The 71,797-nt window shown below is 42.2% G+C and overlaps 3 protein-coding genes across 9 annotated transcripts in view; 1 reads left to right on the top strand and 2 right to left on the bottom strand.

The window, feature by feature from the left end:
* Positions 1–4,270: 4,270 nt before the first annotated feature.
* On the bottom strand, positions 4,271–25,168 carry ghrb (growth hormone receptor b). 4 transcript variants are annotated; one of them, XM_035772406.2, is made up of 9 exons: positions 24,895–25,167; positions 16,874–16,966; positions 12,228–12,369; positions 11,882–12,051; positions 7,445–7,623; positions 6,479–6,623; positions 6,280–6,370; positions 6,091–6,160; positions 4,271–5,968 (listed from the first exon to the last, which is right to left on the bottom strand). In XM_035772406.2, the coding sequence occupies exons 2-9, from the start codon at positions 16,962–16,964 to the stop codon at positions 5,060–5,062; spliced, it is 1,797 nt and encodes a 598-aa protein (XP_035628299.1). In that variant the 5' UTR covers positions 16,965–16,966; positions 24,895–25,167; the 3' UTR covers positions 4,271–5,059. The 4 variants fall into 4 exon arrangements, with proteins under 4 accessions (XP_035628299.1, XP_035628298.1, XP_035628301.1 ...); XM_035772405.2 differs by lacking the exon at positions 24,895–25,167 and adding an exon at positions 17,487–23,298; XM_035772408.2 differs by lacking the exon at positions 24,895–25,167 and adding an exon at positions 14,727–14,815.
* A 727-nt stretch (positions 25,169–25,895) lies between these two features.
* On the top strand, positions 25,896–41,831 carry LOC118385343 (succinyl-CoA:3-ketoacid coenzyme A transferase 1, mitochondrial-like). 4 transcript variants are annotated; one of them, XR_004826004.2, is made up of 19 exons: positions 26,037–26,196; positions 27,492–27,710; positions 29,738–29,864; positions 30,102–30,192; positions 30,328–30,463; positions 30,640–30,789; positions 30,963–31,069; positions 31,302–31,362; positions 31,489–31,596; positions 31,702–31,816; positions 35,213–35,307; positions 35,454–35,502; positions 35,650–35,722; positions 35,833–35,908; positions 35,999–36,088; positions 36,193–36,273; positions 36,366–36,467; positions 36,598–36,762; positions 40,585–41,831. XR_004826004.2 is itself a non-coding variant. In XM_035772411.2 (18 exons), exons 2-18 carry the CDS (start codon positions 27,612–27,614, stop codon positions 36,631–36,633), a joined length of 1,596 nt encoding a protein of 531 aa, XP_035628304.1. In that variant the 5' UTR covers positions 25,896–26,001; positions 27,492–27,611; the 3' UTR covers positions 36,634–40,352. The 4 variants fall into 4 exon arrangements, 3 of the variants coding, with proteins under 3 accessions (XP_035628304.1, XP_035628302.1, XP_035628303.1); XM_035772411.2 differs by lacking the exons at positions 26,037–26,196; positions 40,585–41,831 and adding an exon at positions 25,896–26,001 and having other exon boundaries at positions 36,598–40,352; XM_035772409.2 differs by lacking the exon at positions 40,585–41,831 and having other exon boundaries at positions 36,598–40,352.
* Positions 41,832–52,617: 10,786 nt separating this feature from the next.
* c6 (complement component 6) overlaps positions 52,618–71,797 on the bottom strand; it is a 22,250-nt gene continuing 3,070 nt past the window's right edge. Inside the window, exons 3-18 of the mRNA XM_035772414.2 lie at positions 63,263–63,419; positions 63,026–63,167; positions 62,781–62,922; positions 62,453–62,597; positions 62,151–62,360; positions 61,646–61,886; positions 61,415–61,537; positions 61,083–61,249; positions 60,656–60,881; positions 60,239–60,407; positions 55,220–55,334; positions 54,483–54,615; positions 54,101–54,295; positions 53,844–53,931; positions 53,386–53,627; positions 52,618–53,180 (exon numbers count right to left, since the gene is read on the bottom strand). Coding sequence (XP_035628307.1) covers positions 52,996–53,180; positions 53,386–53,627; positions 53,844–53,931; positions 54,101–54,295; positions 54,483–54,615; positions 55,220–55,334; positions 60,239–60,407; positions 60,656–60,881; positions 61,083–61,249; positions 61,415–61,537; positions 61,646–61,886; positions 62,151–62,360; positions 62,453–62,597; positions 62,781–62,922; positions 63,026–63,167; positions 63,263–63,419 — 2,680 coding nt within the window. The 3' untranslated portion in view covers positions 52,618–52,995. The remainder of the gene's footprint in view (positions 53,181–53,385; positions 53,628–53,843; positions 53,932–54,100; positions 54,296–54,482; positions 54,616–55,219; positions 55,335–60,238; positions 60,408–60,655; positions 60,882–61,082; positions 61,250–61,414; positions 61,538–61,645; positions 61,887–62,150; positions 62,361–62,452; positions 62,598–62,780; positions 62,923–63,025; positions 63,168–63,262; positions 63,420–71,797) is intronic.

A 71,797-nucleotide genomic window follows, 5' to 3' on the forward strand; every position in this document is an offset into this window, starting at 1 on the left:
ACAGCTGCAAGAATCTGGACTAAACCCCCCCAAAATATTCATATTACTCCAGTGCTAGCCTCTCTACACTAGCTTCCTGCGTTTTATTTATTTATTTATTTATTTATTTATTTATTATTTCACCTTTACTTAACCAGGTAGGCCAGTTGAGAACAAGTTCTCATTTACAACTGCGACCTGGCCAAGATAAATCAAAGCAGTGTGACAAAAACAACACAGAGTGACACATAAACAAACGTACAGTCAATAACACAATAGAAAAATCTATGTACAGTGTGCAAATGTAGAAGATAAGGGAGTTAAGGCGATAAATAGCCCATAGAGGCAAAAATAATTACAATTTAGAATTAACACTGGAGTGATAGATGTGCAGCTGATAATGTGCAAGTAGAGAAACTGGGGTGCAAAATAGAAAAAATATTAAGAAGAATATGGATATGAGGTAGTGTGCTATTTACAGATTGGCTGTGTACAGGTACAGTGATCAGTAAGCTGCTCTGACAGCTGATGCTTAAAGTTAGAGAGGGAGATATAAGTCTCCAGATTCAGGTTATTTTTTCAGTCCGTTCCAGTCATTGGCAGCGGAGAACTGGAAGGAAAGGCGGCCAAAGGAAGTGTTGGCTATGGGGATGACCAGTGAAATATACCTGCCGGAGCGCGTGCTACAGGTGGCTGTTGGTATGGTGACCAGTGAGCTGAGATAAGGCAGGGCTTTAGCTATCAAAGACTTATAGATGACCTGGAGCCAGTGGGTTTGGCGACGATATGTAGCGAGGGCCAGCCAACAAGAGCATACAGGTCGCAGTGTTGGGTAGTATATGGGACTTTGGTGACAAAAATGCACTATGATAGACTACATCCAATTTGCTGAGTAGAGTGTTGGATGCTATATGGAAAATTACATTGCCGAAGTCAAGGATCGGTAAGATGGTCAGTTTTACGAGGGTATGTTTGGCAGCATGAGTGAAGGAGCCTTTGTTGCAAAATAGGAAGCAGATTCTAGATTTAATTTTGGATTGGAGATGCTTAATGTGAGTCTGGAAGGAGAGGTTACAGTCTAACCAGACACCTAGGTATTTGTAGTTGTCCACATATTCTAGGTCAGAACAGTCCAGAACAGTCCAGAGTAGTGATGCTAGTCGGACGAGCGAGTGCGGGCAGCAATCGGTTGAAGAGCATGCATTTAGTTTTACTAGCATTTAAAAGCAGGCCACGGAAGGAGTGTTGTATGGCATTGAAGCTTGTTTGGAGGTTTGTTAACACAGTGTCCAAAGAAGGACCAGATGTATACAGAATGGTGTCGTCTGCGTAGAGGTGGATCAGAGAATCACAAGCAGCAAGAGCGACATTATTGATATATACAGACAAAATAGTCGGCCTGAGAATTGAACCCTGTGTAGAGACTGCCAGAGGTCCGGACAACAGGCCCTCCGATTTGACCCACTGAACTCCTGAACCTCCTACATGTACGCAATGATGAAATACTTGCTTCAGCGTATCAAGGTGTGTTGAGTATAAATTGAATCAGGGGTGGTTGCACTAAGCTGGGATACAAACATGAAACATTGCAGCTCTCCATGAGCAGAAATGAGGATCACTATCAGTCACTCAGTGTGTTTGTGTAATATGTGTTTATGTTTGCTCTGTGAGCGCTTTCCACCTCTCTCCTGTGCTGCTGTCACAATCTTGAGCTCCCTCTGGTGTTTCTGTCCCACAGCAACAATCTCTGCCACCAGCCTCTGAACCTCAGCCACCCGCTCCTGACGACACCCGGCCAAAAGGGGGAAGCAGAGGCAACACATTTTGTTTCTCTGTTTTGTCATGTCAATTTTAAATCCAAACTATTTAATTATGCAAGAATATAATTGTTCGATTCAGTTCATTTAATCCTTCTGCCCTCACCTCTACGGTCTTCTCATGATGCTTTTGTCACATCTGACACTATCTTACAGAGGATAATTCAAAGCTGAAAAGCAGAGTGTTAACATTTAATTTTATTCCAACCTTTTCAAGACAGCTTAGAATTAGACAATAGATGAAGTACTGTATCTAACAGATGAGACTATTCCCTCAGCTCACACTGCTGCTGTAGTCCCCTCACTTCTAGACCTCTCTCTGCAGGACATATTCAGGTGAACTGATGTTACATTACAGTACCACCAGAGGGAGACACAGACTGTAAATATAGTTTTTAAACTAGTTTTTAAAATAGCGTTTATCATTGAGGCCTATTTACCTTACTTTGAGAAGGACAGCTCCAATACAAGTTCATGTTTGATTGGAACTGGACTTTGGTAAAAGTACTAATGTAAATACCAACATTCCTAGTATTGGTCACTTTGTTGACTATTCACACCAGACCAAAGAGCTATCAATTCAATTCAATTCACGGGGCTTTATTGGCATGGGAAACATATGTTAACATTGCCAAAGCAGGTGAAGTAGATAATAAACAAAAGTGAAATAAACTATAAAAATTAATAGTAAACATTACACTCACAGAAGTTCCAAAGGAATAAAGACATTTCAAATGTCATATTATGTATGTATACAGTGTTGTAACAAGGTGCAAATGGTTAAATAAATAAACATACATATGGGTTGTATTTACAATGGTGTTTGTTCTTCGCTGGTTGCCATTTTCTTGTGGCAACATTTCACCCAGTAGATATGGAATTTTTCGAAAATGGGTTTGTTTTCGAATTCTTTGTGGATCTGTGTAATTTGAGGGAAATATGTGTCTCCAATATGGTCATACATTTGCAGGAGGTTAGGAAGAGCAGCTCAGTTTCCACCATTTTGTGGGCAGTGTGCACACAGCCTGTCTTCTCTTGAGAGCCAGGGCTGCCTACGGCGGCCTATCAATATCAATCAATAGCAAGGCTATGCTCACTGAGTCTGTACATAGTCAAAGCTTTCCTTAAGTTTGGTCAGGTATTCTGCCACTGTGTACTCTCTGTTTAGGGTCAAATAACATTCTAGTTGGCTGTTTTTGATAATTCTTTCCAATGTTTTCTTATGATTTGGTTGTGTCTAATTGTGTTGCTGTCCTGGGGCTCTGTGGGGTCTGTTCGTGTTTGTGAACAGAGCCCCAGGACCAGTAAGTGATGGCTTTGTTGTGGAAGGTTTAGGAATCACTTCCTTTTAAGTGGTTGTATAATTTAATGGCTCTTTTCTGGATTTTGATAATTAGAGGGTAATTCTGTTCTGCATGCATTATTTGGTGTTTTGCATTGTACACTGGGGATATTGTTGCAGAATTCTGCATGCAGTCTCAATTTGGTGTTTGTCCCATTTTGTGAATTCTTGGTTGGTGAGCGGACCCCAGACCTCACAATGAAAAAAGGGCAATGGGTTCTATAACTGATTCAAGTATTTTTTAGCCAGATCCTTATTGGTATGTCGAATTTTATGTTCCTTTTGATGGCATAGATGGCCCTTCTTTCCTTGTCTCTCAGATCGATCGTTCGCAGCTTTGTGGAAGTTACTTGTGGCGCTGATCTTTAAGCCGAGGTATGTATCGTTTTTCGTGTGCTCTAGGGCAACGGCGTCTAGATGTCATTTGTATTTGTGGTCCTGGCGACTGGACCTTTTTTGGAACACCATTATTTTGGTCTTACTGAGATTTACTGTCAGGGCCCAGATCTGGCAGAATCTGTGCAGAAGATCTAGGTGCTGCTGTAGGCCCTAACTGGTTGGTGACAGAAGCACCAGATCATCAGCAAACAGTAGACATTAGACTTCAGATTCTAGTAGGGTGAGGCCGGGGGCTGCAGACTGTTCTAGTGCCCTCGCCAATTCGTTGATATATATGTTGAAGAGGGTGGGGCTTAAGCTGCATCCCTGTCTCACCCCACAGCCCTGTGAAAAAAATATTAACCCCGCAGACTTGTTTGTGGACATGGATTTTATAATGTCGTATGTTTATCCCCCAACACCACTTTCCATCAATTTGTATAGCAAATAAAATTGAGTTGAAGGCTTTTTTGTAATCAACAAAGCATGAGAAGACTTTGCCCTTGTTTTGGTTTGTTTGTTTGTCAATTAGGGTGTGCAGGTGAATGAGGTCTGTCATTCATGTTCATCTGCTCATGACTGGTCTCTCTCCCTCTATCACTAAAGATAACACAATCCTGATGGGTGGCTACTTTAAAATTCATTTAAATTCTACGGATCTTAGATTCATTTGACGCTGTGAAATCAAATGGAGCCTAGTCCAATGGCTACAATTCAAAGCATTAGTACTACATGAAATGAATGGAATCAGTAGTTTTAATGTGAAATATGTTTATTTATAACATTATATCTGTACAGTGAAGGACCATTACCATTTCCAGTTCCCCAGAAAGATCATCTGACACTTATTTCATAGTCCCCTTTTTGTAAGCGTACATCATAGTAAGCAGAAAAAATATATATAATTTTTGATAAAACACATTTGTGTATATATGGAAAAACAACACAATGACCTACTCTTATAGACTGGTTGAGAAGCCAAAGTCAATCGGCAGAACACAGATGGTGTATTCCCACTTGTTTACCAAATGTTTCCCTTTTGACAATATTCCGATCTGTAAATACTTTTCAGTTGTAAGAACCAATAATTGGGATTATTGTAAATGATTGTTATCAACACCACTAATTTAACTATATGTATCTTGTGTTGGCAATTAAAGTCACTTATAGATAATGTTCTTCAAAAATATTAGTAATATGTTAAGATATTTCATACGGCCAGCTCCTATGAGAGACCATAATCCCTTCTTGTCCTTCTATATCCTTTGTTTTCACAGTTAAGGTGTTAGCAGACAGGTGTGGCACATCAGTTCAGACCTTGAAGAACAAACCCCTCTCCTGACCTCCCCATCCTTCTTACCAAACCTCAAAATGTCTGTAGCGGTCATGTTGGGAGAAGGAATGATAAGAGGTGGGGCAGGCAGGGGAACCCCCCTCATTTTTGGAGGTATACCATTTGGCAACCTACTCTTTGATTTATAGTCACTGAATTCCAATGCCACCTCTGATCTGTGTGCAATAGCATAGTCTCTACACCTCTGAGTTATGGTGTAATATTTCCCAGTAGGTCAGGGGTCAGGTACCCCTCTGGTGTAGGTGTAGGAAGGGGCAGCTTGGTTAGGACTGGCTGGGGTGCAGGTGGGGGGCTGGGCTTCAGAAGGAGGCTGTTCTGCCTGTCCACACCCTCCACCATGGTGTAGACAGAGAGAGGGAGCAGTGGGGAGACGGGCGAGGCAGGTGGGATGGGGGGCATTTCAGCCTCAAAGTACAGGCTCTGGTACTCCCCAAAGGGCTGTCCCTGCACAAGCCTACTATCCTCTGTTGGAGCAGGCTGGCTGCCTCTCAAAGTGGGGAGTTTGGCACTCATCTTCCCAGCGTCTAACTCTGTGGTGTAACCTCCCCCGTCAGCATTCACCACCAGTAGCTGAAACTCCTTCCTCTGCTTCTCTTTCTCCTTTCCCTCCTTAGCCTTCTCCTCTGCATCCTTCTCAACCTTGCTCTGCTCCTCAGGCATCAGCAGCACTTCGCCAGTGGGTCTCACCTCGCTCACCTGGGTATAGAGGTCCTCCCTGCCAGGGACAGCCCAGAGAGTCATCCCTGTGGTGGGGGTCTGGACTGGGGAGCTGGCCTCAGTGCTGGCACCAGAGGGCTCCAGGCTGGGGCTGGTGTTGGAGAGGAGGGGATGGAAGGGGAAGGCCTCTGGTTCAGGCAGATCAGGGTCACAGCAGCTGGCCCGGCCAGAGTCGTCATCTCCGAAGCCAATGGTGAGAGGGGGACAGTCTGAGGAGGGCGAGCGGTCCATCAAGCACTGTGTGTCCAGCTCAGTCAGCCTGTCGTTGGGCTCCTCCATGTCCAGCTCGATGAACTCCACCCAGGGGTCTTCACCGTACAGCTCTGGCCTCAGGTCAGGGTGGTCGCCCAGGATGGAGGTCAGCTCAGCCAACTTACCTTTCTATGGACAAAGACATAATACCTCAGAGTTAGTTTAAAGGGGAAACATACATCTATTACAACCTCGCTGGTACTTCATATTGTCTCCCCGTTTAAATTTTTTTTTTTTTGTCAAATTAATACCTTGAAGAGCTCAGGGTCGATTCCTTTGATTTTGGGACCAGGAATTGGAGGCAGGAGAATCAACATCAACCTTGAAGATAGAGGAATAGTTATTAACAGGCACACATGTTGCATAAGACTTCATATTTATCTGAAGAGGTTGAACATATTATTTTAAGACAGAGTAACAGGGAAAAGTAAATATCTTACTTCTGTTGCTGGGAATAGATGACCAGTAATAGGATGACTGCTAAACCCAAGGCAGCAAAGACAAGCAGGACAGTAGCTGGAAATCGGGACTCTGAGCACACGGATATAGAAGGCAATTAATATGATTCAAAACAGAGACATCATATTATAACATGCTACATTCTATATGTCAGTATATAAAAACTATACATGTCAGTACCTTTAGTGGGGATGTGTATGACTATGGGGTCGCTGAATTCCCCAAAATTACGGGATGCCAGCGTCTTGCACCTCACCCTGACCTCGTGATCTGTGTTGGTGCGCAGCCCGTACAGCGACCGCTGCCTCCCCTTCTCAAGGTTCACCTAGAGGGTGCAGTCAAAACAGAGAGGTTTCACACCAGTAAGTTGGTGAATAGCACCCACACAGCAGGCAAGACAACTTACACCGGCATGCTTCATCCATATAAGGACCTGAATCAACGAAAGCAGTAGAGCCTTGGTATGTCACTTTGGTAGATTACCCCCAAGATTAGACTCATGTTCCCTTGCATGGAGGGAGATAACATAAAAGGGCGAGAATGAGGCCAGAGTGGAAAAGAGGCTGTCTGTTCTAAATTACAACATGGGAGAAGGAGGCGTAAGACTTGATTATTAGGTACTTTTAAAATAGTGCAGTAAAACTTGGTCATGTCAAAATTACATGGACAGCAGTCTTAGCAGGTCTGTCCAGATGAAGGTGTATATGAGCACTGAAAACTACATTTAGGAATCTATTCAATCTGTATCGCTGAAGCGTTGCAGATTGCGTGATAGAAATGGTAAGGTCATTTAGGATTTAGCTGACAATATACACCGTTTACCGTGAATGCAGTCTCCGCTAACGCAGGAATTTAAACCATGCTGTAATGCTGAACTTCCTCGATACGGATTGAATAGAGCCCTATGTAAAGATTCTGAAATGTCACAATGGTGGGATCTGCAACAGTTTCACCAAAAGAGTCAGAGTCCTCATGGAAGGGTAATCAAATCAAAGTTAATTGAATGCATACACAGATTTCCAGGTCTTTTGGCAGGTGCAGTGAAATGCTTGTGTAACTTTATCCATCAGTGCAGTAGAATGTCTCGCTAATTTATCATGCAGAAAAGCCACCACTGGTCAGCTAACTGCTAGGGTGTAGACTCACCATCCTCCACAGTGTTGAATTGACCTCACGGTACTGCACCTCGTATTGTAGCGTCATCCAGCCCGTAGACACGTCTGCAGAGTGTGGCGGCTCCCAGCTCACCATGATGTCAAAGTGGCTCCCGGTTAGACCCACATTCAGCAGGGTCCAGTTCAGCGCTATTGGAGGGTCTGGTTCCACTGGAAAACATTAGTTGGTTCATCACTTCAAATGCTGAATGGCACATACAAAATTCAATATATCTACACAACTAGGCAATATACTGTATATACTGTACATACACACTGCATGACCAAAAGTATGTGGACACCAGCTCGTCGAACATCTCATTCCAAAATCATGGGCATTAATATGGATTTGGTCCCCGCTTGGCTGCTATAACAGCCTCTACTCTTTTGGGAAGGGTTTCCACTAGATGTTGAAACATTGATGCAGTGACTTGCTTCTATTCAGCCACAAGAGCATTAGTGAGGTCGGGCGATTAGGCCTGGCTCGCAGTCAGCGTTCCAATTCATCCCAAAGGTGTTTGATGGGGTTGAGGTCAGGGCTATGTGCAGGGCAGTAAAGTTATTCCACACCGATCTCGACAAACCATTCCTGTATGGACCTCGCTTTGTGCATGGGGCATTGTCATGCTAAAACAGGAAAGGGCCTACACCAAACTGTTGCCACAAATTTGGAAGCACAGAATCGTCTAGAATGTCATTGTATGCTGTAGAGTTAAGTTGTTCCTTCACTGGAACTAAGGGGCCTGAACCATGAAAAGCAGCCCATACTATTACTCCTCCTCCACCAAACTTTACAGTTGGCACAATGCATTCGGGCAGGTTAGCGTTCTTCTGGCATCCGCCAAACCCAGATTCGTCTGACAGCCAGATGGTGAAGCGTGATTCATCACTCCAGAGAATGCGTTTCCACTGCTCCAGAGTCCAATGGCAGAAAGCTTTACACCACTTCAGCCGACACCTGGGATTGCGCATGGTGATCTTAGGCTTGTGTGCAGCTGCTCGGCCATGGAAACCCATTTTACGAAGCTCCCAAAGAACAGTTATTGTGCTGACGTTGCTTCCAGAGGCAGTTTGGAATTCCGTAGTGAGTGTTGCAACCGAGGACAGACAATTTTTACACTCTATGCACAGCACTCAGCGGTCCTGTTCTGTGAGCTTGTGTGGCCTACCACATCACGGCTGAGCCATTGTTGGCCCTAGATGTTCCACTTCACAATAACAGCACAGCACTTACGGTTGACTGGGGCAGCTCTCGCAGAGCAGAAATTTTATGAATTGACTTGTTGGAAAGGTGGCATCCTAGGACGGTGCCACGCTAAAAGTCACAAGTTCTTCAGTAAGGCCAATATACTGCCAATGTTTGTCTATGGAGATTGCATGGCTGTGTGCTCGATTTCATACACCTGTCAGCAACAAATCATTAAGAACACCTGCTCTTTCCATAACATAGGAAGCCAGGGGAATCCAGGTGAAAGCAATGATCCCTCATTGATGTCACTTGTTAAATCTACTTCAATTAGCATAGATCAGTAGTCACCAACCTTTTCTGAGTCAAGATCACTTTGAGTCTAAATGCAAGCCAAGATCTTAAGAATGGCGCCGGAGGGGATGGCTGCCGTTTTACGGGCTCCTAACCAACTGTGCTATTTTGTTTGTTTTTTGCGTTGTTTGTAACCTATTTTGTACATAATAATAATAATAATAATAATATAATATTTTGTACATAATGTTGCTGCTACCGTCTCTTATGACTGAAAATAACTTCTGGACATCAGAACAGCGATTACTCACCTCGAACTAGACAAAGATTTTTTTCTTTAACGAGTCACAAAGGATATACTGCTTTCTTGGGAACAGGCCCAAATCCCCGTCATTTGCGTGAAGAAAAGATGGAGAAAACTCTAGAAACTCTAGACCACCTTTCTCCACACACAGAGACGCATACAAAGCTCTCCTTCGCCCTCCATTTGGCACATCTGACCATAATTCTATCCTCGTGATTCCTGCTTACAAGCAACAATAACAGTGACTCGCTCAGGAAGTAACAGTGACTCGCTCAATACAGAAGTGGTCAGATGTCGCGGATGCTACGCTACAGGACTGTTTTATTTGCCTGGAATACTGGAATATGTTCCAAGATTCATCCAAGGACATTGAGGAGTATACCACCTCAATCATCGGCTTCATCAATAAGTGCATCGACGACATTGTCCCCACAGTGACTGTACGTACTGTACATATCCCAACCAGAAGCCTTGGATTACAGACAACATCCGCATCAAGGTACAAGTTAGAGCTGCCACTTTCAAGGAGACGGGACACTAATCCAGATGCTTATAAGAAATCCCGCAACGCCCTCAGACGAACCATCAAACATGCAAAGCTTCAATACAGGATTAAGACTGAATCCCACTACACCGGCTCTGACTCTCGTCAGATGTGGCAGGGTTTAAAAACTATTACGGACTACAAAGGGAAATCCAGTCGACATTCACAAACAGGTCAACATTCACAAAGCCGTGGGGCCAGACGGATTACCAGGACGTGTACTCAAAGCATGTGCGGACCAACTGGCAAGTGTCTTAACTAGAGGTCGATTCATCGGAATGGCCAATTTCAAGTATTTTTGGACACCGATTTTTTATTTTTATTTTTTATTTTTATTATTATTATTATTTTATACACATTTATTTATCCTTTATTTAAATAGGCAAGTCAGTTAAGAACACATTCTTATTTTCAATGAAGGCCTAGGAACGGTGGGTTAACTGCCTTGTTCAGGGGCAGAATGACAGATGTGTTCATTGTCAGCTCGGGGATTCAATCTTCCAACCTTACAGTTAACTAGTCCAACGCTCTAACCACCTGATTACATTGCACTCCACGAGGAGGCTGCCTGTTACGCAAATGCAGTAAGAAGCCAAGGTAAGTTGCTAGCTAGCATTAAACTTATCTTATAAAAAACAATCAATCAATCATAATCACTGGTTAACTACACATGGTTGATGATATTACTAGTTTATCTAGCGTGTCCTGCGTTGCATATAATCGATGCGGTGCGTATTCGCGAAAAAGGACTGTCTTGCTCCAATGTGTACCTAACCATAAACATCAATGCCTTTCTTAAAATCAATACACAAGTATATATTTTTAAACCTGCATATTTAGTTAATATTGCCTGCTAACCTGGCTCCTTGCGAACTCTGTGAACACTATTTCTTCCTAACAAAGACAGCCAACTTCGCCAAACGGGGGATGATTTAACAAAAGCTCATTTGCGAAAAAAGCACAATCGTTGCACGACTGTACCTAACCATAAACATCAATGCCTTTCTTAAAATCAATACACAGAAGTATATATTTTTAAACCTGCATATTTTGCTAAAAGAAATCCAGGTTAGCAGGCAATATTAACCAGGTGAAATTGTCTCACTTCTCTTGCGTTCATTGCACGCAGAGTCAGTGTATATGAAAAAGTTTGGGCTGCCTAATTTGCCAGAATTTTACGTAATTATGACATAACATTGAAAGTTGTGCAATGTAACAGGAATATTTAGACTCATGGATGCCACCCGTTAGATAAAATACAGAACGGTTCTGTATTCCACTGAAAGAATAAACGTCTTGTTTTCGAGAAAATAGGTCATTAATATGGTCGAATCCGGAAACTAAGGATAGTATTTCTGTGTGTTATTATGTTATAATTAAGTCTATGATTTGATAGAGCAGTCTGACTGAGTGATGGTAGGCACCAGCAGGCTTGTAAGCATTCATTCAAACAGCACTTTCGTGCGTTTTGCCAGCAGCTCGTCGCTGTGCTTCAAGCATTGAGCTGTTTATGACTTCAATGCCAAGAGTGTGCAAAGCTGTCACCAAGGCAAAGGGTGGCTATTTGAAGAATCTCATAAGATATTTTGATTTGTTTTTTGGTTACTACAAAAATATTAACTTTTAAGGGTTACTACATGATTCCAAATGTGTTATTTCATGGTTTTCATGTCTTCACTATTATTCTACAATGTAGAAAATAGTAAAAAATAAAGCCAATCCCTTGAACGAGTAGGTGTTCTGAAATATATATATACACACACACACCACACACACACACACACACACACACACACACACACACACACACACACACACACACACACACACACACACACACACACACACACACACACACACACACACACACACACACACACACACACACACACACACAACCAGTCAAGAGTTTTAGAACACCTACTCATTCAAAGGTTTTTCTTTATTTTGTCTAATAATAGTGATATATAAAATTCAGTATTTCATTTTTAAAATTCAGGCTGTAACGCAACAAAAAGCGGAAAAAGTCAAGGGGTTGTGAACACTTTCTGAAAGCACTGTATAGGTAACTATGGTTTAGGAGGTCAGAGGCCAGGCTCACCGATGTCTTCCACAGTGAAGATGACCTCGTCATAGAGATTATCCTGATCTCCAGAGCGGAGTTGGACACTGTAGGTTATCCAGACCTTCGTGTAGCTTTCATTGAAGAAGCACTCGTCTATCCTGTCAGCCATGTAGTTAGGACACTCACTCCACTCTTTGGGAGATATGCTGCAGGCATGGGAGACAACATGGGGGGTTTAATACTGTGCTGATTGGAAGAAAGACTAACATCATGCACCTGACATGTAGGTAAGAGGAAGAGACTCACATACGGCTAATAACTTACAAACGATTTTAAGAAAAATTAATTGGCCTATCAGTGAACAAACTCTTCTTTCTCTCACTTCTTGTTATTGATGTAGTAGAACATCCGCAGGTCTCTGGGCTCTGTGAGGTTCTGGAATGTTCCGACATTCCATCTGCAGCGGAACGTGTTCATGTCATGGGAGACACAGCCAGTGATCTGGGGGCGGATCTGGGGCAGGGCTGAGAGGGAGAGCGTGAGAAAGAGAGATGTGAGCACACACAGTCTATAAGGCTTGCAAACAGTCAAAACTCTAACTTAAACATGAACTTTGCGCCCATTTTTAATTATCCTAAAATGACACACACCCAGTCAAGTTGAACTACGCCCGTTGCTGTATATAGAGACCATTTACGGGGCTGAGCTGCTCTTCATGTGTAATAGCCACAGGGCGGACAGCTGTGTTTTCCTGGAAGTATCCGTAGACCTTCAAATGGTCAGCCAGACTATACTGCCCACGGGACTTTCTGGTAAATCCTCTCCGTTACCGGTTCTCAGAACTACATAGTACAAGGTGTGAAACCTCTACTCACAGTAATGGACACTACTGTTCAGATATCTTCTGTTTCTGCAGGAAATGACAGCGGACAATGAAATTCCTAATTAAATTGCTCAATTGGAATGATTTTCTCAGAAGCCAATTACTACCTCTACACATGAAAACACTGTAATATTGCTTATCTTGTTACCTTCTGCTCATTGAGATTATAAAGGAACCAACAAATAAGCTGTAGGAATGGTAAATTATCATTCTCTCTTGTTTATAACAGGTAAGTGCTGTCCTGGTCTGTCTGTGCTATATTAAATTATCATACTAATGTGTCCTCGGGGAGAGGGGCGCTTAAGGTAAACACTCTTGTCTGTTCACAGCCCTGAGGAGTGACTTATAAGTACCATCTCCCATAATGACACTGGCAAGAGCTGTCAGTCTGCCACATCAACACCGATGAGTGGGACAGCACAACAGCTGATTGAAGGGCCCTGGCGTCTAGGGAGATGGCAGCTTCAACAGTGTATTGCTCTTCTGAGGAGTGATGCATACCACTGGCTTGGTTAGCAGCTCAACAAGGGGGGAAGGGGGCGCAAAGGTTAAAAATAACCTGTTTACCAGATCCTTTCCTCCCAGGAAAGCCCTTAGAATTAAGAGGAGAAATCTATCCAACACCTGGCAACGCTTAAGGGTTTCATACTAGGTACATTTCCTGTGACTGATTAGGATTCGGGGACTAGTGGTGTGTGTGTGTGCGTGCGTTTGAAGCTCTAACTTCAAAACACACTTTCCAAGAAAACATACACTTTTGAGTTCCAGTTATTCTAGTATTTCCAGTCACTGGAATGCGAACTCTTTTCCATTGCAACCCGTTTACCCTGACATCCCTGCAGTGCAGAGTACATTTAATTGCCTTTAATAAAGATACAAAACGTGCTCATTTATCTCGTAAAATCTCTCACATTAGGACTGAAATGTCAAAACATTCATCCTGACTAATCAAAGGAAAGAGAGCGTCGTGTTTGATCGGCTGCTGTCAAATAGGAGGTACGGTGGGAGGAAATGTCTATTTTAATCAAGGGGCTTCTAAATGCACATGTACCTTTTAATGTAATTCCCTGTAGAGTACACATGCAAGGAGTGCTAGAACTGGATGCTTTACAGAGGCAAATTCCCTATTATCTCTCGACAATGTCACTGACATATCCCATATACACAGTCACATCTATACAGATGAAAGGGGTGGTGCTATTGCCTTAAACTCTACAAATGAAAAACCCTTCCGGGTCTGTTTTTTTTTACTCCTTCAATGGCTCAAAACCACTTTGTTTAACTCTGTGAAACATGGTTGGGCTGGGCTGTTTTTTTAACAGGGAGCTCGTCCTCCACTTTAGGAACATGCCGACTTAACGCAGAAGTTAGAATGACATAGTTATCTGAGAAAATGTATGTGTTACCTTTGTCCCGGTTCTCCCCTACACACCAGGGGGTATCATCATACTGTAACTGTCTGGCACACAGTTAAACAACTCTCAGAGGACTAGATCACAGATATACAGTATGAATGATTTAATTACACACTCTGGTTTAAATGTTACATAAATAATTGAATATAGCAGTTATTTGTGAAAACGCAACATGTTTTATGATAATGCAATGGCACTGTGTTTAGTGTATTATACAGACTAATACAATATGTTAGAACATGTTCTTTAAATAAGCATGCACGTATGGGCACATAGTGTTGCACTAGGCACACTGCACATTGAGTGCTTTCCAGGAACTGGATTCCCAGGAATTCTGAAGGGGCAGTGTGGGAGCAGTGAGTAGTGCACTGTGGGAAACGGTTTAGATATTTAGAGGTCCCTTCATTCAAGAGTGTTGAATGAACAAAGTTTGAGTGCAGGAAGTTTTATTCCTAGGTGGTTCAGGCCTTTATGGTGAGTGAAGTCACACTTTCATAAGTGTTTCTTCATGTTACGTAACATTATACACTTTATATTAGAGCTCTTTAGCGATGACTGATTGAGCAGAGGCTTTCCCTCTTACCGTGAGTCTGTTTTGTCTGATTTGTGTAGGCTTTGACTGTGCTGCTTCTTCGACAAAGTTCCTCTGTTTCCAGTAAGTGTTACTTCAATCTGTCAGAATAGTTGAAAGAATTTAAGATCCCAGACAAAAATATAATTGACACATTTTGTCTGAGATAAATGGGTGGGAGGTGCAGACACAAACAGAAAGAAAAGCTTTTATAATCCAAGGTTTTACATCAGTGCTTTAAATCTGTTCAATTGAAGGAGAATACCTTGGTTGCAGCTACTGCTTTAAAGTGCCCACATAAGTACAATATATATCATATGTCCTTCACTCAAGCTTTCCTCTACCATAAATGGGGAAATGGCACATTGCACATGTAATTCACTTCATTTCTTGGACAAAACAGAACAGGTAAATAAATGCTTGCTGTATATTTATTTTAGACACACATTTATTTTTGGAAACTATCATGAATTACTCTCTCACGTTAGGACTGAAAAGTCCAAACATTCATCATGACTTTAATCAAAGGGAAAGAGAGGGTTGTGTTTGCACAGCTGCTAGGTAATAGTAGGGACGGAGATAGGAAATGGCTGTTTTAATGGAGAGGGGGACAAAGCGCACTCCCCTGACAGCGGATTGATGAAGCTTGAACATGTAACTCTCTCTAAATAACCACTGGCCTCTATGTTCTTTTTTTATTTTATTTTTTACCTTTATTTAACCAGGCAAGTCAGTTAAGAACAAATTCTTATTTTCAATGACGGCCTAGGAACAGTGGGTTAACTGCCTGTTCAGGGGCAGAACGACAGATTTGTACCTTGTCAGCTCCGGTTACAAGTCCAACGCTCTAACCACTAGGCGACCCTGCCGCCCCCTTATTTGGGAGGCCATTTATTAAATACTTCACTTCAAATGAGGAAAAACAACATTGAGAGGTTGTTAAGGTTCCAAACATGTCACTTTCTTAAAACATCTAGTGGATAAATGACAGTATAGATTTCAAGTGTCATGCCAGCTAGTCTTGGGTGTTAGCCTGGGAGAAGTTGCAGGAGAAAGGGGTGGGACCAAAGTAACAATGTTAACTGATGAACCTGGAATAAAATAGAATAAACCGTTTAAGCACAGTTCCTATTGCTTTTATAATGTTAGCAAGATATCAACAAGTGAATGAATGTTTGAACATTATATGACATTAGAATCATGCCTTAATAAATTGACTGGATGGATCCACTTCTCACAAGCTTTAAATCAACAAGTTAGTGGTTAAAAATATATACATATATTTATGATTATGTGGGTCAATTACCTTGTGTCAAGCCATGGAAATGTGATAAGCATGATGAGTTTGCCATTTTGTGAAGAAAATAAAAATGTTTTATTCTATCAAGACACGAGGCGTGCACATGACAAGGACAGCTGGAGCATACCTGATTGGTAGGGCTATGCATGAATAGTCATTTAAAATGGTGAAACACATCTCTTTCTACATTCCCATTAAAGTGAGATTAGGAAATGATGGTTAACACAGCCATTATGTGATTCCTTTTAGTCTGATTGATATTGTACGTCAAAAATGTTATGATTGCGCAACATTGAGATGTTATCGCAAGGTTCATTTTCATACACTTCTAACCTTTAACATGAATGAATCAAATCGACACATGAAACGATGTCTGGTAGTACATTTGTCGAAAGTAATGAGCATTACAAACCAGAAACATGGGGGATAAGACAGATATTGCACACTTTTCACAAGCTGTCACTTCCACCCCAAGGCTGTGTTACTCTCGCCCCGCTGGAGGTTACAAAAGTAACATTGCAGTAGTTCTGGTCTTGGTGCATTTAATTTAAACTCATTTACCCTAAAGAAGAAATTATAGTTGTTTATGGTAGAGGACATATATACTGTAAGTTGTTTGTCATAAAATATGGTGTCTCTAGCTTTATCGATCTAAGTAATTAGGGAAAAAACGAAGTGTTACTTTCATCCTGGTTCTCCCCTGTGTATATAATACTACATACTGTACATACAAGACTGTCCTTACTACGAACTATACATGCATAGGAAGTACTTCTAGGAATCTGATAGGTCTGTATTGATTGTCCAGTGAAAGGAAAGCCCCTCTGGTTTGGTCTGGTTCATCATTAATCAAAAGTACCTTGTTCAGAAGTTGGCGGCTCCTGCGACACAACTGTTAGGATGAGGAGAAGGCAGATGAAGAGAATGTGGGAGGTTGCCATGCTGTTCATCCCTAGAAAAACATGAGAGAAGAGTTAACCCCACTGAACATCACCCTTAAGCTGGCCCGCTGCCATTAAGTAGGGTGTGCTTACAAACCGAAACATATATAAGTGGTATAAGTCCAGAGTCTGGTACTGCGATCCCCACCATTGCCTGTGTATTGTATATGTATTCATAGTAGCTTATCTATTCTTCTAGGTCTCAACATATCATTTGCTGAATTTGAGCCCATTGTCCCGTCTAAATATTATGTTACATTCTTGAAGTTTGAACTCTGAGCTTCCATGAAACAGACTGCTCTCCCACTATACACAGAGTATACAAAGCATTGAGAACACCTGCTCTTTCAATGACATAGACTGACCAGGTGAAAGCTATAATCCCTTATATTGATGTCACTTGTTCAATCCACTTCAATCAGTGTAGATGAAGGGGAGGAGACATGCTAAATAAGGATTTTTAAGATTTGAGACATGGATTGTGTATGTGTGCCATTCAGAGGGTGAATGGGCAAGAAAATACTTAAGTGCCTTTGAACAGGGTATGGTAGTAGATGCCAGCCTGGGTTTTTTCAGTCAACAGTTTCCTGTGTGTATCAAGAATGGTCCACCACCCAAAGGACATCCATCCGACTTGACGGAACTGTGGGAAGCAGCATCCCTGTCGAACGCTTTTGACATCTTGTAGTGTCCTTGCCCGTCGAAATGAGGCTGTTCTGAAGGCAAAAGTTGTTCCTACGGTTTGGAAAACTCGGAAAGTGGAAAGTGTATATAGTAACTGGAAACTCCAAGGCAGATCCGAAAAAGAAAAGAAGTTCACGTTTTTCCTGTGTATTCTGCCTGATAGTAAATGTGAATATAAACAGAGGAGTATATCATGCCGAAGAAGTTATACAAACTACACAATAATTAATACAAAATTATACAAACTAGGTTGTTTTTTTTCCTTGTGATATCCAATTGGTAGGTACGATCTTGTCTCATTTCTGCAACTCACCAACGGGCTCGGGAGAGGCTAAGGTCGAGTCATGCATCCTCTGAAACATGACACGCCAAGCCGCGGTGCTTCTTAAAACCTGCTCGCTTAACCCGGAAGCCAGACGCATCAATGTGTAGGAGGAAAAACCATTCAACTGATGACTGAAGTTAGGATTTGCTAGAGCACATTGAGCCAAGAAAAACCCCCGGCCAAACCGGGCGAAGCTGGGCCAATTGTGCACCGCCCTACGGGACTCCCGGCCAGCTGTGACACAGTCTGGGATTGAACCCCAGTCTGTAGTGACGGACACCGACATCACGCTTCCAGACAAACTAAACACCTTCTTTGCCCGCTTTGAGGATAATACAGGGCCACAGTCACAGCATTGTTCCTGAACCCAAGAAGGCAAAGATAAGTGAACTAAATGACTAGCACTCACTTCTGTCATCATGAAGTGCATTGAGAGACTAGTCAAGGATCATATCACCTCCATCTTACCGGCCATCCTAGACCCACTTCAGTTTGCATACTGCCCCAACAGGTCCACAGACGATGCAATCGCCTTCACACTGCACACTGCCCTATCCCATCTGGACAAGAGGAATACCTATGTAAGAATGCTGTTCATTGATGACAGCTCAGCATTCAATACCATAGTACCCTTCAAGCTCATCATCAAGCTGGAGGTCCTGGGTCTCAACCCCACCCTGTGCAATTGGGTCCTGGAATTTGACGGGCCGCCCCACAGGTGGTGAAGGTAGGAAACAACATCTCCACTTCGCTGAACCTCAACACAGGGGCCCCAACAAGGGTGCGTGTTCAGCCCCCTCCTGTACTCCCTGTTCACACACGACTGCGTGGCCATGCACGATTCCAACTCAATCATCAAGTTTGCAGACGACAACAGTAGTATGCTTGATTACCAACAACGACGAGACAGCCTACAGGGAGGAGGTGAGAGCACTCGGAGTGTGGTGTCAGGAAAATAACCTCTCACTCAACGTCAACAAAACAAAAGAGAAGATCGTGGACTTCAGGAAACAGCAGAGGGAGCACCCCCATATCCACATCGAAGGGACAGCAGTGAAGAAGGTGGAAAGTTTTAAGTTCCTCGGCGTACACATCACAGACAAACTGAAATGGTCCACCTCCACAGACAGGGTGGTGAAGAAGGCACAACAGCGCATCTTCAACCTTAGAAGGCTGAAGAAATTTGTCTCATCACCCAAACCCTGACAAACTTCTACAGATGCACAATCGAGAGCATCCTGTCAAGCTGTATCACAGCAAACTGCACCGCCCTCAACCGCAAGGCTCTCCAGAGGTTTGTGCGGTCTGCACAACGCATCACCAAGCCTCTCTTGAAAAAGCCAAACCTTGACCCAGAAATCAGCCTATATCGAATCTTCCATTCCTCTCAAAATTTTTAGAAAAAGCTGTTGCGCAGAAACTCACTGCCTTCCTGAAGACAAACAATGTATACGAAATGCTTTTGTCTGGTTTTAGACCCCATCATAGTACTGAGACTGCACTTGTGAATGTGGTAAATTACCTTTTAATGGCATCAGACCGAGGCTCTGTATCTGTCCTCGTGCTCCTAGACCTTAGTGCTGAGTTTGATACCATCGATCACCACATTCTTTTGGAGAGATTGGAAACCCAAATTGGTCTACACGGACAAGTTCTGACCTGGTTTAGATTTTATCTGTCGGAAAGAAATCAGTTTGTCTCTGTGAATGGTTTGTCCTCTGACAAATCAACTGTAAATTTCAGTGTTCCTCAAGGTTCCGTTTTAAGACCACTATTGTTTTCACTATATATTTTACCTCTTGGGGATGTCATTCGGAAACCTAATGTTAACTTTCACTGCTATGCGGATGACACACAGCTGTACATTTCAATGAAACATGGTGAAGCCCCAAAATTGCCCTCGCTAGAAGCCTGTGTTTCAGACATAAGGAAGTGGATGGCTGCAAACTTTCTACTTTTAAACTTTTAAAAGGACCTTGGCGTTACTCTGGACCCTGATCTCTCTTTTGACGAACATATCAAGACTGTTTCAAGGACAACTTTTCTCCAAAATCAGAAACTTTCTGTCCAAAAATGATGCAGAAAAATTAATCAATTATTTTCTTACTTCTAGGTTAGACTACTACAATGCTCTACTTTCCGGCTACCCGGATAAAGCACTAAATAAACTTCAGTTAGTGCTAAATACGGCCACTAGAATCCTGACTAAACAAAAAATTGGATCACGTTACTCCAGTGCTAGCCTCCCTGCACTGGCTTCCTGTTAAGGCAAGGGCTGATTTCAAGGTTTTACTGCTAACCTACAAAGCATTACATGGGCTTGCTCCTACCTATCTTTCTGATTTGGTCCTGCCGTACATACCTACACGTACGATACGGTCACAAGACGCAGGCCTCCTAATTGTCCCTAGAATTTCTAAGCAAACAGCTGGAGGCAGGGCTTTCTCCTATAGAGCTCCATTTTTATGGAATGGTCTACCAACCCATGTGAGAGACGCAGACTCGGTCTCAACCGTTAAGTCTTTACTGAAGACTCATCTCTTCAGTGGATTGAGTGTAGTCTGGCCCAGGAGTGTGAAGGTGAATGGGAAAGGCTCTGGAGCAACGAACCTCCCTCGCTGTCTCTGCCTGGCCGGTTCCCCTCTTTCCACTGGGATTCTCTGCCTCTAACCCGATTACAGGGGCTGAGTTACTGGCTTACTGGTGCTCTTTCATGGCGTCCCTAGGAGGGGTGCGTCACTTGAGTGGGTTGAGTCACTGATGTGATCTTCCTGTCTGGGTTGGCGCCCCCCCTTGGGTTGTGCCGTGGCGGAGATCTTTGCAGGCTAATACTCAGCCTTGTCTCAGGATGGTAAGTTGGTGGTTGAAGATATCCCTCTAGTGGTGTGGGGGCTATGCATTGGCAAAGTGGGTGGGTTTATATCCTTCCTGTTTGGCCCTGTCCGGAGGTATCATCGGATGGGGCCACAGTGTCTCCTGACCCCTCCTGTCTCAGCCTCCAGTATTTATGCTGCAGTAGTTTATGTGTCGGGAGGATAGGGTCAGTTTGTTATATCTGGAGTACTTCTCCTGTCTTATCCGGTGTCCTGTGTGAATTTAAGTATGCTCTCTCTAATTCTCTTTTTCTTTCTCAATCTCGGAGGACCTGAGACCTAGGACCATGTCTCAGGACTACCTGGCATGATGACTCCTTGCTGTCCCCAGTCCACCTGGCCGTGCTGCTGCTCCAGTTTCAACTGTTCTGCCTGCGGCTATGGAATCCTGACCTGTTCACCGGACATGCTACCTGTCCCAGACCTGCTGTTTTCAACTCTCTAGAGACAACAGGAGTGGTAGAGATACTCTTAATGATCAGCTATGAAAAGCCAACTGACTTTTACTCCTTAGGTGCTGACTTGCTGCACCCTCGACAACTACTGTGATTATTATTATTTGACCATGCTGGTCATTTATGAACATTTTAACATCTTGGCCATGTTCTGTTATAATCTCCACCCGGCACAGCCAGAAGAGGACTGGCCACCCCTCATAGCCTGGTTCCTCTCTAGGTTTCTTCCTAGGTTTTGTCCATTCTAGGGAGTTTTTCCTAGCCACCGTGCTTCTACACCTGCATTGCTTGCTGTTTGGGGTTTTAGGCTGGGTTTCTGTACAGCACTCTGGAGATATCAGCTGATGTACAAAGGGCTATATAAATACATTTGATTTGATTTGATCACCAGGGGCAAACTACCTGCCCTCCATGACGCCTACAGCACCCGATGCCATAGGAAGGACAACATTTTAATCAAGGACAACAACCACCCGAGCCACTGCCTGTTCACACCGCTACCATCCGTATGGTGAGGTCAGTACAGATGCATCAAAGCTGGGACCGAGAGACTGAAAAACAGCCCCTATCTCAAAGCCATCAGACTGCTAAACAGCCATCACTAACTCAGAGAGGCTGCTGCCTACATTGAGACCCAGTAACTGATCACATTAATACATGGATCACTAGTCACTTTAAACCAGGGCTCTCCAACCCTGTTCCTGAGAGCTAACTTCCTGTAGGTTTTCACTCCAACCCCACTTGTAACTAACCTGATTCAGCTTATCAACCAGGTAATTATTAGTATCAGGTGCTCTTGATTAGAGTTAAAGAGAAAACCTACAGTGGATACAAATTGCTTTTACTATAAAGTGTATTTTATGACAAATGTCAAGAAAATGTTGAGCAACGTAATAAAGTAATTACTTTTTAAATAAATTAAGTTACACTTTATGTTCATTTGTTAGCTACGCCACAGTCGCCAGCCTTACAAACCGCATAGCATTACAGCAGTTGCTTGTACGCACGGGTAACGTTAGTTGGCTACTAACACAAACTTGCCAGTATATTAACTATATTGTAAAGACCCTGGTCTGTGCTTTTGCAGCACAGTCAATAGCACGCCGGACCTCGGGCTCGAACCTTCGCTAAGTCCAGCCCCCCTTAGTTACTGTTGCAACCTCCGACAACATTTTCCCGGAATGCCCAATTCCATTCAACCGCTGGCGAAATACCTTCACAATGATCTCAAAAACGGTGTGTCTAATACACATACATCTAAATTCAACACAACTACCCCTGGCTGATCAAGAAACTCTTGGGTATCTTGTGGTGGACTGTCATTACAATTGCTTCACCGGAACCTGGTTAAAATCTGTAACAGTGTAGCTAGCTGAATGGCTCTGAAGTCAATCAAAGCAACAAAAAAAAAAAGTCAAAGCAAAACTGTTTTATAGCCCTCACTGGCTTTCATGGGATTTAAACATGAACATTTCCGAGGTGTTGAACTCGACGACCGTTGCTATCCACTGGGAGTGCTGCGGTTGATTGCAGAAACATTTAGACGCCGGGTTTAGCGAAGGGGCAATTGCACACGCCTATCTGATGTCACGGACAACGAGTGACTCAGTAGTGTGAGCGTTGTCCACAATTCCTGGTTTTCCTGGGGGTATTGAGTTTGACCGTTCGGTCGCGTTACGAAACATGACAAAGTCAACAGTCCACTGTTGAACATGACATTCAAGCTCTGCAGCCAAAGACTCTGGGCTGGGTTGTGTCCAGCACTTGTTTTGTGAAATAAAACCATCCTACATCCTGGCCCGATTCAAGTTATTTCCCCCGCTCTATGGAAAATATAGGCGTTCTTCTTAAACAACAATCCTCTCATCATTCTTCAATCACTATTGCTGTATGCCAACCAAAACATATCAGTCTTTAAGAAACTGCCGCAGAGTGGAAGATGTTAATCTTAAACGACAAATAGATTTGTATGTGTTTGTTTTCACTGAAAGACTATCTGGGAAACAGGGTCCGATCGAGGGGGAGAGGATATGGGAGGGGCGTGGGGAAGGAAAGGAGAATGGAGCACTAACGCCACAATAACACAATGGTCTAAATAGCGTACATATTTTAGGTGTGGTGTACTATGACACTTCTTGTTGTCTTCCTGTTTTATACTAACAATAGAAACTCAAGAAGTAATATGTTTTACTATTGTAAATGCCTATCCATAAAAATACAAAAAATATGTTTTAGTAATTTAGCATTCACTCTTATCCAGAGGGCCTCACAGTAGTGAGTATATACATTTTTGCACTTCTTCCCATATTGGTCCCACCTGGGAATCAGACCCACAACGTTGAACTACATCATCACACTCAGACTTTTATTCACAACAAGTCAGAAACTCCTAATACATACTACACACAATTACCTGTCGTGTGAACTAATGGTAAATATAACTCCCTTCATGGTGACCATAGGCAGAAAACTTAAATTTGGATGCGTTTATTGTCTGTATTCATCAACAGACAGTGTGAGCCATTGCATGCTGTACTCTCTCTCCTCAATCTAGAATCCCACAGGAGACAGAATGGGTAAACAATAAACACCAGTACAAATCCTTAGTAATAACACCAATGAGTGTTTTAATTTATTTTTAACTGTCTGGCAAAGGGCCCAATGGACAATTACACTAAAGAGGGTGGCAGACAATAACACGTGTTCAAAAGTGGATAAAACCTTTTGATTAGAAAAGTAATTATGTCAATCAGAGTGAATTTGATGATTTTAATGGACACATTCATATTGTATTGATATTTTAGTATGTTTGAGATGGCACATCTTATTTCCTTAATACATACACATGAGGTAAATGATCATTTAGACAGATTGTTGATATCTTACTTCTTCAACAAACATTACATTCTTAGTTTTATATGAGGACAGTCATGTGTTTCAGTCTCCATCTGAGGAGTTCAAGGTACTACATGCAAAGCTGAATCAGAGCGTTACCATTTATCAATGGATATAAATGAAGACAGTGTAATAGGTGAATACTGTTGTGGAAAAGTCCTAATACTCATTATTTACTTTGGCAGTGTCAACTCTTCTTGTGAGGCCGCCACATGTGTTATTTGATTTCGTTTGGTGTAGGCTACAATTATGAATACAAAACGTGACTTGTCATTGCTTCGCCTATTTACTTTTTTGCACACATTTTATACGTAGGTCTACAGGATGTTGACTTTGGAATAATTGAATTGACCAATTCATATGCTTATTACATTGAGATATTGTTTTGAAATTTAGCCATTTGCCTTTAAATTAACAGAACGTGCACATATGCATTAAAGATTGTATATAGCCTACCGCGAATAACAAAATATTATAATCTTAACAGTAGGATAGGCCTAGTAGACCAGGGTTTCCCAAACTCGGCCCTGGGGCCCTCCGGGTGCACGTTATGTTCTTTTGCCCTGTAACTACACAGCTGATTCAAATCATCAAAGCTTGAAGACAAGTTGGTTATTTGAATCAGCTGTGTAGTTCTATGGCAGATATGGTTGAGAAATCCCTGTACTAGCCCGGTTAGCAAAGAACGGCGGCTGGTGTCTACTCACTGTATAAGCGAGTTGTAAAACGCTGCTGGTTTCTTCAAGACTTGATCAAGCGGAACACTCGTCTCAACCACGGACTGCAATCTACTAGACCATCACCAAAAACGGTCACGCCTTGGTGGAAAAAAATCCCAAAACTCAACATTTAAACGTTACTATATTCAAAAAATGACATATTGTAGCAAGACGCATAGCTTTCTCTTTCTCGTACACTCTTCCCCTTGAGTCAATTCTGTCAATCTGTGGCTGCGCGCTCTGCGAGCATTTACTGCTGCCATTAAGGGGATTCGATTAATCTGGCCGGGTAAACGTATGAGGCACCGGTTGAAAGTAAATTGCATTCGTTCGTGAGCCAGGTGTCCAGTTCAAAGCAGGCGAAATTGGTTAAAAACAAACGGGATGTGGCCCTACAACATAAGTGATATAGGCCTAATTAATCACGTGCAGTAATGAGTAGGATTCTGTGTTTTCACATGCAAAAGTGAATGCTTTTGATAACGTCCCCCAATGAAAACTAGTTTGAAAATTCAAACAGATGTATGTTTCTGGACTATGCACCATGCTGCTTTGTTGACAACACAACCGAGCTGTGCAGATTATGGTAGTGTTCGATTTGAGAAGGGAGTACCTCCCTCAACATGTTTTCACGAGTCCAAAACCAGATTAAGATATATCAATGCCAGCCATTGCAAGTGTACCCATTAGTTTAACAGTCAAATTGGCAGGTAAAGAGGTTCCAAAACCCTTTAATGGATTATATGTCTATGGCCACAACAAGCCGTTCTATATTTGGCCCGCATGCTGCCCAAATTGTGGCCCTGCCGACTAGGAATACAGTATCTGCTTGTTTTATACCACAGCTATGTTTTTTTTTAAACTATTGATAATCTGTGGGAGAAAAAATATGCTCTCCGGTGTATTTTGAATATTGTGAGCAGGCTCCTGTGGTTGGCTGCAGTAAAATAATATATATTTTTACGATAGCTGTACTTTTTTTCAGACTACGGCTCCCTACAAAATCCTGCATTAGTCCGGTCCATAAACGGGTGCCCCGCGGCTCAGCATAATCGAATCCACCACTCTGTGGCATCGTGAAAGCGCCACCAGCTGGTAAATATTCAACATAACAGGCAAGACCACAATTTCGGAGAAGTTGTTTACGCATTTTACGCACAAAAATTACATACCCTACAGTTCCGTCGTGAAAAGAAACCTTTGTCATAATTTACACCCGTTGACAATTGTCCTGAATTATTTTACGGAACCGCCTTTCGAGATTGTGCAAGTTGTTTTTCTTGTTCGTCTGTAAGTAGTCTATGACCTCTTAAATGTCCGCTCTCACAGACGCACATGTGGGGGCTATGGGGCTTGTAAGGCCCATCCATTGATTTTAGGATCCTATTTCCATTTCCATTTTCCTCGCAGTATGGATTGAAGAGTTCAATGAAGTGGAATACTCACTTTTACCTATTCAATGTTAGGTTATAAGGAGGGGGTGAGTCCATATTTTTGAACCCCCAGTCTCACCTACTAGCTAGAGTGGGCAAAGCCGGCACACTGAAGTGCACTCACAACTGCAAGACAAACATTTAGCAGGAAGTGTATACCATGTGTATTTTGTACATACAACTTGAAATGGTTTCCATGTTTTTCTATGTTGGTTGGTTGGTTGAGGGATTATGTTATTGAAAGTAACATATGGTTTTGACTTTTTTCCCTTTAACAAACAAATCACAGCAGCTGTGGTAAGTCTTATGTCTAGGTTACTCAAATTACGGTAGATGGAATACATTCTCCTCTCATGGCACTCAGCCCTGGGAGAGGTTCTATTATCTAAAAGATAGGGTCTAAAGATGTATTCCTTCACAAATCTGCCCCCACTGTTCAGAGTCATTATCTCATTGGCTCTAGAGAGTGTTTGGCATGTGAGCCCCTGACTCAACTCATTCTCTGAAGTCTGTCAAGTGAGACTCCCTACCCTTGTCACAATGTTCGTAATAATGGTCGGACCAAGGCGCAGCGAATGTAGAGTTCCACATGCTTTATTAATAGTGAAACTTAACAAAACAATAAACAAACCGTGACTACAGAGGTGCAAAGTGCTCCAAACAATATCCAATAACACACGGGTGGAAAAAATGACACTTAAATATGATCCCCCACAAGAGACAATGATAGCCAGCTGCCTCTAATTGGGAATCATACCAATACACCAACATAGAAAATACAAACTAGAACCCCACATAGAAAATATAAACTAGACAAAACCCCTAGTCATGCCCTGACCTACTCTATCATAGAAAATAAAGGCTTTCTATGGTCAGGATGTGACAACCCTCCATGCACATGCTCTTATAAATAGACAGTCTCTCTCTCTAACAAAGTTTGGAATTGAAAGCTTGAAATTCTTCTCAAAATGTGGTCTTCCATGTTGATACTGTGATTATGCTACCTGGTCTCATGCCTTTTTAGGTTTTCACTTGAATGTGGTGGAAACAGGGACTTACCCTTTCACGAGGTGCTTTGAAAGCCTACATTTAAAACTTTTGGTCAGTATGGTACTAATAAGCAGTATCACTTTTAATTGGTCAATTTCTCAGTCACTCCAGGGATGCCCCCACCTCTCCTGGCCTGATTGTTGACTGGGCCCAGGGGGAATGACCTGTACTGCAAACCTCCAACACTCAGTTTTCTGAAAGACTGACAGACAGATTCCGAAAATGGCGTCCTTCAGAATTCTGTCAAAATCAGAGCAATTTCATAGAAATATATCTTCAGTGAGAAGACAAAAAGGAGTACTGTCTATGCAGTATGGCAAGGTAGGAACAACTTTATAATTGTAACACAATTTGTGTTATGTGTATAATAAACCTGAACATTAGGTAAAATGTTGTTTATTAATCCAGTATATCAAGCTAGTATTGTATTGCTCCATATACAATGTAACGATTGTGTGCTAAATTGTGACTATTGATACTGTTTAATGGTATGGAACTGTTAGGAACCTCACACGGGTATCTGTGCTGAACCTCAAATGTTTTATTCTTGTCTCTGAAGTACATATGGAAAGATTTTGGACCCCTTCCCTTTTTCCACATTTGGTTACCTTACAGCCTTATTCTAAAATTGATTACATATTTTTTTCCCCGTCATCAATCTACACACAATACCCCATAATGACAAAGTGAAAACAGGTTTTTAGAAATTGTTGCACATTAGATTATTTTCCCAGCTAGCGACTGGAACGAGCTGCAACAAACACTCAAACTGGACAGTTATCTCAATCTCTACATTCAAAGACTCAATCATGGACACTCTTACTGACCGTTGTGGCTGCTTTGTGTGATGTATTGTCTCTACCTTATTGCCCTTTGTGCTGTTGTCTGTGTCCAATAATGTTTGTACCATGTTTTGTGCTGCTACCATGTTGTGTTGCTACCATGTTGTTGTTATGTTGTGTTGCTACCATGCTGTGTCATCATGTGTTGCTGCCTTGCTATGTTGTTGTCTTAGTTCTCTCTTCATGTAGATGTAAATATAAGACAAAACACACATCACAACGAGACAACACAGCAGTGTTGTCTCGTTGTGATGTGTGTTTTGTCTTATATTTATATTTTTATTTTTAATCCCAGGCCCCAGTCCCCGCAGGAGGCCTTTGCCTTTTTGTAGGCCTTCATTGTAAATAACAATGTGTTCTTAACAGACTTTTCTAGTTAAAAAGGTTAAATATTAAATTAAAAAAATACAATTGGAAAGGCACACACCTGTCTATATAAGGTCCCACAGTTGACAGTGCATGTCGGAGCAAAAACCAAGCCATGAGGTCAAAGGAATAGTCCGTGGAGCTCCGAGACAGGATTGTGTCGAGGCACAGATCTGGGGAAGGGTACCAAAACATTTATGCAGCATTGAAGGTCCCCAAGAACACAGTGGCCTACATCATTCTTAATGGAACAAGTTTGGAACCACCAATACTCTTCCTAGAACTGGCTGCCCGGCCAAACTGAGCAATCGGGAGAAGGGCCTTGGTCAGGGAGGTGACCAAGTATCCGATGGTCACTCTGACAGAGCTCCAGAGTTCCTCTTTGGAGATGGGAGAACCTTCCAGAAGGACAACCATTTCTCCAGCACTCCATCAATCAGGCCTTTATGGTAGAGTGGCCAGACAAAAAACATTTCTCAGTAAAAGGCTCATGACAGCCCGCTTAGAGTTTGCCTAAAGGCACCTATAGGACTCCATCCTCCATCCATCCTCCATCCATTTTAGAATTTTAAAAAAGTCAAGGGGTCTGAATACTTTCCGAATGCACTGTATGTGGGAGTGTTTTATTTATCTTTTTTTCTTTCTTTACTTTACTTACCTACACACACACACACACACACACAGACACACCTTTTTTTCGCACTATTGGTTAGAGCCTGTAAGTAAGCATTTCACTGTAAGTCCTGTTGGATTCTCCGCACGTGACAAAGAAACTTGTTTTGAGTGCTATAATACTGTGGATGGGTCACTCAGAGTTCTTATGGATGAGAACCTTTAAGTGGAGAGCATTAGAATAAATCAAGTAGGAAACCTACAAGATTTTTTACAAGTTTTTATTCTAGAATGAATCCTAGTCCATGAGAGAAACCAGGCACAGTGCTACATGAATCACTTTGAATTAAACATTTTTGACACAACTCTAACATACCTTTTTCCCCTGACAAAATGGGGGCAACAAATAACAACATGCAAATTTGTATCAATTTCATTGAGGGGGATTGAACTAACTCTATTGATTCACTGGTAAAAATCCAGGTTTACTGTGATGTCCTTGTCCAAATTGTCATGTGGTTATTTCAGTGTGTTCCTCACCCTCGGGTGTGTGGCTGTTGCTTCTCTACCTCCTGCCCCAGGGATGCCCACTTCTTTACCGACCCCACAGAGGCAGTGAAAGACATCCCAGATGGCTCCACTCTACTAGTCGGAGGTAGCATACTGTACCTACTCTCAGGCCTTTTTCCATCACATAGTTATGCTTTAGTCAAATGTCAAATTCAAACGTTTTGCGTTTCAAACCTCATAAATATCTTCTGCTTCTGGGAAAATAATATGTCATATTTGTTTAAGCGCTAATCATTAACATTCCATGTTTGCGTTTGTACATTAGTTTGGGTAATGTATAGGATAATTCAGAGTTTAATGTATTCTTCTGAATGTTTTCCAGGGTTTGGTTTGTGTGGAATACCCGAGAATCTGATTGGGAGTTTATTGAAGACTGGAGTGAAAGGTATCACAGCAGTCAGCAACAACGCTGGGTAATTAGGCTACTACAAAATGAGTGCGTGTGCGAGTGCCTTTGAGTATATTTGTTTTTGTGCATGTGTTGTATGCAAGATAGAAATGTGTTTGTGTTATTCTCGTGTGGATAAATCTCTCGTGTGTGTGTGCAGTGTGGATAATTTTGGTCTTGGTCTGCTGCTGAGGACCAAGCAGATCAAGCGGATGATTTCCTCCTACGTTGGGGAGAATGCAGAGTTTGAGAGACAGTACCTTTCAGGGGAACTGGAGGTGGAGCTAACGCCTCAGGTTAGACTCGAATGACTGTGTGTCACTCTAAAGTATTTTCTCCATCTGGTTTGTAATGAAAAATGGATTTGCCTGTCATTCTCGTTATAACACGTTTGTTATAACATTTTTGTATCTTGTTATAGCCTACGTGTTAGATCGTGTTATGACTTTCTTATACCATACATCTACTGAAGGGTACCCTGGCAGAGAGGGTACGTGCCGGCGGTGCTGGGGTCCCTGCCTTCTTCACGCCCACTGGGTATGGCACACTGATCCAGGAGGGAGGCTCACCCATCAAATACAACACAGACGGCAGTGTGGCCATCGCTAGCAAGAAGAGAGAGGTATGCAAAAACACACACACATATATTCATATTGAACCTTTATTTACCCAGAATAATTGACTTTTTTCCCCCCAAGAAAGACCGGGTAATATTAGAGAGATAGAGGTGGACACTATGGGGTCAGCTCAGCTTTTACTCCTGACCCTGACACATGTGATGTCATTATCTCACAGGTGAGGGAGTTCAATGGCATCCACTATGTCATGGAGAGAGCCATCACAGGGGACTTTGCTTTGATCAAGGCCTGGAAAGCTGATCGAGCCGGTAACATTGTGTTCAGGTGGGGTTGGCTGATTTTTCAACAACAATCATAAGAACGTGTTATATTCAAACTCCACAAGAGGTCAGCATTTCCTAGCATGATGTTGCGCCACTGCTAGTGCTACAATTCAAAATCAATTACAACGGACAACGACTGTCACTGTGAATGATTATATAGTTAATGCACTGACTCTACTTAGCATATCAGCATACAATAAACAGTTCATGATACTGTCTTTGTCTTTCTATAGAAAAACAGCACGGAACTTCAACCAGCCCATGTGTAAAGCAGCTAAAGTCACCGTAGTGGAGGTTAGCATGTCAATGAACCAGTTTCAATTAACAGCTTGTTCAACTATCATGTGTGGCCTAAGAGTTTACTGAACCTTACACCAGACTTTTATACCCAAACTGCGTCTTCGGTTACTACTGTCTTAGGTAGAAGAGATTGTAGATGTGGGGACCTTTGCTCCAGAAGATATCCATGTCCCCAGCATCTATGTTGACAGGATTGTGAAGGGGGCAGTCTATGAGAAGAGGATAGAGGTAAGCCTGCCTGTCTGTGTCTGTCAGTCTGTTGGTGGCAGGTAACGTGGAATCGGTTGTTTTCTCTGTACTATTGATTGGCAATAAGCCCTGTTCACTGTGCAGAAGAGAACGGTCCAGAAAGGCTCTATGGAGACACCCAAACCCAAGAGGAAGGCAGACCTGCTCCGAGAGAGGATCATCAGGAGGGCAGCTCTGGAGTTCCAGGATGGAATGTATGGTATCCTTTACACAGGATCAGGGCCGGAGGGAACAGTGTGGATTGATATTGAAACATGAGGTACATATAGGGCTATGGCGGTCACAAAATTTCCTCAGACGGTAATTGTCAAGCAAATAAATGGTCGGTCTCACGGTAATTGACAGTTAATTAACAAACACATTTAGCATCTCCTGGCTTGCACACAGCCTACAAGCCACTGATGCAGACCTTTGAAACATCTACATTTGGAAAAAGTCTAATAAAGCCATGTAATATAGCCTACACCTTCACAATAAATCCATTCTTTATTTTAGACAGTTCTAAAGAAACATGATATGAAGAAAATGTGGTCTATTTCAGAAGAACAGAATAGCATACTCTGAGTTGTCCTTATGGTAGGTCCTGATCTGGCTATTCGATATAGCTGTGGGCTACGCTAGTTCATTTAGCAGACAAGATTTGCTTAGATTTCCGTGGCATTATTTTATAGTATGAAGAATACAATTGAACATAGCTGGATTACATTGAAAGGATATTTTCTCCAAACGATTCAGGGAGTGTGCACATGCGGCTATTCTGTGTTGAGCGGTTAACAAAGAAATAGGTATCTATATGCTTAATTTTGAAAGACATGAGCTCATGACCTCTGCTCTGTTTATTTGCGCAGGCTGTTCACACTTCAGTCTCTCATTCACAATTTGACTATACCTTGAATTTCCCGGCGTCATCCCCTTTGTGGCCGTAATGCATCCTAAAAAAATCCATGCCTTTTGTGGCCAGTGGCCGTTGTGCCCTTCTCCCTGAGTGCTGCGTGCTCTTCTCCCTGAGTGCTGCATGCTCCGAAGCACCTCTCACTCACATGCCTCTCCATCACTGATCGGGTCTTTCATACAGGCTACAATTGAAGACAGATACATCGGGGACGCAACTGTGCACGTCCTTATCCAATTCTGAGATTCATATTGGAATAACTGTCCACATTTACTTTTCAGCAGCCAACAAGATGAGAAAGGCCTAACTAACAGCAAAAGCACTAGCCTATGTCAATTGACTATCCCCCATAGTACAAATGTTGACCTATTCTGTGTGAGAAATAAATATTCCAAAGATAGTCTGGAACAGCTGTAAAATGCAATATATCCTAAATAAATTAAATAAAAAATGACACAATGTGGTGGACCAAACAGATCAGAACGTGGCAGAAAATGTTGATAAACTATTAGGCTATTTCTTCACATTATAAGCGCAGCAATGCGCACACGGCATATGCTCGAATGTTCCATTAGCGCGAAAACACCCTTATCAAAATCAAATGTATTGGTCACATACACGTGTTTAGCAGATATTATTGTGGGTGTAGTGAAATGCTTGTGCTTCTAGCTCCAACAGTGCAGTAATATCTAACAACTCATGTCTAACAGTTTCACAACATACACCCCAAAATACACATCAATCTAAGTAAGGAATGGATTAAGACTATATACATATATGTCAGAGTGACATTGGACTAAGATACAGTGGCGTAGTATAGAATACAGTATGAGATGGGTGACGCAATATTTACACACAATTAAAGTGACTAAGATACCGTAGAATAGTACAGAGTGCAGTTTATACATATGAGATGAGTAATGCAAGATACGGAGACATTAAAGTTGCTAGTGATCCATTTCTAAAAGTGGCCAGTGATCCCTAATCTATGTCTATAGGCAGCAGCCTCGGATGTGCTGGAGATGGCTGTTTAACAGTCAGCGGTGTAGTATAGAATACAATACAGTATATACATATGAGATGGGTGATGCAATATGCATTTTGTTTTTAAGTGACTAAGATACCGTAGAAAAATGTGGAGTGCAGTTTATACATATAAGCTGAGTAATTCTAGATACGGAACATTATTAAAGTGGCTAGTGATCCATTTCTAAAAGTGACCAGTGATTCCTAATATTTATGTCTATAGGCAGCCGCCTCTAATATGCTAGTGATGGCTGTTTAGCAGTCTGATGGCCTTGAGATAGAAGCTGTTTTTCAGTCTCTCGGTCCCAGCTTTGATACACCTGTACTGACCTCACCTTCTGGATGATAGTGGGGTGAACAGGCAGTGGCTCGGGTGGTTGTTGTCCTTGATGCTCTTTTTTGCCTTCCTATGGCATCGGGTGCTGTAGGTGTCCTGGAGTGCAGGGTGTTTGCCCCCGGTGATGCGTTGGGCAGATCGCACCATCAGCTGGAGTTTTGCAGTTGTGGGCGGTGCAGTTGCCTTACGAGGTGGTGATACAGCCCGACAGGACACTCTCAATTGTGCATCTGTAAAAGTTTGAGAGGGTTTTAGGTGTTAAGCCAAATTTCTTTAGCCTCCTGCCGTTGAAGAGGCGCTCTTGCGCCTTCTTCACCCAGACGCGCTGTTGCGCCTTCTTCACCACACTGTCTGTGTGGGTGGACATTTTCAGTTTGTCAGTGATGTGTATGCTTTCCACCTTCTCCACTGCGGTCCCTTCGATGTGGATAGGGGGGTGCTCCCGCTACTGTTTCCTGAAGTCCACAATAATCTTCTTAGTTTTGTTGATGTTTAGTGAGAGGTTTCCACAAATGCGATTATGCATATAATGCTTTTATTATACAAAAAAGTGCATTTTTAAGGTAAATTATTCTCCAAACTTGAAACTCTTTAGTTGTGATTACAAACCTTTTCAAAATTAGGCTACATGAGGTGTGCGTATATGATTCGAAGAAGTCGCAAAAAAAGCATTGTTTCTTGCCTTAAGCTGGACATCATTCACAAGTGAAAATATATAATTCACACGTGATAGGCTAATATTGTCACCCATCAGACTATTCTTGATTTGAATCTTTACATATACTAAATAATATGTTTGAGATTTGTGGACCATTTTATCATGCACCTGTCTCAAAACAGGGGCGCATGTATTCTATGCACTTAAACATCGAATTTAGGACACTTTTACCCGTGGTTCATTTTCATGCCAGCCAGGTAGCCAATGTGCTTAATAGAGGGAAAGTTGGGAAATAAATATAGAAAGCTGAGGCCATCACTCTTGTTTTCTCATGCAATTGCATAGCCTATAGAAATGTTGCGCAACATGAGCTCATGGGCTCACATGAAGTTTTATTATATCTTTGATTACATTTGCATTGATGTCAGAGTGATTAGAGGAACAGTAGAGTTCAAAGTACCAGGCAGTTAGCAAGTTTGGTAGACTACTAATGACCATTAGCAGCATCAGAGCTTGGAGCAGCCTAATTACCATGACTAAACGTGGAATTTGACTGCCTTCATGACTCATGGCTGCCGGTGTGGCGGTAATATGGTCAACAAACAGCCCTAGGTATATACAATATGTAGACGTGGTGGATGTGATTGGTTATTAATAGGTCCCTTGACCACAGCATCTTCAGCAAACCTTGGTATTGGGATCCCGATGCTGGCCAGCAACTTCATCAACTCTGACATCACTGTGCACCTACAGAGTGAGAATGGACTTCTGGGCCTGGTGAGCCATATTAAACTGTTAGATTTACAGATACAAGTAGAAAGTGCATTCAGGAAAGTGGGCACCCTCTCTTTGACAAAGCCCTGTGTGTGTGTGTGTGTGTGTGTGTGTGTCATTTTGTTGTTTTGTCTGTGAATTATAAAAAGGGTCCTTATCCCACCGAAAGTGAGGTAGACCCAGACCTTATCAATGCAGGTGCGTACAGCAAGCACATACGTCAACACTACACCTACAAAGTTGTAGAAAGTCTTTGGTTGGACATGCTATCCTCAAATCAAAGCTTTCTGGGAACATCTTTCCTGGCCTTTACCCTCCTACCCAGTCTCTGTTTGTGTTATTTAGGTAAAGAGGTTGTAACTGTGGTTCCTGGAGCCGCGTTTTTCTCCAGTGATGAATCATTTGCTATGATCAGGGGGTGAGTGCTCAAACCACCTACTGTACTCCCCGATCTTTAGCTCCACTAACCGTTGTATCACTTTTTCCTTTGGAGTAGCTGAAGGTAACATGAACCACCTCTACTTTCAGTGGCCACATTGACCTGACCATGTTGGGGGCCATGCAGGTGTCTAAGTATGGGGACCTGGCCAACTGGATGATCCCGGTATGATCATGTCTCTCACCCTGGCCGATTGTAGGAATACGTGTATATAATGTTTCAACATGTGTATGCTCTCTTCATTGACCTCCAAAGGGAAAGATGGTGAAAGGAATGGGAGGGGCTATGGACCTAGTGGCAAGTGCAGGAACCAAAGTGGTGGTGACCATGGAGCATTCTGCTAAGGTACAAAATGACACTACCTCTGGTGCTTCATACATATGGTTTTAGACCTTACTACACTATAGGAGTGTACCCTATAGTAAACCTTTTCTCCTTACAAACTTAAGGGGGACAAACACAAAATCCTGGAGAGTTGTACTCTCCCACTGACCGGGAAGCAGTGTGTGGATAGGATCATCACTGAAAAGGTGAGCTTTTTAAATAAAGTTTGGCTTGTCAGCTGCAGGCAGTGTCAATCTCCTCTCCTTGTATGCAGTGGCTTACACTCTCTCCCCCCCAGGCAGTTTTTGATGTTGACAAGGCCAGCGGCCTCACTCTCATAGAGATCTGGGAGGGGCTGACTCCTGATGACATCAGAGCTTGCACTGGCACAGATTTTGCTGTGAGTTTGACAAACCCATCATAGCTCAGATGAATAATGGAATAACTACTGACTCATTAACTCAACACTGAATGTTCTGTGCTTCCATTATAATGACTCAACTCTGATCACTGTTTATGTTTCTTGATAGGTGTCCCCAAATCTAAGACCAATGCAGCAGATCTGACCCAGTGACTCCAAATCTTTCTGCAGTGCACAGAATCCTTCTTTTAACATCCCACGTGACCATAGTGCTACAAATGCATGTACACATCAACTCTGGGAGAGAGGTATAAATAGACCTGCAGACTTGAAGGTATTGACAGTTAAGAGTCAGTCGGCTACAATGTGCCTGTGACTTACAATAGAATCAGCTTGCTGAAGTCTAGGTCTACAATGCAATGACTGGTCATTCCAAGCTGTATATGGTATGATCCATGGCAGATTGTTTTACTCTTAAAATGGCATAACTAAATTTGTTTGAGTTTCATAATTTTACAGAGACACTCAAGTGCTAAGTTTTTTTTTTGGTTCAGGATGGGATGATATCAAATTGATTTGTCACATACACATGGTTAGCAGATGTTAATGCGAGTGTAGCGAAATGCTTGTGCTTCGAGTTCCGACAATGCAGTAATAACCAACGAGTAATCTAACAATTCCAAAACTACTACCTTATACACACAAGTGTAAAGGGATAAAGAATATGTACATAAAGATATGAATGAGTGATGGTACAGAACGGCATAGGCAAGATGCAGAAGATGGTATCGAGTACAGTATATACATATGAGATGAGTACTGTAGGGTATGTAAACAAAGTGGCATAGTTTAAAGTGGCTACAGCAGCAGATGGCACAGGGATGTATTGTCTGCATGATATCATACATTATATACACTTGAGAGCATCTGGGGTAGTCAAACTCATACAATGTGTCTAACTTGGGTAAATTCAGCATTGTGACCTTTGCACTAATGGTGCAGCGCAGAGAGGCTCAACCAGGAAAAACAATTGTTACGCAACCTGTTCCCTACTCAGAAAAGGGGGGTGGTGATTTGTTCCTGGGTTCTGTTGGATTGTAAGGCCGGTAGGTAGGATGTGATGGTCTAGGAGGAAGAGAGAAAATACACTGCTCAAAAAAATAAAGGGAACACTTAAACAACACAATGTAACTCCAAGTCAATCACACTTCTGTGAAATCAAACTGTCCACTTAGGAAGCAACACTGATTGACAATAAATTTCACATGCTGTTGTGCAAATGAAATATACAACAGGTGGAAATTATAGGCATTTAGCAAGACACCCCCAATAAAGAAGTGGTTCTGCAGGTGGGACCACAGACCACTTCTCAGTTCCTATGCTTCCTGGCTGATGTTTTGGTCACTTTCGAATGCTGGCGGTGCTTTCACTCTAGTGGTAGTATGAGACGGAGTCTACAACCCACACAACTGGTTCAGGTAGTGCAGCTCTTCCAGGATGGCACATCAATGTGAGATGTGACCAGAACGTTTGCTGTGTCTGTCAGCGTAGTGTCCAGAGCCCTACCAGGAGACAGGCCAGTACATCAGGAGACGTGGAGGAGGCCGTAGGAGGGCAACAACCCAGCAGTAGGACCGCTACCTCCGCCTTTGTGCAAGTAGGAGCAGGAGGAGAACTGCCAGAGCCCTGCAAAATGACCTCCAGCAGGCCACAAATGTGCATGTGTCTGCTCAAACGGTCAGAAACAGACTCCACGAGGGCCTGACGTCCACAGGTGGGGGTTGTGCTTATACAGCCCAACACCGTGCAGGAGGTTTGGCATTTGCCAGAGAACACCAAGATTGTCAAATTCGCCACTGGCGCCCTGTGCTCTTCACAGATGAAAGCAGGTTCACACTGAGCACATGTGACAGACGTGACAGTCTGGAGACGCCATGGAGAACGTTCTGCTGCCTGCAACATCCTCCAGCATGACTGGTTTGGCGGTGTGTCAGTCATGGTGTGGGGTGGCATTTCTTTGGGGGGCCGCACAGCCCTCCATGTGCTCGCCAGAGGTAGCATGACTGCCGTTAGGTACCGAGATGAGATCCTCAGACCCCTTGTGAGACCATATGCTGGTGCGGTTGGCCCTGGGTTCCTCCTAATGCAAGACAATGCTAGACCTCATGTGGCTGGAGTGTGTCAGCAGTTCCTGCAAGAGGAAGGCATTGATGCTATGGACTGGCCCGCCCGTTCCCCAGACCGGAATCCAATTGAGCACATCATTGAGCTCCATCCACCAACGCCACGTTGCACCACAGACTGTCCAGGAGTTGGCGGATGCTTTAGTCCAGGTCTGGGAGGAGATCCCTCAGGAGACCATCCGCCACCTCATCAGGAGCATGCCCAGGCATTGTAGGGGGGTCATACAGGCACGTGGAGGCCACACACACTACTGAGCCTCATTTTGACTTGTTTTAAAGGACATTACATCAAATTTGGATCAGCCTGTAGTGTAGTTTTCCACTTTAATTTTGAGTGTGACTCCAAATCCAGACCTCCATGGGTTGATAAATTTGATTTCCATTGATAATTTGTCTGATTTTGTTGTCAGCACATTCAACTATGTAAAAAAAGTATTTAATAAGAATATTTCATTCATTCAGATCTAGGATGTGTTATTTTAGTGGTCCCTTTATTTTTTTTGAGCAGTGTACATGTCAGGGGCAAAGCAACATCAAAGTGCATGAACCAAGTAGTGCCAGGTGAATAAACAGGAAGTAAATATGTAATCAACTCAGAGCCGACTATCCTTTTGGGGGCTCCAAGCGAGATTTGGTTGGCCCTTTGCAGCAAAACATTAGTTTTAGTGGCCCCCCCTCTTAAAAGTGGGGATAATGTGTTTTAAAAAAGGAATTTCCTGCAATTCTACACCTTTGCCATGGGGCAGAGAAACCTTGCAATTTAATAACAAATGTTATGCTTTTTCCAGACATGATTTATGCCACATTAATAGAATATCTGAGTGAGAATGATTTTGTTAGTCAAAAGGGAAAGTCAGGGCCCCTGGACACGTGCCCTGTGTGCCCAGTCGCTAGTCGGACATGATTACTTCAAGTTTAGATCAAAATTAAGTGGCTGCCAGTGACAAGAGTATAACTGCTGATGCACAACCAAATTGCGAAATTGAGGAGTGGGGCATATAAGCAGACAATGAACGCTCGTACAATATTCAATGATTACATTTCTCTAAAACTACCTGCGCACCAACACACTTTGTATGACTTTCTTAGCTACAGTATATACATATCTCCCTGGTAAATTGAATAATTTATACAGCAGCATACAATACAATTTTGCACTCACTTGGTTGTGCTGTGCTCACAGGAAAGTGGCACAGTGGTCCTTCGTGGGCAAATTGTCAAACGTCTGGCATTCTCTGGATTTATGGTGCTTTCAAAACAACTGGTAACTCTGAAAAAACAAGGTCGAATCATGATGTCATTAATCTTCAGCTCATAGCTCTAGATAGAGAGGCTAGATTTACAATTCCTAAATGGATGACCATTCAAAACGTATTTTCCCAATCGGAGCTCGTTTATTCCCAACTTCCCAGTGGTCTTGAACTCACTGAGGTCAAGTTCCCGCAGTTCCGAGTTAAAATTGTTTTGAGCGCGGCACAAATCATGCGTCATTGACAGCATGGCCAATGTTGAATGTTTACCATTTTAACGTCCCAAATTTGGGACCACACAGCCACTCCACAGAGTAGCAGGCTAGTGATTGCTTTGCTTGCAGTTAGCCACTGACACTGATTCCTTCCAAACCACTGTTGAATTTGCAATTTCCAACTTGTGTAATGTTTGCCCAATGGCTGATGAGCACGGATACATTTTAGCTTTAATTTCTCTTCATATGACAAGGATTAAAAAGGATTTGCCAGTAGATTGTCGACTTGATTCATGACTGATAGCTAAGATTTTGAAAGTACGATGTTGACGTGATCAGTCCAAGCAAAGCTACTTTACATATGTGATTTGATGTAATTTTATCTGTGGCCAATGACCTTGAGCCTTCTTGGATTGACACTGCTAAATGTAACTATGGCAGCACCCAAAGGGGCTAGAATTTTCTAGCACTTGGACTTAATTTCCCTGATTACTTCCCCTCTATATAGCAACTCCAGATGTCGTGGGGGTTGGTTCCAGTACCTGTTGGACTGGGAGGGGTATGGTCCGGTGTTGGGTTCCAGTGGATGACATTCTTGAGCCCAACATCATCCGAGATTTCCTTCTGGACCGTTACATTTCTCATCCATCGTCGTTCTGCTGCTGGAGCCTGGGGTACTGTCACGTCCACTCCCGATCCCCCTCTTTGGCGCTCGGCATCGCCGGTTTACTAACAGCCAGTCCTGGCAACCCATCCTTATGCACACCTGCACCTTATTAGGCACACCTGGACCTCCCCGATTACTTCCTCTTTATATAGCACTCTATTGTTATCTCCCACCAGGCACATTCTGTTTGCTTCCATGCTTAGACGCCATTCTAGTTTCGTATAGTTCAATGTTCTTAGTCATTAAACTCTAACTGCACTTGCTTCCTGACTCCCTGCATCTACGTTTTTAAAAAATGAACAGATTAACACAATTTGAAAGTGCCGAATCCTTCAGAAAGCCTAATAATATATATTTAGCAATAGCACTTCCATATAAACATTCTGCTAATATAACAAGGCACTTACTGATTGTTTCACACACAAAAGGGAAGGAAAGAAACTATGCTATGAAAGGATATGCTGTGTTCAGGAGTGGAAAGGGTGTTTTATGGCAAAGTGAGGTGTGAGAAAAAGGCTGAGGAGTGGTGATTTGGGATTGACAACAGATGTGGGAACACTTATAGAGGGAAGGGGTGTGGCCTGGACCAATTAGTTCATCTGCAGAGGAGAGGTCTTCAACACACCACCAATACTTTTACTAGAAAGTAATAAAAGCTAATGGCAAAATGGATATCAATATTCAATTTTGTTTTGTTACGGGTACAGGGCCATAAGGTATCCCATTCATTACGCATCAAGGACATGTGGGGGAAATTGATTTCTCCAGTGTGGAAATTCCTGAACTCAGAGTGCTATTGAGTTCTCTCTCCTTACTGGCTATATGAGATGGGCCAGTTGAAAACACCTGTCTGTCTCTGTCATGTGCCTCATTACCTATACAGTAAACGTTACTATATACTCTCAACAGCATATATTACTATCACTCTGACTGTGTTTAATGTCATTATTTCTCCACGTTGAACTTTGATGTGACTCAGCTCTGTCTGATTTGGTTACTCTTCTGTCTCCCTCACATTCAGTATGTACTGAGAAGTAGTGGTGTGTGGGTAAAATCACTGGAGAAGCCAAGCCAGAATAAAAGCTTTATTACACCCTATGTGTTGTGATAGTTACATTGTTTTACTCTACAACCTGTTAGTTCATATGCCTTGTGGCCTTGGATAGAAAACACTCTGACGTTTCCAAAACTGCAAAGATATTGTCTGTGAGTGCAACAGAACTGATGTTACAGGCGAAACCCAGAAAAATCCAATCAGGAAGTGACACATTTTTTGAAACCGCCTCATGCCAATGACTCCTACGAATGAGCTTACGTTTTCTACGTATTCCCCAAGGTGTCTACAGCATTGTGACGTATTTTTACGCATTTCTGTTGAAGAATAGCTGTAAGGGACCACATTTAGCAAGTGGTCACCTGATGTCTCCCGCAGAAAATCTTGCGTAAAATACTGAGGTAGCCATTTTTCCAATCGCTTCTTATGAGAAACCAATTGCCTCGACGGATATATTATCGAATATATATGTTAAAAACACCTTGAGGATTGATTCTAAACAACGTTTGCCATGTTTCTGTCGATATTATGGAGCTAATTTTGAAAAAAGTTTGGCGTTGTAGTGATAGCATTTTCCGGTCGATTTCTCAGCCAAGCATGATGAACAAACGGAAACTATTTCGCCTACAAAAATAATATTTTTGGAAAAAAGGAACATTTGCTATCTAACTGGGAGTCTCCTGAGTGAAAACATCCGAAGTTCTTCAAAGGTAAATTATTGAATTAGATTGCTTTTCTTATTTTCAGTGAAAATGTTGCCTTCTGCAAGTAGAGCCTAGCATAGCATTATGCCATGATAAACTTACACAAATGCTTGTCTAGCGTTGGCTGTAAGGCATATTTTGAAAATCTGAGATGACAGTGTGATTAACAAAAGGCTAAGCTGTGTCTCAATATATTTCATTTGTGATTTTCATTAATAGGAACATTTTCTAGGGGTATTTATGTCCGCTGCGTTATGCTAATTCGTTTGAGGCTATGATTACGCTCCCGGATCCGGGATTGCTAGTCACAATTTTTTAAGTATAGAAAGCTCCTGAATCGAATAGGTCTGAATTGTCAATAACTGACTCATCGTATGTAATCACCTTTGTCAACCATGATCCTGTCTTCAGAGGACGGTAGCGTCCCACCTCGCCAATAGCCAGTGAATGTGCAGGGCGCCAAATTCAAAACAACAAAAATCTCATAATTAAAATTCCTCAAGCACACAAGTATTTTACACCATTTTAAAGATAAAATTCTCATTAATCCAGCCACAGTGTCTGATTTCAAAAAGGCTTTACAGCGAAAGCACCACAAACGATTATGTTAGGTCACCACCAAGTCACAGAAAAACACAGCCATTTTTCCAGCCAAAGAGAGGAGTCACAAAAAGCACAAAGATATTAAATTAATCACTAACCTTTGATGATCTTCATCAGATGACACTCATAGGACTTCATGTTACACAATACATGTATGTTTTGTTCGCTAAAGTGCATATTTATAATTTTACATTGGCGCGTTACGTTCAGTAGTTCTAAAATTTGCGGTGATTGTGCAGAGAGCCACATATATTTACAGAAATACTCATAAATGTTGATGAAAATACAAGTGTTATACATGGAATTAGAGATATACTCCCCGCCCCATCCCGCATGCGGGATCGTGACTACAGCCTCAAGCTCATTACCATAACGCAACATTAGCGATTTCTGAAAATTGCAAAATAAATGAAATAAATATGCCTGTCCTCAAGCTTATCCTTTTCTTAACAATCATGTCGTCTCAGATTTTCAAAATATGCTTTAGAACAGGAAAATCAATAATTTGTGTAAGAGTGGTGATAGCTAGCTTAGCATTTAGCGTTAGCATTTAGAGCAACATTCACAAAAACCAGCAAAGGGATCAAATAAAATAATTTACCTTTGAAGAACTTCAGATGTTTCAATGAGGAGACTCTCAGTTACATAGCAGATGTCCAGTTTTTCCTGAAAGATGCTTGTGTAGGACCAACGTTCCGTTTTGTTACTATGCATTTGGAGAAACTGCCACGAAATTAACCGAAAATTCAGTCACCTAAGGACGTTCTAAACTTTTTTCCATGTTTAACTCCATAATATCGATGAAACATGGAAAATAGTTTGGCGTTGTTTGAATCAATCCTCAAGGTGTTTTGTCATATATCTCTTCATTGAAATGCCAGTCCTAGAATGCATTCTTCTCTGATTCGGATGGAAAAATACTGGGACCTGACTTTTGCGCACCAATTTTCACGCAGACACCATGATTTTACTTGGTAATTGTAGGCTCTTATGGCCAATCTTCCAATGATATGCCTACAAATACGTCACAATGCTGCAGACACCTGGGGGAACTGATAGGAAGTGTCCGTTCATTCCTGGCATTCACAGCCATATAGTGAGATCATGGAAAACGTGCCTTCAGAAATCCTGTTGATTTCCTGGTCACTTAACATCTTGGTTTTGCCTGTAGATATTGTTCTATGGCACTCACAGTGAAAATATTTGCAGTTCTGGAAACGCAGAGTGTCTTCTTTCCAAAACTATCTGAAAAGCAAACCATGCAATAATCGAGTTCATCTTTTCGTGACAAAATATTGCGCTAAAAAAGATACACGTCTTTTTATCAAAAAGTGAAATACTGCCCCTATAGGTCTAACAGGTTAACTTTGATGATATCAGAATGCACTTCTTTTTCCCAGTTTTAAACAAGATATTTTTTGTCCGAAAAGATGTTCGATAATGCATATAATTGACAGCTTTGGAAAGAAAACACTCTGAGGTCCAGTTTCGGACAAAAGTTGCAAAGATTATATTGTGGTGCCACAGAACTGATGCTAAGGTATAAACCAAGATGAAATTTCAAACAGGAAGTTCCAACTGGAGATTTTGAAGAACTGTGTTCCAATGTCTCCTTATATGGCTGTGAATGCGCCAGGAATGGCTTATATTTCTGTCGTTTCCCCATAGTAGAAGCAGCATTGTGACTGTTGATTTCTAGGCTAATCATTGGAAGATTTACCATTTTACACTACATATCAGGTGCTCGCTTGTGTCCTCCTCAAAATTATTGCGTAATCTCCAGCTGCGTGTATTTTTCCATTTGCTTCCAAACCCAACTGCCAATAAATGATTTATCATCGAATAGATATGTGAAAAACACCTTGAGGATTGATTCTAAACAACGTTTGCCATGTTTCTGTCACCATATTATGGAGTTAATTTGGAAAATAGTTTGTCAGTAATGACTGAATTTTCAGGGGTTTTCTTAGCCAAAGTGAGTTTCTCCAAGTACACAAATAATATTAACAATATTAACATTTGCTATCTAACTGAGAGTCTCCTCATTGAAAACATCTGAAGTTCTTCAAAGGTAAATTATTTTATTTGAATGCTTTTCTTGTTTTTGTCAACGGACGAAAAGTTCAAAGAGTTATATTACAGGTCATAGAAACTTGTCAAACTAAGTATAGAATCAATCTTTTGGATGTTTTTATCATACATCTTCAATAATGTTCCAACTGGAGAATTCTATTGTCTGTAGAAAAGCAATGGAACGAGAGCGATCTCGCCATCACGTGACCACACCTCACGAGCCTGTGGCACTCTGCCAGACACCTGGCTCAATCCCCTCTCATTCTCTCCTTCATAGTAGAAGCCTGAAACAAAGTTCTAAAGACTATTGACATCTAGTGGAAGCCTTAGGAAGTGCAATATGACCCCATTTACACTGTATATTGGAATGGTAAAGAGTTGAAAACTACAAACCTCAGATTTCCCACTTCCTGGTTGGATTTTTCTCAGGTTTTCGCCTGCCACATGAGTTCTGTTATACTCACAGACATCATTCAAAGAGTTTTAGAAACTTCAGGTTTTCTATCCAATACTACTAATAATATGCATATATTAGCATCTGGGACAGAGTAGCAGGCAGTTTACTCTGGGCACCTTATTCATCCAAGCTCCTTAATACTGCCCCCTGTCACCAAGGAAGTTAAGACCTATACGTCCTCCATAGCTGGTCAGAGGGTCCTGGACCTGGAGGACCCAGAGACCAATGGACAGACCAGTGGGTCTGCTCTGTCAAACTTCCCTTGGGTCAAACATGAAGGTAGCATAATCAAATAAAATGTTAAAAATTAGTGAACCTTAGTGAAATGCTAACTTATGAGCCCCTAACCATCAATGCAGTTTTAAAAAATACAGATAAAAGTAACAAGTAATTTAAAGAGTAGCAGTGAAATAACAATAGCGAGACCATTTACAGGGGGGGTACCGATACAGAGTCACAGTGCGGGGGCACCGGTTATTTGAGGTAGTATGTACATGCAGGTGTTCAGAAGTCTTATGGCTTGGGGTAGAAGCTGTTTAGAAGCCTCTTGGACCGAGACTTGGCACTCCGGTACTGCTTGCTGTGTGGTAGCAGAGAGAACAGTCTATGACTAGGGTGGCTGGAATCTTTGACAATTTTTAGGTCCTTCCTCTGACACGGCCTGGTATAGAGGTCCTGGATCGCAGGAAGCTAGGCCCTAGTGATGTACTGGGCCATTCGCACTACCCGCTGTAGTGCCTTGCGGTCGGAGGCAGAGCAGTTGCCATACCAGGCAGTGATGCAACCAGTCAGGATGCTCTCGACGGTGCAGCTGTAGAACCTTTTCAGGATCTGAGGACCCATGCCAAATCTCCTGAGGGGAATAGGTTTTGTCGTGCCCTCTTCAATACTGTCTTGGTGTGCTTGGACCATGTTAGTTTGTTGGTGATGTGGACACCAAGGAACTGGAGGCTCTCAACCTGCTCCACTGCAGCCCCATCAATGAGAATGGGGGAGTGCTCTGGCCTCTTTCCTGGAGTCCACAATAATCTCCTTTGTCTTGTTCACCTTGAGGGAGCTGTTGTTGTCCTGGCACCACACGGCCAGGTCTCTGACCTCCTCCCTATAAGCCGTCTCGTCGTTGCCGGTGATCAGGCCTACCACTGTTGTGTCATCGGCAAATTTAATGATGGTGTTGGAGTCGTGCCTGGCCGTGCAGTCATGAGTGAACAGGGAGTACATGAGGGGACTGAGCACGCACCCCTGAGGGCCCCTGTGTTGAGGATCAGTGTGGTGGATGTTGTTAGAGAGGGAGGTGTTTAGTCCCAGGGACCTCAGCTTATTGATGAGCTTTGAGGGCACTATGGTGTTGAACTGTTGAGGTGTAGTCAATTAATAGCATTCTCAAATAAGTGTTCCTTTTGTCCAGGTGGGAAAAGGCAGGGTGGAGTACAATAGAGATTGCATCATCTGTGGATCTGTTGGAGCAGTATGTAAATTGGAGTTCGTCTAGGGTTTCTGGGGTAATGGTGTTGATGTGAGCCATGACCAGCCTTTCAAAGCATTTCATGGCTACAGATGTGAGTGCTACAGGTCGGTAGACGTTTAGGCAGGTTACCTTAGTTTTCTTGGGCACAGGGACAATGGTTGTCTGCTTAAAATATGTTGGTATTACAGACTCGGACAGGGAGAGATTGAAAATGTCAGTGAAGACACTTTCCAGTTGGTCAGCGCATGCTCGCAGTACACCTCCGGGTAAACCGTCTGATCCTGCGGCCTTGTGAATGTTAACCTGTTTGAAGTTCTTACTCACATCGGCTGCAGAGAGCGTGATCACACAGTCTTCCAGAACAGCTGGTGCTCTCATGCATGTTAGTGTTATTTGCCTCGAAACCAGCTTAGAAGTAGTTTTGCTCATCTGGTTGGCTCGTGTCACTGGGCAGCTCTCAGCTGTGCTTCCCTTTGTAGTCTGTAATGGTTTGCAAGCCCTGCCACATCCAACGAGCATCCATCTCCTATCATTCTAACCTTTTTTGTCATTGTTTGTTTATATATATATATATATATATATATATATATATATATATATATATATATAAATAAACAAACTTTTGACGGGATGACATGTTATACTATATCATGTCCACCCATATTGTAAACTTAAAATAAATATAAAGGTTCTTCCCCAGCTTTTAAGGAACTTTTGCCCAATAAAGAACCTTTGCATTAAGTGTAGGGTTCTTGACATGGCATTTGTTCTTCAGAATTCTTGAAATACATACTGTAGATGCCTGCAGATGTCTCTTTCATAGCACACAGAAATTTACCAGTGTTAACTAATGTTTTCAGTGTAACATTTATAGTGTTGATTCAAGAGTTCAATTAACACTCAGTGGTGTAAAATAACCACAGTGTTGGTGTTAATAACCAGAGTTGAACCAAAACCATGCCCATCGTTATATTTTCCAGCATGCTCTATTGCAGATGATTTTTGTTTTGTTTCAATGTCTATGTTTTTGTATGTACATTGATTAATTAACCATACACATTTTTTTTTAACTATTCCCATCTGTTGGACTTATTGCAACTGTTACTGAAATGGTTTTTCCAGTTTTGATGTTTAAGGTAGTAGCATATTTTAGTCTTTCCAACCCTGGCAATCATTAAGACTGTCTGGATTCAAATCGGACCACTGTATTAAGGTAAAACTATCATCTCAAAAGAAGGTCTTGTTGAAACATGTCTTGTCTTAAAGAATTGAATTTGAATGATATAACTAACCTAGGATCTCACTTGATGAAGGCCATAGGACCGAAAATGAATGCAACAACCATGTCTCTGACACTAGCAAGCACAGTCATGGATGGTACTGGTAACTCAAATTCACTTGAAAGGCACCCTGGGAAATATGCAAATAATGCTTAAAACCCTACAGCAGGGCTATTAAATTCTGGTTTTGAAGGTCTGAAACATTTCTGTTTTTTGATGGTTTGTGGTTCTTCAGACACCCTCACTCTAAAATGGTTCCCCTATGACACCGCTCTCAATAACCTTTATTTGGTTCCAACTTGCACCTTTATTTTTACGAGCGTAGCTACAACCTATGTATGAGCTGGAGAAGGAGGTGCATGATGCTGGGCTGAAGAAGCTCCTTCTCATGAGAGCTACAGCGGAGTACCTGGCAGAGGAACATCCCTGCCACTGCCGCCCTGCCACAACAACGGGCAGCCCCTGCTAACTGGAACAGTGTACATTTGATTATTATTGTACTTTTTAATCCCTTTTTTGTTTTTATCCCCAATTTCGTGATATCCAATTGGTAGTTAGTCTTGGCCCATCGCTGCAACTCCTGTACGGACTCTGGAGAGGCGAAGGTCGAGAGCCATGTGTCCTCCGAAAAACACAACCACGCCAAGCCGCACTGCTTCTTGACACACTGCTCGCTTAACCCTGAAGCCAGCCCACCAATGTATCAAACACCGTACAGCTTGCGACCTGAAGTCAATGTCCATGCGCCTGGCCGCCACAAGGAGTCGCTAGAGTGCGATGGGACAAGGACATCCCAGCCGGCCAAACCCTCCCTAACCTGGAAAACACTGGGCCAATTGTGCGCCGTATCCCAGTCACGCCTGGTTGCAGCACAGCCGCCCAGGATCGAACCAGGAACTGTAGTGGCGCATCTAGCACTGCGATGCAATGCCTTAGACCGCTGCGCCACTCGGAAGGCCAGCACATTCTAAATGTGTCTGCAGGTCTGGCACCTCAGGCCCTGGCTGTGAAAGTGGCATTCAGAGAGCAGCCAGATTGCACACTTCATGTAATTTAGGGTTGTTTCATATTTTGTTCACTGGCACTATTGTTCCTATCGCCACTTCCATCTGACACTTGGCCAGCAGGATTTCAGATCAATGTATGTAGTTGTACATTTATGCATCATGATTGTAATTGTGATATTTTGGCTATTGGTTTTATAAGGGGTGATCCATGGGAGCTGTAGCTGCTGGTTGTCATGGGGATCCTGTTCTCAGGGTCAAATGTCAAGACGAGGGGGGGCCTCCCTTGTGTGGGCTGCCCACAGAACACAGGTCCTGTTAAGTGCCAGACCTACAACATTTACAGTGAGGAAACTTGACCTAGCAGCTGTCATCGAATTTGATAAACTTATCAGTCATGTGAGGACTCGTTGTCACCCCCTGACCATAGAGCCTTTTTATTCTCTATTTTGGTTAGTTCGGGGTGTGACTAGGGTGGGTAATCTAGGTTATTTATTTCTCTGTTGGCTTGGTATGGTTCCCAATCAGAGGCAGCTGTTTAGCGTCGTCTCTGATTGGGGATCATATTTAGGCAGCCATTTCCCCACTGTTTTTTTTGTGGGATCTTGTTTTTGTGTTGTTGCCTGTGAGCACTCCAGAACGTCAAGTTTAGTTAATTTTTTATTGTTTTGTTGTTAGAATAAAATACATGAAACCCATATCGCGCTGCGCTTTGGTCTGAGAATGCTTACGACAATCGTGACACTCTCTTGAAGCGTAAGAGGAATGGGAGTTGGAGTAATACAGTGCTGAGGTATAAGGCTCATAGACAACTGGACACTATTATGAATTGTGTGGTGACATTTCTGTAGCCAAGAGCCGCTGAGGCATCCCCCAAGTGTGTGCTTCACAGAGTGGAAGGCGAGAAGTCCAGTGGCTATATGACTCCAGCTGGTTCCCAGACTTGCCCTTTACAATATCAGCAGCAGACTCCATCGCTACCATTTGACCAGCTCCTTCCGCTCAAGCCGTGAACTGACTAATTTATCTACATGTCCAGCCCGTATTTATCCTGACAATGAAGTGTCTCACAGTTTTTCGTTCCAGGGCTACAAGCAGAATAAAAAACTATTTGACCTATATAGTTGCATTCATTAGTTTTATTGACAAATGTCAATGAAAAAAATAAGGTCAGCCAAAGCAAAAACCTGAAATTATTTTATATAAATGCTGTAAGTACAGAAATTGTATGGTCACTGGGAAATTAATATCTAACTAGTCAGTAACTAGTCAGTAACTAGTATCTAACTAGTCAGTCTTGAGTCAATAAGAGTTTAACCCCTTTGTTATATCTATCCTAAATAGGTTCAGGAGTAAATGTTCACTTAACCAGTTAAATCCTGTTTCTAGTCTATTAGTTACAATATGTAATCATTGATGTCCCAGGACCAAGATTGGTAAACATTGTTGAAGTGTGGAATTGTAATACATACAGTTGAAGTTGGAAGTTTACATGCACTTAGGTTGGAGTCATTAAACTCGTTTTTCAACCACTCCACAAATGTCTTGTTAAGTAACTTTTAGAAGCCTATCAGAAGCTTCTAAAGCCATGATGCCATTTTCTGGAATTTTCCAAGCTGCTTAAAGGAACAGTCAACTTAGTGTATGTACACATCTGACCCACTAGAATTGTGATACAGTGAATTATAAGTGAAATAATGTCTGTAAACAATTGTTGGAAAAATGACTTGTGTCATGCACAAAGTAGATGTCCGACAAAGTCGGTTAGGTGAATATATTAAATGTACAGGCTACAATGTGCCGATATCATGCATGGTAATAACTACATGTATATGCGACTTGCATCCTTTCACAAAGTTATATTATATTCTACTCAATCCATAGGCTTCATTAATGTCATTCAGACTGTTTTGAAGTTGATACATCTGGCTATGAAAGCTGAGGTTCATTGCTAGGTATACCAAACGTTTGGGTCCATACACAGCTCAGCTAGATAGATAGCTACACATCCATAGGCATACAGGCATTTTTATCCTGCACTGCTCAAAAAGCAAGAACATAGCAAGCTACATTATTTCATCTATCTGCATTGCATGGCAAATATCAGCAAGGCAAGCTTACAAAATTGTACATTCAATTTGCAGTAAATGCTTTAGCTAGCTAGATTCTATACCTCCAATCTCACAAGATGAAAGCCTGGTTTGCTGGTTGTTTCAGGATTCCCTAAAACAACACCCATAAAGCTAGCCAGCTAGCTTGTTAGCAAGTCAGCTAGCTTGCTAAATCATGATTTTCGTCAATTTAACTTCATGATAAAAAAAATGCATAATCGTTTGTCTCTACATTAACACATACCTGTCAACCGTACATTTCTCATATAATTCGTTATGACATTATAATCACTTACATTTGCTTCCATCCTAGTATTTTTGTCAGCCATCTTTGTTGAAAAAAAGTCTCCAGCCTTGGGTCACATGGGGTCAAATTTGTCACGGGAACCACTCGATATGATTGGTCATCGCCCAGCGGTCGCCGCTTGAGATTTGCATAAAGTTGGTAAAAGTGTATACTATTGTAAAGTGGCTGTTCCACTGGATGTCATTAGGTGAATGCACCAATTTGTAAGTCGCTCTGGATAAGAGCGTCTGCTAAATGACTTAAATGTAAATGTAAATGTAAATATTTTTCACCGCACCGCCCACAGGTCCCCTCTTCTCATTGCTTCCCATTCATTCCAATGGAAGGCAAGCAATGTTTCACCACACGGCATCCTGTGCTCGTGTATCATGCCCATTTTACGGAGATTCTGGCGCAGTCCCTGAGGCAGGGCTTTCCACCACCATCTACAAAACACAAAATAATGGAATTTCTCATTGAAGAATGGTGTCCCTCCAATAGAGTTCCAGAACCTATGTTAATGCGCATTGAAGCTGTTCTGGTGACCCGACACTCTATTGGTAACGATGTATGCTGAGAGTCGGGAAGCAAGTTCAGGGAGTGAATACAGTTAATAAATAAATGAACAAAACAAGAACCACAAACAGCGCACCGACATGAAACCGGAACAATGCCGACTGGGGAAGAAACCAACGGGAGTGACATATAAAGGGCAGGTAATCAAGGAGGTGATGGAGTCCAGGTTAGTGTATTATGCGCTTAACAGGTGTGCGCCCAAAAGAGCAGCCTGGTGACCTAGAGGCCTGAGAGGGAACACACGTGACACTATTAAGACACTATGTTGGTGTTTCCTTTATTTTTGGCAGTTACATGTAGTTGCAAGTTGTTGTAAATAAAATATTGGATACAAACATATTTGTTTTTGTTAATTTAATTTAAACACCACATTTTGCCAAAATATATTTGATATCATAACAACACAAGCAAATAGTCATAAAATGCTATAAAAAAGACATACCAGTACAAAATAACATGCAAAGAAATGAACTTCAAGCTAGATTGTAAAACAAATTAAGTTGAACAAAGCTGCAATTCAAACGGGACAAAAATCAGCTCCTTCAGAACATCCATCTTTACAGTTGTGCTGTATGATATAATGCAGAGGGAGAGAGTGGTAGAATACAAGAAGAGGAAAGCTACACTAGGACCTGGTTATGTGGACTCTTCACACAGGCCTTCGTTGAGAATCTCAAACTCCATCTTTCTACACTTGATGGCAGCCATGAAACACAGATTCACACTCCTCTTGCTCTGGGTCTTCAGCAGCTTCACACAGAACATGTGTTCTCCCTCCTTTGGACAGTCCCGGGGAACTTTACACAGACACTGTTTGGACTCTGATTGCACAAAGACAAAAGGGAAAGAGCACAGGTATATGAAATTATTTTGCTATGTTGAAACCCTATCGACACATTCATCCTTGAAACATAATACATTTTATTGCATGTAAACTAGTTAACTCTTTGCAGATTAGGTTATTTCAGATGAAGTGGTCAAGTGCTATCTAAATCTGAGAGGGAATCTGTGGTGTGTCAGTCATACCAGTGCAGCTCTCCCACTCATAACAGGTGTCAGAGTCGCAGGGCTCCTGGACTGAGCTCTTGGCAGCCATGCTGACCCTGAACTTGGCCCAGTCCAGGCTGACCACATCCTCGTCACACGGGCCCACATTCATGAAGAAGAGCTGGTCACCATGGCAACGGCCCGAGTGGAAACCACAGTAAGACATCATCACACCACTGCCAACTTCAGCATTGAAGATGCAGAACTCAGTTTTGTATGAGCTGCAATACACACACACAGGTGGAGCACACACAGACACGGAAATCATTAGTCAGTCCAAGAAGAGGACAAATCTAGATAAACAGACTGATTCGGGAACCAAATTAGTATGGTGGCCTTCAGATGCATGTGTTTAGCTAATGTTAAAAGGCAATTAAAAATCCATTAATATTCAATTGTTCATGATTTAATTATGATTGATAGGTAAAAGTGCTCACAGGCATGTCTCACGTGCCACGCAGATACATTTGGAACCAACGTGCCTCTCTCCTCTCCCACATTGATTGTCAGGAACAAATGGCTTATCTGGACAGACACATTGACAGGACAAACATCCAATTACGTAATTGAATTATATGTCAATCATGTGATCTCCACTTGATTGTCGAAAAACTCTATGAGGTCTTTAAAAGGATGCCAACTTTCCAACAACATCCCTCTAATGTTTCTTCAAAGTCCATTTGAGACAGACTACCTATTTTGCAGTGCAGGTCTTTAGGAAGTGGAGGCTCCCAGGTTAGACTCTTGGCACAGGTGTAGAAGCCCTGTTCTGACGGAACCATGCCTCTCTCCGTGCATTCAAGTCCCACGGAGTGGTCCACCTTGTACTCCTTCTTGGAGGGGTACAGAGTCATACCCTCAGGCACGGCAGGCGGGGAGCACACCTTCCCTAAGATGGAGGACAAATACTCAACAAGACTGGTTTGACATGAAAAAATATATATATATATATATTATACTATTGGCAAAACATGGATTCCAAAGTCTTTCCATACAAAAGAGGTTTGGTATGGACAGAGTGTTATGCCTTCTGTCTGCATACTATGCTGGGATTGTTCATAAGAGGACAGACTTACTGATGCACATCCCTGTGGGAGGGGTCCAGGTCCCATCAGGGCGACAGTTGATGAACTGGTAACCTTCCATTTCAAACCCTGTGAAGCACAGGAACTCCTCCATGTCGCCAAACTCATAGTAACGCTTATCTTTCTGACATTGAGAAGACAGAGAGAGACCAAACCTTCCATCATAAAGCCCTAACCTGCAGAGAGATGAACCTAGAGAAGAGGCCCCTCAGCCAGCTGGTTCTGGGGCTCTGTTAAAAAATCCAAACAGATACCACAGAGCCCCAGGATAATTAGACCCAACCAAATCATGAGGGAAAGAATTAAGAGTACACAGTGGCAGAATATCTGACCACGGTGACTGACCCAAAACGAAGAAAAGCTATTTGCACATTGTTACAACACTGTAGTTAACAATATAACATGTCAAACGTTTCTTTGAAAATGTTTGTGTGTGTAATGCTTATTGTTTATTTATGATTGTTTATTTCACTTTCTTTGGCAATGTAATTCTTTACCATGCCAATAAAGCCCCTGAGAGAGAGAGAGAGAGAGAGAGAGAGAGAGAGAGAGACGAAATGAAGAAAAAGAAGATGTTAATAAGGGTATAAACAGGTAAAGGTCACTAAGACTGTGACATCACTGAGAGCTGGCCCAGAGTCTTTGGAAATATCACTCTTTCAGAGATCTTTAGTGAGCTCTGTCTCTGTTAGCTTTGTTAGCAGCTAGTGTTGTTAGCTTGTGTCTACCCTGAGGTGACTGTTGGCAGGACGCTTGGGTCTTGGACAGCCCTCCACGCCGGGAGGCAAGCCCTCCGCCCGCCCCTCTGTGGCAAAGTCCTCATCATTAACACATACATTTTGCCTGCGGAGAAAAGACAGACCAACAGAAAATCAGAAATGCACTCAGGTATATAAATCAACAGTACGTTTTTATCTAGAAGACCAACACTCTTCCTGATCGATTCTATTTTACTGGAGTGGTATGTACAGGTAACTGCCAAAATAAAGGAAACACTAACATAAAGTGTATTAATGAACACTGGAACCACACCTGCTTTCAATATACACTGGGTATACCAAACATTAGGAACACCTTTCTAATATTGAGTTGCACCCTGCCTTTTTTCCCTCAAAACGGCCTCAATTCGCCGGGGCATGGATTCTACAAGCTGTCGAAAGCATTCCACGGGGATGCTGGTCCATGTTGACTCCAATGCTTCTCCAATGACTCCAATGCTTCTCACAGGTGTCAAGTTGGCTGGATGTCCTTTGGATGGTGAATAATTTTGAAACACACAGGAAACTGTTGAGCGAGTTTACCGTGAAATGCTTACTTACAAACCCTTAACTAACAGTGCAGTTCAAGAATAAAATATTGACCAAGTAGACTAAAATAAAAAGTAATAATAAAAGTAACACAATAAGAATAACAATAACCCAATATACAGTGGGTACTGGTACAGAGTCAGTGTGCAGGGGTAGAGGCTAGTTGAGGTTATCTGTACATGTAGGTGGGGGCGAAGTGACTATGCATAGGTAACAAACAAACAGTGAGTGTACAAAAGGGAGGGGGGGTGGGGGAGGTCAATGTAAATTGTCTGGTGGCGATTCTATGAATTGTTCAGCAGTCTTATGACTTGGGGGTAAAAGCTGTTGAGGAGCCTTTTGGTCCTAGACTTTGCGCTCCGGTACCGCTTGCCGTGCGGTAGCAGAGAAAACAGGTCTATAACTTGGGTGACTGGAGTCTCTGACAATTTTATGGGCTTTCCTCTGACACTGCCTATTATATAGGTCCTGGATGGCAGGAAGCTTGGCCCCAGTGATGTATTGGGCCGTTCGCACTACCCTCTGTAGCTCCTAACGGTCAGATGCCGAGCAGTTCTCATACCAGGCGGTGATGCAACCAGTCAGTGATGCAACCACACTCAGACCTGCCTGGTGTTTACTCTCGATGGTGCAGCTGAATAACCTTTTGAGGATCTGGGCACACATGCCAAATCTTTTCAGTCTCCTGATGGGGAAAAGGTTTTGTTGTGCCCTCTTTACGACTGTCTTGGTATGTCTGGACCATGATAGTTCATTGGTGATGTGGACACCAAGGAACTTGAAACTCTTGACCCGCTCCACTCTAGCCCCTTCGATGTTAATGGAGGCCTGTTCAGCCCGCCTTTTTCTGTAGTCCACAATCAGCTCCTTTGTCTTGCTCACATTGAGGGAGAGGTTGTTGTCCTGGCACAACACTGCCAGTTCTCTGACCTTCTCCCTATAGGCCGTCTCATTGTTGTCGGTGATCAGGCCTACCACTGTTGTGTCGTCAGAAAACTTAATGATGGTGTCGTGTTTGGCCCACGCAGTTGTGGGTGAACAGGGAATACAGGAGGGGACTAAGTACACACCCCTGAGAAGCCCCAGTGTTAAGGATCAGCGTGGCAGATGTGTTTTGTTGCATACTCTTACCACCTGGGGGCAGCTCATCAGGAAGAACAGAATCCAGTTACAGAGGGAGGTGTTTAGTCCCAGGGTCCTTAGCTTATTGATGAGCTTCGTGGGCACTATGGTGTTGAAAGCTGAGCTGTAGTCAATGAACAGCATTCTCACATAGGTGTTCCTTTTGTCCAGGTGAGAAAGGGCAGTGTGGAGTGCGATTGAGATTGCATCATCTGCGGATCTGTTGGGGTGGTATGCAAATTGGAGTGGGTCTAGGGTCTAGGCCCTAGACTCTAGGGCAGGGGTGTCAAACTCAAATACCCAGCGGGTCAAAATGTAAAACCTGAACAAAGTCACGGGCCAACATTGAACAAATTAACCTTTTAATATGGACCCAAACAAGTTTTGCTTTAACATTGAATATGGAACAAGCATCGCTTATTACCATACAATATATAATTTAATAGTGGAGACATGCAAAATCGAATTTCAAATGAAAAAACACATCAATGGCATTCATTTATTAAATAAATAAAATTTAAATAAAAATTGTATGCCTCTTTTCTATTTGCAGCCTTCTGATTTAAATACCAAAATCAACTTTTTCCACTGGCTAATAATTTTACAAATAAAATGATAATAAATCAATCAACCATTCAAGCCCATGCCTTGTAGCAAGAAAAAGTGCATAAAGAAAACGTTAATTATTGCACACTGGTCTAATCTGATGTGCCCAAGCCAGATACCTGGCATCTCTTCTTGGATGCTAGTTCATCAATGTCTGGGCTCAAGCTCTGAGCTGAAGAAATCCTCAGTATCGAGCGAAGATGTTCATCAGTCAGACGTCTCCTGTGAGTTGTTTTGGTCATCTTCATCGAGGAGAAAAGTTGCTCGCATAGATAAGTGCTGCCGAACATGGAGAGCATCTGAGCAGCTTGGGTGCGGAGCTGAGGCATTGTGTCAGGGATGAACCGTGGAAACTGTGCGGCGCCCACAGCATCATACTTTGACTTCAGCGTGTCGTTGCACTGGAGTTCAATCAGCTCCATTTGGATGTTGGTTGGTGCATTTTCCACATCAACTGCGAAGGGATTACTAAGCAGTTCAAACTTGCATTTCTGGGCATCGAAGTCGGCAAATCGCCGGCTAAACTCAGCGGCGAGAACACTGAGTTTTTCAGCAAACTGTGCGCATGGGAACACGGCTGGTAGAGATCTGCGCTTTTATGGATTGGCAGCAGGGAAAATGGCAAGGGTTTCCTTGCAGCATCTGATTCTCCCACAGGCACAGTTTAGTTTTGAAGGCCCTCACTGCAGCGTACATGTCTGTGATGATGCGCCCCCGCCCCTGAAGCTGCAGGTTCAGCGCATCGAGATGGCTCGAGATGTCACAGAGAAAGGCCAGCTCACACAGGAACTTTTGCTCCCGGAGCTCTGCTGTATCCTTCCCTTTGGTTTCCAGGAATTGACATATTTCCTCACGCAGCTCGAAACATCTGTTCAGTACTTTTCCTCTGCTTAGCCATCTTACCTCTGTGTGATATGGCACGTCTGCATATTCCGAACCACACTCCTCCAGAAAAGATTTAAACTGGCGGTGATTTAGACCTTTGGCTCTTATAAAGTTAACTACCTGTGTTACTGTGGTCATAACATGTTCCATCTTTAGGGCTTTGGCACACAGTGCTTCCTGATGTATGATGCAGTGGTAAACAGTTAGCTCACCTGCACAGTTCTCTTCCCGCATCTTCTCCCGAACAATGCCCACCAGTCCACTCTTTTTACCGCACATCGCTGGCGCACCATCTGTCGTTAATCCAACGAGTTTATCCCACGGCAGCTTTATTTCAGTTACACATTTGGAAACCTCCTCAAAGATTTCCTTTCCTGTGGTTGTGCCATGCATTGATTTGAATCCTAATAGCTCCTCCGTAACACACAGATTTGAGTCCACTCCACGGATGAAGACTGACAGCTGAGCAGTATCAGATGCGTCGCAGCTCTCATCCACAGCGAGGGAGAACGCAACAAAATCTTTTCCCTTTTCCATCAGCTGGTCATACAGATTGGTGGCAAGATCACATGTGCGATCAGCTACTGTGTTCCTGCTCAGGCTCACGTTTGAAAATGCTTGTTTTTCTCTGGGCATACGAGGTCACAAACCTTCATCATGAACTTTTTCATGAACTCTCCCTCATTAAAGGGCCGGGCTGATTTTGCGATCTCTGCTGCCACTATATAACTAGCCTTTACAGCAGCCTCGCTTTGTGATGTGGCTTTTTTAAACATATTCTGTTGTGAAACCAAACTTCTTTTCATCTCCTCTACTTTCTGGCTCCTTTGAGTCATGTCCAGGTCCTTGTATTTGTCATGGTGTTTCGTTTCATAGTGTCGTCTAATGTTGTACTCCTTACTTACAGCCACGTTGACTCCACAAACAAGACAAACAGGTTTGTCTTTTACATATGTAAACAGATATTCTGCCTCCCACTTGTCCAGAAAGCTCCTGTTTTCTGCCTTTCTTTTCGCCATTTTTGGGAAGGGTTAGCTCGCTGACAGTTGTAGCGTCTATGTTGCTATGACTACTGTCACAGAGGAGAGAGCGTTTCTGGGTCCTGTCCTGATTGGCGCGCGAAAACAGCAGAGCATTATGGGATTCGTAGTATTAGTGGTGAATGCGCTGTATAATACCGGCGGGCCAGCTCTAGTAGTAATTTGGTATTGTCTCGCGGGCCAAATGTAATTACCCCGGAGTTTGACACCCATGGTCTAGGGTGTCCGGGAGGATGCTGTTGATGTGAGTCATGACCAGCCTTTCAAAGCACTTCATGGCTAACGACGTGAGTGCCACGGGGCGGTATTCATTTAGGCAGGTTACCTTCGCTTCCTTTGGCACAGGGACTATGGTGGTCTGCTTGAAACATGTAGGCATTACAGACTCGGTCAGGGAGAGATTGAAAATGTCAGTGAAGAAACCTGACAGTTGGTCCGGGCATGCTTTGAGTACATGTCCTGGTAATCCGTCTGGCCCATAGCCTTTGTGAATGTTGACTTGTTTAAAGGTTTTGTTCACATCGGCTACCAAGAGCGTTCATATTGGCTACCAAGAGCGTTATCACACAGTCATCCAGCTCTCGTGCATGCTTCAGTGTTGCTTGCTTCTAAGTGAGCATAAAAGGCACTTAGCTCTTCTGGTAAGTTCGCGTCACAGGGCAGCTCGCGTCCATACCCCGTTCAAAGGAACTTAAATCTTTTGTCTTGCCCATTCTCCCTCTGAAAGCACAAATACACAATCCATATCTCAATTGTCTCAAGGCTTAAACATGTCAGTCTCTCTTACTCTTGGAAAATGGAGATGAAGCATCCCTCCTCCTGTCTGGCCGGTCCCTGGCAGAGTTTCCCCCCCCTCAGGGGAGCGGGGTTGTTGCACTCTCTGGTACGATGTCTCTTCATGGATGCATCACAGGCACTCCATGTCCCCCAGCAGCTCCAGTAACCATCTACTGCCTCTGAGGAAACCACACAGCAAACCACACTCAGACTTGCCTGGTGTTTACAGACCAGAAGCCAAACCACATTCAGCACTGTTTGGTGTGTACTAATCACCAGGAGTCAAACCACATTCAGCAGTGTCTGGTGTCAGTCAACCATACTGAGCACTGTCAAATGACTGTGCAATACACAACAGGGACTATACATAATCCTCATCCTGTATAAAAATGTGTATATCAGTGAGTGAGTGGGTTCTGCTGTGTACCTGAGGTGTAGTCTTGTGCCCGTTGCTCACAGTTGGGCCCATAGGTGCCCGTCTGGCAGATGCACTGACAGTCTGTGCCAGAAAGGACGGCACGGGCATTGTTAGGGCAGGGGGCACACTTGCAGGAGTCAAAGTCCTCCAGGTACTCCACCAGAGCTCTGGTCAGGTGCCTTCTTTTGGTGGCAGCACATGGGATCCCCTTGACCAGATTGATGATGGGCAACAGCTGGAGACAGATAGGAAGGAGACCAATTTCTCACAGGAAGTGACATGTTTTATGTCTTAGGAAAGAGCTGTTATAAACCGAAAGTATCTCAAAAAGACGGTATGGATTCACTATATCACAGCCAATCATACACAATCAATGAATGAACTGGATTCATTGTTTCCATCCTATTTCATTATATTCCACGGAGGGAGTTCTGACCTCATATTCCACGACAGCAGGGTTGTCTATGAGTGATTTGGCCCAGTTCTTATAAGTGGTGCTGTCAGGGGCAGCCCCTTTCTGCTCCCAGGCCAGGGCTGCAGCCTCCCCGTCCCTGCCTCCACGCACCATGGAGAAAGACTTCTCTGACGACTGCACGAAAGAGCCTGACCAACACAGAAGTAACAGCAAAGGGTGAAGAGCCAGTTCTCAACAAAACTATTGAGAGAGATACTTAATGAAACAGAACAAGTGAAAAGTCAAGACGACTAGAGCTAGGTGGTCTATCTTGAATGTTCAATTTGTCTGTAACGGTAATTAGAAAAACCAACCTTCATGTTTTTGAGTCATTGTATTGTCGGAGCATCTTACAACATTTGAACTTTGCGAGTATATTATTATAGACATGCTCGACTCAGACTTTAGGCATCCTTTGGTATGCTCTTCTGTTAAACCTGTGACAATGAAACACAAAAAAATGAACAATTTATGAAATCAGAGAGAACAATGCACTAGCAGTGGGTATTGTGCCTCCTTTTGACTACAAGGCTGTGCTCTCGTACCACTGTTCTTAAGCTCCAGTCTGCTGTATTGGTAAAGCAGATCATAGTGTCCCCCTAAGGTTCCGGAGGCGAAGTAGTGGGTCCCAAAGTGCTTGAAGATCTCCCTGTAGAGGGCGTAGTTGTACTCCAGGGGCAGGCTGGTCAGAAACTGTAAGAAGGGCTCTGTCAGGTACAGGTCTGAATCCTTCACCCTGAATCTGGATACAGGTAACACCTGGTGCACTCGGAAGAACTGGGAGTCCTGCAGAATAGGGTGAGATTACGTAATCATAACGTCAGTGTTACCTTCCCAGCTTTGAAACGCAGTGATTGTATGCCTGCCTCACAGTAAATGCCAGTCCTACTGCTTGGATAGAGGGTATGGTAATGTGATCTTAGATCTGTGATTGAGGGAAACCTCTACTTCAAGGTCTACCACTACGTTGCAATACTGTGATCAGGGTGTTTATGTTTGTATGTGTGATTGTGAATATGTGAGAGTGCATATACTGTAGATGCAGCTTGCCGTCTTCTTTGAAGCTGAAATAGCCTGCTTGAATGTGCCTGTGTTGGATTGGTGGTGGCGTCTGGAACCAAAGAAGAAGATCGGGACCCAGATGAGACGAGAGTCACCACTGGAGGAATCACTTCTGGTAGAGACTGGTGGGGAGGCCAGGTTGACGGTCTCACTGTAGACTGGCTGGGGTTCCTGTTTAAAGTCATCTGGGATCTCGACCTGTGGAATCAGAACCACAACTAGATCTGACCCCAGACTAGTCAAACATGGGGAATAGAATAAAATGAGATCTCTATGCATTAGTACTGTACCTTGATCTCAAAGCTTTCTACATTGGCTGGGACGCGGTAGTACAGCCTGTAGCTGCTGCCTCTGCTCTTGTTAAGGTTGCAGGTGTCCCCCATGAACATGTTATCCAGTACCGCCCCCCTCTTAGTCTCTGCCATGGCATCAAACCTAAAATAGGAAAGTAACAGAAGCCAGCAGCATTAACCCTGAAGTTACGTTACTTTTCTTAAAGTATCAAGAATTACATGAAGCAGTCCTGCTCTGTATTCACTGACTACTGCTAAACATCTACTATGACATTGACCACTGCTCCAGGCAATGTCTTATGCTGGCCTTTGACCTTTAACCTACCCGTTTCCTATGAGGTCAGCTCCAGGGACCACTCTCTTCTCAACAGGACACACTATTTTGAATTCATCACAGTTCTTCTCATCCGAGTTGTCCCCACAGTCGTTCTGTTTATTGCATGTTAGTTTGGAGCTGATACAGCGACCTGCGACAAGGGGAAATGTACATGAGCAGAGTTTTGTTTAAATGTGCACATGCAGTATTTTGTCTATACCGTATATGTAGTAGGTTAATATGTGACTGTTCACCATTGCCACACTGAAACTCTTTGCAGTTGAGTGTTTCCATCTTGCACTCTGTTGATGGGTAACACGCTCTGTCTTCTGTCAGAACAGCATCGCACTCCACGCCTCCAAACTGGGAAGGCCTTAGCAGTGATCGAGTCCTTAACTGCAACATCAGAAAACCGGTCAGAGACAGACGGTGGAAGTGTGTGTGTGTATTTCTGTCTGTGTGTCTCTGTGTGTGTATATTCTTTCACTTGCCTGTTTTTTGGCACACGGGGAGCACCCGGACCAGTTGGACCAATCAGTGAGTTGACAGTGGATGAAGCAGGCCTGAACGTTACATGCCCGACTCTCATGCTTTTGACACAGCTGCTCACAGCTATTCTTCCGGTAATAGTCATCATATCGGATACTCCTGCAGAGGAGGGAATTGTGAAAACACAGAAAGTTGTATTCTATTGTATTTCAAAAGAGGTTTGATTAAAACTGAGATGGTCATGGAAACGCTGAAACGCAAAAGTAGCTTTTGGCCAACTGACCTCAAAATTATACACATTAATCATAAATCACTTACAGCAAAATATCCTTCCTTTATGTCATTTATGGGGCTTGTGAAGCAAAAATCCCACTTTAAATATTTGACATACTTCTGACCTATTATAGTAAAACAATGACAATAGTCAATGTCTGCGGCCCCGCGGAAATCGAGTTAACATAATACCAAAATAAAGCTAGAGATATCTGGTTCTTTGCATGGGCTGCATCTCAATCCACTACATCCCCTGATGTCGCCCGTCCGGATCTGCAGGACTCGTCTGAAGTCGGTACATCTGATCTACCAACTTCTGGACCGTTTGGGCTACACACTAACTTAACCCCTCGGTGGGAACTTGAGTCTCTCACGAACACGTACAGTTGAAGTCGGAAGTTTACATACACCTTAGCCAAATACATTTAAACTCAGTTTTTCACAATTCCTGACATTCAATCTTACTAACAATTCCCTGTCTTAGGTCAGTTAGGATCACCACTTTATTTTAAGAATGTGAAATGTCAGAATAATAGTAGAGAGAATGATTTTTTCCAGTTTGTATTTCTTTCATCACATTCCCAATAGGTCAGAAGTTTACACACACTCAATTAGTATTTGGTAGCATTGCCTATACTTTAAAAAAAAACTTTGGTCAAACGTTTTGGGTAGCCTTCCACAAGCTTCCCACAATAAATTTGGTGAATTTTGGCCCATTAATCCTGACAGAGCTGGTGTAACTGAGTCAGGTTTGTGGGCATCCTTGCTCGCACACGCTTTTTAGTTCTGCCCACAAATTTTCCATGGAATTGAGGTCAGGGCTTTGTGATGGCCACTCCAATACCTTTGTTGTCCTTAAGCTATTTTGCCACAACATTGGTCATTGTCCATTTGTGACCAAGCCTTAACTTCCTGACTGATGTCTTGAGATTTTGCTTCAATAAATCCACATCATTTTCTTTCCTCATGAAGCCATCTATTTTGAGAAGTGCACCAGTCCCTCCTGCAGCAAAGCACCCCCACAACATGATGCTGCCACCCCCGTGCTTCACGGTTGGGATGGTGTTTTTCGGCTTGCAAGCCTCCCCCTTTTTCCTCCAAACATAACGATGGTCATTATGGCCAAACAGTTATACTTTTGTTTCATCAGACAATAAGACATTTCTACAAAAAGTACGATCTTTGTCCCCATGTGCAGTTGCAAACTGTAGTCTGGCTTTTTTATGGCCGTTTTGGAGCAGTGGCTTCTGCCTTGCTGAGTGGCCTCTCAGGTTATGTCGATATAGGACTTGTTTTACTGTGGATACAGATACTTTTGTACCTGTTTCCTCCTGCATCTTCACAAGGTCCGTTGCTGTTGTTCTGAGATTGATTTGCACTTTTTGCACCAAAGTATGTTTTTCTCTAGGACACAGAATGTGTCTCCTTCCTGAGCGGTATGATGGCTGCGTGGTCCCATGGTGTTTATACTTGCATACTATTGTTTGTACAGATAAACGTGGTACCTTCAAGCATTTGGAAATTGCTCCCAAGGATGAACCAGACGTGGAGGTCTACAATTTTTGGCTGAGGTCTTGGCTGATTTCTTTTGATTTTCCCATGATGTCATGCAAAGAGGCACTGAGTTTGAAGGTAGGCCTTGAAATACATCCACAGGTACACCTCAAATTAACTAAAATTATGTCAATTAGCCTATCAGAAGCTTCTAAAGCCATGACATAATTTTCTGGAATTTTCCAAGCTGTTTAAAGACACAGTCAACTTAGTGTATGTAAACTTCTGACCCACTGGAAATGTGATACAGTGAATTATAAGTGAAATAATCTGTCTGTAAACAATTGTTGGAAAAATGACTTGTGTCATGCACAAAGTAGATGTCCTAACTGACTTGCCAAAACTAAAGCTTGTTCACAAAGAAATTTGTGGAGTGGTTGAAAAACGAGTTTTAATGACTCCAACCTAAGTGTATGTAAACTTCCGATTTCAACTGTATATATAGACAGGTGTGTGCCTTTCCAAATCATGTCAAAACAATTACATTCACCACAGGTAGATTCCAATCAAGTTGTAGAAACATCTCAAGGTTGATCAATGGAAACAGGATGCAGCTGAGCTCAATTTCGAGTCTCATATGAAATGTTCTGAATACTTCAGTTTTCTTAGTTTTTTTATTTATTTTTAACACATTTGCAAAAATGTCTAAAAACCTGTTTTTGCCACTATAGGATATTGTGCGTAGATTGATGAGGATTTTTTTATTTAATACATTTTAAAATAGGGCTGTAATGTAACAAATGTGGACACAGTCAAGGGGTCTGAATACTTTCCGAATGCACTGAATGTTATCTGGCTATGCACCATGCTATAGGCTTGTTTAGCAGACAATAAATGCTTATAAGTGCCTTTGACATTATTTTACATTATATGATTTTATAGTATCAATAATTTAAATGAATTTAGCTGAAAAAAATAGAAATCATATTTTTTTTCCATTCCCTGAGCGTGAAAGTGATAATTTGAAACAGGTTCTATCTATATGCTAGATTTAGAGTTATTTGGCAACTTAAGTTGTGAATGTTGCAAACCATAGAATGCCTTATAAATTAAGATATATGGGCTGCATTATGACTAGGCTATCGATGATTTGAGAAAGTCGGAAAAAAACAGCCTGTGCTTTGTTCCTTGCTGCACACGTTGTTCTCTCCTCAAGTGATCATATTGTCACCCATCAGACTATTCTCAATTTAAATTGAATCTTGTCTTTACTAATATGTACAATTTGTTTAGGTTTAGAATGGCCCATTAGCAAGAGAAAAAATACGTCATCCTTTTTTAACGGAGGCCACTTTCCCGCAGGGTTCGTTTCACTCATGTCCATCCGGCATGTTGGTAGGCTACTTCGGTTATTTTGCAGATGTGAGGTGATATTCCGCCTATGGTCTCTCCAACCCTGTTCCTGCAAGTACCCACTGCTTAATTTGGGAAACCAAATGAAATCTGTTTGTGAACATCGACAGTAACATATTTTCACAGCAAAACATATTTAATTAAAACGTTTGACGGCCCCTGGGGAGGGGAGGATCTGGAAATACATGGTGGTGGGATATTCTGTAGCTAAAGGCAATGTGTCAGCCTGTTAATCATGAAAATGTTTTTTAAAAGCCCAATTACTAGGCTATTTAAAATCAAATACAAAAGTCTTATAATTGTAGGCTAACTCTGAATTTGTTATTAGATGGGACATGCTAAACTGTAAATCTTCATCATACTCTGATTTTTTTTATAAATATTATTATTATTGTTGTTATTTAATACACTACTCCTCTTGTGTTGTCTCAAAATTCAAATTTTGCCTTCACTCCACCACCACTCTAGTGTCTTATCTCCCAAAGAGGAACAAGAATGTGGTCCTCCTGAGCACACTGCACAAAATGGCTGAGATCAGTGATCGCGAGGACAGGAAGCCAGCCATCAACCTGGACTGTAACCACAACAAACGAGGCGTGGACAACCTGGACAAGGTGATTGGATCTTACAGCTGCAGGAGGATGACTGCCAGCTGGCCCATGGTCATCTTCCATAACCTCATTGATGTGTCCTCATACAATGCCTTCGTGATATGGAACAAAATCAACCCTACCTGGATGCCTGATAAGGAGAACAAGAGGGTGGTGTTCCTGGAGCAGCTGGGAAAGGCACTTGTAACACCACACATTCAAAGAAGGGAGCGCCTCCCCCACACAGCAGCCTCTGCAGCGCTTGTGAAAGCTGTTCAGGGGGATTAATCTTGTCCTGATCCACCTGAGGTTGCAGCTGGCGCAAGCAAGAGGAGGAGATGCCAATTCTTCCCCCCAAAGAAGGACTGTATAACAAATACTATGTGCTGAACATGTGAGAAATACATCTGCAAAGTCCATGCACACACACTTGCATACTGTCCTTGATTTATGTTCTTAATGGTTTTGTTTTGTATCAATTATCTTATTTTATTCTTATTTATTGTTGTTGTTTATACCACTTGTGGGTGGGAGCAATGGTTTAAAAAAATTAAGACTAGTACTTTGCAGATTAATTTGTCATTGTACAGTATATAAGTATATATCACTATGTTGCCAAAACAGTTCAAGACTGTTATTGTTTACCTTCAATAAAATGCATTCAAAACTACTTTCTGCACATTTCTTCTACTTTCTTAGGCTATACAAGTGCTATCTTTGGCAAAAAAAAAGGTTTACACCTATGCAGTACCTTTAGCTATAATAATAATAATAAACCTCTACTTTAGTAGAGAAAACAATCATGACAGGTGTGTTGTAATAAAAACAAGTGATGTTCACTGATTAAATGCAGTCTCTACATTGTGAAGAGGGAAAACCCAGATATTCACAAAGTTTTGATGAATGACAGGTTGTTTCTTCATGCAAAATAGATTTGGGGTTTAAAATTAAATTAAGCTGCTATATTTTAGGGTTTAGTGAGGGGGGGGTCATGTTTTACCCTTATGTCAAGGGGAGTATACAGAATGTTAAGACTACACAAGGGTTAAGCTAGAAACGCTGTTTAACTTTATGTGTAGACTGGTCTGGACCAGTGTGCAGACATACAACATTTTGATATCTTTTAAGTCAGAATTTTTAAAATCTTTCTTTTTGTCCATCCACTTTCATGGGATTCCCTCAACATTCTAAAGGTCCCATTGTGACATCATCTCTTCCAACATTCCATTCACTGTAAATTCAAAAATGTAACTTGATACAAATCAGCTACTTTTACCACTTTGCCAAAAACGTAGACAAAAGGTTTGAGGATATGACATCTTGGTCTCCTTCACTGCTATTCAAATCTGAAATTAGAACATAATTATCTGGAATGGATCAAATGTTACAGCAGTTTTAATAACAGCATCAGCAACATTTTCTGTAACTTTTTATAGACAGCTGAAATGTTGACCAATTTCACAAAAAGTTAGACAAAAAGTTAAAGGGTATGTCTCCTTCTCTGCTATTAAAATCTGTCGTCAGAACAAAAATATCTGCTACCAATCTAACCAATCTAACCATATCTATTTTAGTAACTGCATTAAAAAATGTGTTTCATAACTTTTTCCAAACAACTGCAGTTTTGACCACTCCCCCAACAAGACAGACAAAAATGTGCAGTTATGAATTCTTCCTGAACTTCTCTGCATTTCAAATCTGAGAAAATATCAGGAATCGCTTCTTCTAATCAAGAGGTAAAGCTGTTTTAGTAACCCATCAACTGCTTTCATTACAGATGCAGTAAGTCATGTCACAAGCTAGCAGATTCAGTTCTGGTCCTGGGTGTAGCTAGCTAGCTCTGGTCTAGCTCTTGTCTGCACTATAATTTATAACTTCTTAAATGTTGTCGTGTCTTTGGCTATGCCGGATTAAGTGATATGACATGCTATTCTATAAAATCATTTCTCTGTAATTAATATTACCTGATTAAGCTTATCACGTAAATGTAATTAACTAGAAAGTCGAAGTAACAATGAAAGAATGTTTATAGAGCTGTTATCTTCCGAATAAACTCTTAAAGACCTAGTAATCTTTTACATCATTAGCAGTCAATATTTAATCGTCACTTTATTCAGTCTCATCTGAAAGTTGTAAATTCTTGGTTATCTTCACGAACCCTGGCTAACAAGTTGATTCAGCAATACAACATTTGGTTTAATTATTTATTTACTAAATACCTAAATAATCACACAGAATTACATATACACAGAATGTATTATATGTTGATTACAAATTATGTCATAAAGGAAAACGTCCCTAGCGGACGGAACAGATATGAAGGCTGGTTACACTAAGAAAGGGAGTTGGGTTTGAGTGAAAGAGCGGGAAGACTGAGGAACAAAAAGGTTTTGTGTCTCTATCGGGCCGTAGGCAGCTATGCTATCGTAAATACAGTATCTCATGCATTCTAAATAACCGGCCATTTGAAAAAGGAAAATGCAATAAATATTTTCTCTGAGCTGCGCTTCGATCAGTTGTTTGTAGATGGAAGGCCGGGTGGTCCAGCATGGATCTCTTGTCCTCTGAAGAATGTCTAGTGGTGAACTGGAGCGTGGTAGAATGGATACTCTGTCCGTCCTCTCCTAGCCCACGTTTAACGGGCGGAGAGGGTATCACTTCTTTGGTGAATAAGAGTTCAAAGTTCATACCAAGTTGCCATACTTTTAAGCTCATGCTATATTCTGGCTGGTATAGTCGAAATTCATCCTTTCGGCGTGTGGATCATCATCTTTACGTTGAAATTCGATGCTAATTTCGTTAGGTTCTTTTCGTTCAACCAGAACTCACGCTGAGGTTGACTTAGTTCTGTATGTGACCTTTGTTCCTTCAACGTGGGGACCGCAAGTCCGCACGTCCTTGGAACAGGAAGTTGAATTTTCATCAACGGGTTTATATAGTGGTGAAAGAAGGGCGTGTTTCATTGTTTACAACCCATATCTGTTCTCTTGGACGAGGCCTCTGAGTGAGCAGAGTGTCAAACCATTCTCTCATTTCAGAAGCTAAAATTACATTTCTTCTTTTCACAAATAGTTTCATATTTAAACATTTAAATTGCACTACAATTCCATGTGAATCTGATTTTCCAAGATACAGTTTATGTCGTCCTATCATCAGTAATCATGTCTCAGACATCAACTGATCTGACATCCTATTCATTAAGTACCAACGTATATTTTCAACTGGTTGGATTACCGAAATATGGTTCAGTTTCCCACCTTTTGATGTCACCAGACTCTTTCTTTCTATGTTAACAAAGGCTTTACAAGAGTCAACTCTATAAAGTAGAGAGAGAGAGAAAAGTGGAAAGGTATTTATGGGGGTCATAAACCTCCCCCATCAGTGTGCATACACATGCATATACTGTAATACCCACCAACAATAATTGTAACTCTTGAACCGTTCAAGCAAGAGACACCAAACTAACTTTCACATGTGCAGGCTGCCCATTCATCTCAACCAACCAATCAATCAATCAATATTTTAGTCAACTTACTTTTTCAACTATTGGGCTCCTGAGTGACGCAGTGGGGAGGGGTTGGCCGCGGTAGGCCGTCATTGTAAAATAGTAGTTAGTTCTTAGTTTGTTCTTAACTGACTTGCCTAGTTAAATAAAGGTTCAATCAAAAATAAAAACAGTCACCACCATTGCTCTTGCAGACACTAACACTACTATACCATTTCAAAACCATACATACTTTAACATAAGCTAGCAAGCACACCACATTTTCTTCAGGAAATGTACTTTTCACTGTTAGTCTAAAGAGTTTATTTATTAGATAGAATATACTTTGACTATACAACTAGCTATCAGTAGGTCTACATACCAACCCATTGTACACAGTTCTTCAACTACCACAAAAATACTTTAAAAAAGCTGTAATCACTAGATGCAACAATCATATTTCTCTCCCCAAATAGCCTAAAAAGTTCTAATCATTACATCGTCATTCAACCGCTGTTAGGTTACTCGTTGGATATTACTGCATTGTCGGAACTAGAAGCACAAGCATTTTGCTACACTCGCATTAACATCTGCCAACCATGTGTATGTGACAAATAAATGTTGATTTGATTTGAACTCAAATTAAACTTAATTTACACTGAACGTTTTACAAAAGTAAAAACCCACAGCATTAATGATTCAGAGTTGCTTTGCTAAGAGTGTTGTGCACATAATCCTGCCTATTATTCCCATCTTCTGACAGAAGATCACATCGTCATACAGATAGATGTAGGATCTTAATTTGATTATTCTTTTGTTGCAGAGAATTTTCCTGCACAGCAGAAAAGCAAACTTGCATTGTATTCAAGGTTTAAAAAGGATCCCTAAAGTTTGTAATTTCCACTTAAAATGTAATTATTTGCCTCAATGAAAAATGTATCAACCCCTACAAAAATTGCCCATTAATTAGAAACCACATAATAATTCACATTTGCTGTTGCTGCACAATTATTTTCCTGCTGTAGCAAACTAAGATCCTGCATCTGTATGTCTTATTTCAGTGTTCAAACGCATCAACTGTAGTTTATGCATTTTTGTGATCTAAGTTCCCAACAATCCAAAGTAATAAGGTTTATATAGTAGTATATCAAAGTAATCAGACCAACCAACAAAACGTTACTTTGACTATACAGTATGCAACTACTTTACTTTAAATAGTACAGTAAAACATTTCAGCTTCTTCCACTACCATAAAAATACTTGGACAGAGATAAAGCAAGCCC

The sequence above is a fragment of the Oncorhynchus keta genome, chromosome 6 (genome assembly GCF_023373465.1).
Source record: "Oncorhynchus keta strain PuntledgeMale-10-30-2019 chromosome 6, Oket_V2, whole genome shotgun sequence".
NCBI lineage: Eukaryota > Metazoa > Chordata > Actinopteri > Salmoniformes > Salmonidae > Oncorhynchus > Oncorhynchus keta.

Coding starts and splice junctions, on each gene's coding strand:
- ghrb (XM_035772405.2), bottom strand. CDS start 17,580: ATGTCCTTTGGGTGGTGGACCATTCTTGATACACACAGGAAACTGTTG. Junction 16,967..17,486: donor CTACCATACCCTGTTCAAAG/GCACTTAAGTAT, acceptor ATGTTTTTCTAG/GGATGAACAGCATGGCAACC. Junction 12,370..16,873: donor GCCGCCAACTTCTGAACAAG/GTACTTTTGATT, acceptor TCTCCCTCTCAG/CCCTGCCCCAGATCCGCCCC.
- LOC118385343 (XM_035772411.2), top strand. CDS start 27,612: ATGGCGTCCTTCAGAATTCTGTCAAAATCAGAGCAATTTCATAGAAAT. Junction 31,070..31,301: donor GCCGGTAACATTGTGTTCAG/GTGGGGTTGGCT, acceptor GTCTTTCTATAG/AAAAACAGCACGGAACTTCA. Junction 35,503..35,649: donor CCCAGACCTTATCAATGCAG/GTGCGTACAGCA, acceptor TGTGTTATTTAG/GTAAAGAGGTTGTAACTGTG.